The 69,441-nt window shown below is 51.3% G+C and overlaps 3 protein-coding genes across 3 annotated transcripts; 1 reads left to right on the top strand and 2 right to left on the bottom strand.

The window, feature by feature from the left end:
- Nucleotides 1-33,276: 33,276 nt before the first annotated feature.
- Nucleotides 33,277-35,770, bottom strand: LOC132079339 (cell division cycle protein 20 homolog). Its single transcript, XM_059481863.1, has 4 exons — nt 35,637-35,770; nt 35,070-35,215; nt 34,342-34,438; nt 33,277-33,413 (listed from the first exon to the last, which is right to left on the bottom strand). The coding sequence occupies exons 2-4, from the start codon at nt 35,139-35,141 to the stop codon at nt 33,277-33,279; spliced, it is 306 nt and encodes a 101-aa protein (XP_059337846.1). The 5' UTR covers nt 35,142-35,215; nt 35,637-35,770.
- An 836-nt stretch (nt 35,771-36,606) lies between these two features.
- Nucleotides 36,607-39,115, bottom strand: LOC132079338 (thrombopoietin receptor-like). Its single transcript, XM_059481862.1, is given in 10 exon segments — nt 36,607-36,809; nt 36,891-36,982; nt 37,101-37,188; nt 37,355-37,514; nt 37,657-37,799; nt 37,903-38,075; nt 38,333-38,462; nt 38,625-38,718; nt 38,721-38,786; nt 39,032-39,115. Coding segments are annotated over 10 exon segments (1,233 nt in total).
- A 4,789-nt stretch (nt 39,116-43,904) lies between these two features.
- On the top strand, nt 43,905-64,676 carry LOC132079337 (serine/threonine-protein kinase pim-2-like). Its single transcript, XM_059481861.1, has 11 exons — nt 43,905-44,005; nt 51,123-51,249; nt 51,470-51,544; nt 54,997-55,252; nt 55,368-55,396; nt 59,461-59,553; nt 62,173-62,760; nt 62,887-62,937; nt 63,135-63,501; nt 64,145-64,321; nt 64,570-64,676. The coding sequence occupies exons 1-11, from the start codon at nt 43,905-43,907 to the stop codon at nt 64,674-64,676; spliced, it is 1,971 nt and encodes a 656-aa protein (XP_059337844.1).
- Nucleotides 64,677-69,441: the final 4,765 nt, after the last annotated feature.

The raw sequence follows: 69,441 nt of genomic DNA, 5'->3' as shown, positions 1-69,441 counted from the left end.
CTTGAGCATTTGCAGCCCTTGCTGTGCCCAGGCCGTTCCCACAGTCCCACCGTGCACCCACTATGTCATGGTCCTACTTGACAGGCTGACCTGCACCCTCAGAGCCCTGCCTTGGCAGAGTGGGCTGCTGTGGACACGAGCCATTGGCCAGACGGACGCAGCCAGGCACTTGTGGGCAGTGGCTCCATGTGCAGCATCAGACTGGGCATGGGGGACTGTTGAGAGTTTTTTGCAGATTGAGGAGTTCTTGCTAGACAATGGCCATATTCAGCCGATGCACAATCCAGCCTGCTTGTACTAATGAACAATGGTCACGTTCACAAACAATGAATAATGGACATATTCAGAAATGGGCTTGGTATATTCTTGAAAGCGATAAAAGAAGAAGAGTTGTTAAGACTCAGGAGGTTTGTCAGCGAGCTTGGGAAAGTAAGAAAAAAGTGAGCCATGGGTGGGCCAGACAACCACAGCAAGACATGTGAAAAATTAGGTGATCCAATCAGCATTCTAATTTAGACGTGTGAACAGCTAGGATTAACCAATCATGTATTAGCTAGAGACATGTGGACAGTAGAGATTTTTTAAAAATATAGTCTTTTTAGGGATAATAAATTTGGCTTCACTGGATCATGTTGGTCATGGTGTGATATCCCTGAACCTCCGTGCCCTGCACACAGGCACTCCAGCTGGAGCTCATCTTCCTTCTCCCGAGCCTGTTTCCATGTGTCCCTTGGTGCACACAGCCCCAGGCCCCCTATAAACAAGAGCTGCCCGCTGTCTCTTCACGTGCCTGAGCTCCTGCTTTCTCTCATGGAAGCAAAACCAGGCTGTTCACAGGCAGGGAGCGGAGCCCTGTTCCCACAGGAGGCTCTCGTGAGCCCCTTCCCCACTGTGCAGGCAGCCCTTCTCCTACCTGTCCAGAATGCTCTTGGCACAGCAGAGCACAAGCTGGCTGACTCTGGGCTCAGCACAGCCCAAACAGAGGGGCAGGAAGACACAGCTGCGGCTGTTTGGCAGCCATGCCTCAGAGAGATGGGAAGGGTCCCCTGCCTCTGGTCTCGCTTGGTTGGGTTTCTGACTGGCTCTGAGGCAGGGGCTGTGGTTCCTTGCTTGTGGGAAGACCAGAGCTGCCAGAAGCACGCCCAGCGTGCAGGCACTGCCTGACGGCGCTCAGGCCGCTGGGATGGTGGCGCCCCTGAGTCCCAGCCACTGCGCTGCTGCTGCTGCTCCATTTGCTTTCAGGCACACCCAAAGCTCACTGCTAGGCCACGGTGGTCTCTGGTTCTGCCTTCTTCCTGTCCCTGTGTACGGATGGAGCATTGCTGTGCTTTCAGGAAGCTCTTTGTGAAACCTTCTGCCAATGCAAGCTCCTTTGCCCTCAGTGGATGCTTGCCATGGAATCCCGCACAGCTGGGTTCACAGCAAACTCAAGCTGGCTCTTCTAAAAGCCAGGCTCCTTATCGCCTTCAGCATGCTCAGCACAACCTTTAACTCCATGCTGCTGTGCAGCTGGAGCAGCAGGACAGGGACCTTTGCAGCCTGAGCTGCCCTTGTTCCTCTCTGTCCATGCCCAGAATGCAGCGCAGAGGAGAACGGCAGCAGGGCCGTGCATGTCTCTGGGCTCAGGTTTTGTGTTGCTTCAGCTGCACGGAGATGCGGGTAAAGTGAAAAACCCAAACAGTTTATTAAGGGAAAGCGAAGCAAAGGGGTGAGCTGGGAAGCAGAAAAGGGGATGGGCAGGGCCTGAGGGCTGCAGGGAGGGAATTGCCAACAGGGAGAGAGATGGCAGGAGCTCCTGGAGCTTCCCACAGGCTCAGCTGTGAGCAGCCAGAGCTGTGCCTGGAGCTCCAGCTGGTCCATCCTGCTCTGCAGGGGGGTCGCATCTTCAATGGGCACTGGAAATCACTGATGAACGCTGGTACATCTGATCCATCTTCTTTCAAAGATCATCTGAAGCAGTTTGCTCATGCACGATGGACTCTCATCTTCCTTCAGGGCTTGAAGAGCTGGAAGAGAGAAGAACAGTGCCAAGGTCAGAGGCCAGATTGAGGAAATCCAAGGAAAGCCTCCTGCCAGGGCCATGCCAGCCGGCTGCAGTGGCCCGGGCTCAGCTCCCGCAACAGATGGGGCAGCAGCCAGGCAGGGGGCAGGGAGAGGCGCCAGGCTCGGGGCTCACCCATGAACCTGGCGGCAGCCTCTCGCAGGGTCCTCTGTGGGCTCTCGTCCTGCAGCAGCTGCGGGACAGCTGAAGGCTCGGCGACACAGAAGGCTCGGCGCGGGCTCTGCCCCTCGGCCGGGCACTCCCTGAGCCCAGCACCTCCCGAGTCGGCCCGCACGGCCCAGGGCAGGGAGCAGCGTGGAGGGCGCAGGCTGGCGGGCCCGGCTGCGGCGCTGGGCAGGGCCACAGCCGCCAGGCCCCCGCACCGAGCACTGGGAGCAGGGCTCGGGCTCCCGGGCTGTCCTTACCAGGCTTTCAGCGAACTTAATCCGCCGCACCTTCGTCAACAACTCCTCAAGGTCCCTCCTCCTCAGGAAGCGTGCCGCACAAAGCAGGGTTTGGAAAGAGGCCTGGAGAGCGGCAGAGAGCTGCAGGTGACACCAGAGCCCAGGGCACGGGACCTGTGTCCCTGCACCACAGCCAGGGGAGGCTGGAGCCCGCCAGACACCAGGGCAGGAGGCAGCTGAGCCCCCTGCCAGGGATGCGGCACCGTCACACAAAACCTCACCTCGGCCACCTGCAGGTTCTCATGGTGCCAGCGCAAGAACAGAGGGAGCAGGCTCTGGTTCACGATTGTTGTGAGAAGCTCTTCCCCCTCTTCCACTACCAGCTCCATCACCTTGCAAAAGAGCTGAATGGAGAGCAGCTGCACATGGCTGTTGTCCTGGAAGGAAAGGAAAAGTCCTAAGCAACAACTGCTTTGGGCCCATTGGGGCAAAGGCTCAGAACTGCACAGAGCACAAAGTTTCCAGGCAATGTCCAGTGCCTTTGGCTGGGGGCACAGAGCCTTACATTCTCAAAGTGTGGCAGGAGGGACTCAGCCAGCTTCAGGGCGGTGACGCTGAGTAGCAGGAGGTCTTTGTCCCGGAACATATGTGTGAGCACACAGAGGCTCATCCGGACCACCTCTGCATCTGGATCTGCCAGCTGCTGCACCAGGTGTTGATACAGGCCGCGTATTCCTCCTCCCTGTGTGTAAGACCAGGCTGTGCTGTGAAGCTGTGAATGGCTGCAGCACCAACAGCTGCTTGGGGCACTGGGGCACTGGGGCAGCTGAAGCAGGAGGCAGGAGAGCTGGGAGCAGCTGCCTCTGCTGCCAAAGCCCAGCCAAGCCCAGAGGTCTGCGTTGCCCAGCCCCACACTGCCAGCGTGGCTTCAGCCACTGCCCCGTTCTCACCAGCGAGGGCTCCTTGCTGAGCACCACAAGGCCTCTGAGTGCCAGGCGCAGCCTGTGCCTGCACTGGCTCGGCAGGAGCCTGGATACCACCAGCAGGGCACTGGGACCGTGTTTGCTCAGGTCCAGGCACTCCAGGAGCTGAAAGGCACAGGAGGGCAGTGACAGGGACCCGGCTGGCAGGAGCCTGGAGCTGCACAGGGCCGGGCCAAGGCAGCAGCACAGACGTGGGCAGCGTCCCAGGCGGCTGCAGCTACAAGAGGCCCGAGAGCTGGGAGGCAGCTCAGCCAGGCAGCGCTGGCCATCAGGCTCACCTCCACAAAGAAGGCCAGGGCAGGCAGATGCCAGCAGGGCTGCTTCCCCATGAGCAGGCTGAGCAGGTGCGAGGCCATGAAGGGACACAAGGGGCTCAAGCCACGGCGCATCTCCCTGCCAGGGGAAAAAGGCACCAAGGCCCTGAGCCCTCCCAGGGTGGGCAAACCTCTCCCAGCAATGACTCACATAGGTCTGATCTTTCCCCAGCACTCTGCAAGGGCACATGGACCCCTTGGGAGGTGGCTGCTGCTGGGCATCCTCCTCTCCCAGCCTTTTCCAGTCTGCTCGACCCTCCCTCGCTGACAAGGCCTTCTCACTTACAGCCCTGGGGACTGTGTGGGGCAATCTGGACACGGGGCACAAATGCTGGCGGTGGTGGCAGGAGTAAGGGATCTCACCTGGCCAGCAGAGCCGCTGCATAGTGCTGGGTGTCGGCAAAGAGCAGCTTCTCCCAGACACGCTTGTGCTCCAGAGCCACCAGCTTATTGTCAAAGCCCAGGCGGGAGAGCAGAGCCTTCATGGTCTGCGCTGCAAACCTGTGTGCCAAGCCAAGGCCAGGTCACTCTGGGAAGGCTGGTCCTGGCCATGAGGGTGTGGGAAGGACAGGGCGACTGGCACCTGTGGGGGTGGCAGGGAAGGCCGTGCTCCTCCTGGCACGCTCTCCAGAATCTCCAGGTTTCAACGTCCCCTGGCATCTGTTCTGTGGTGGCGACAATTTGCAAGAACAGAGCCACAAACAGTTGGGGAGAATGAAACAGAATGGCACAGTGCCACTCGCACATGGGGGCAATCCTCCACAGCACCAGAGTTGCCTGCAAGAGACAAAGCAGCCTGAGGCAGCGCTCAGTGCCAGGGTGTCCATGAGGCAGGGCCCGAGGGGAGACGCAGGGGGAGCACGCGGCCTGCTCTCTCTGAGCCTGCCTCTACGCCAGCTTTCAGCCCAGGCAGGGAGCTGCAGGCGGGGGAGAGCAGGGAGAGCTGCTGGAGAAGCGACCGGGAGGACGAGCAAAGGCCAGCTCCAGAAACTCACAGCCAGGGCAAAGACAGCCTTGTCCCCGCAGGAGAAGCTGCCGTAGGGTGGCTGCTCCTCCATGGCAGAGAGCAGTGCTGGAAGCACCTCCTGGGCAGCCACTCCAGACGTGCCCATGGCTCTCCACATCAGCGCGGCGGCTCTGTGGGAGCAGAGCTGTGCGTCAGCACCGTGCCCCGTGCAGCTGCATGGGGCCGGGGGACAGAGCCCCGGTGCCCTGAGGGGCAGGGAGGGAGCACATCAGAGGCTCAGGAAACAGAGGGGCCCGAGGCTCCCGCAGCTCTCCGCCTGTCTGGCAGAGCCCGCTGGACAGGCTGTACAGGGTGAGGGACCCTACAGGACAGTGAGCATCAAGCCCTCAAGGCAGTTGTGCTCCGTACCTGTCACACTTTGGGGCACAGCGCAGGAGGCTCATCACCACTTGAGCAGGGTGTTCCTCCATCAGGCTCAGAATCTCCATTTGCAGCCCGGTGTCCACGGTGACACAGGACGCCAGTCTGTGGAGAATATCCCTGACCATGGCTAGCACCTGGAGGAGGCAACATTGGGGAAGAATTGGAGTGCTGTCCAAGGGAGCAACTTGCCCAGCTTCCCCCAAGAAGTGCTTGCCTTCCCACCCCACTGTGATGGCCTCAAAGGCTAAGGGGGTCCAGCGAACGTAGATTGAGGGGCTACGTGATCCTGGGAGGCCTTCAGCCCTGGCCCCAGGCTGCTTACCTGCTGTGGAGAAGCAGCACCCTTCTGGAAAACCTCCAGAGTGGGTGCAGGAGTCCTGGTCAGGGTGGGCATGGCCTGAGTGTATAGCCTGCCCTGAGCCTGGGTGTGGGTAGTGGCCGTGCCCTCAGTCAGGGCCATGTCAGCCTTCGCCCTGTTCTGAGCTGTGTCCTGCTCAGAGGCTGCTGCGAGCTCCGAGGACGCTGAACTGGCAGCAGGCTCTGCCCGCAGGTGGCCGGGCCTGGAGTCGGGCTGGGCTGTGCCCTTGGTGCCAGTGCCGCCGGTCTTTGTGCGGCCAAGGCGCAGGAGCCTCCACAGTGTATGCAGCAGAAGTAAGGGCTGGAAGAGAGGGACGTTCCATGGCCTGCTCCAAGCGCAGGGCTCGGCCAAGCAGTGCCAGCAGGCCCGGCCCAGGGGGGACGGCTGCAGTTACCTGCGCTGCTCGGTGGAAATGGCCACGAGTGGGCTCCTGCTCATGAGTCTGGTCCTTGGCTGCATCTGGCAAAGAGCGAGCGCAGCCAGAGCTGAGGGGCTGCGGGAGAGGCCGGAGAGCACAGCCCAGCCCTGCGCTCCCCAGGCAGGGACAGGCCCCCAGGAGCCCAGGGGGATGGAGCATGGCCATTGGGGGTCAGCCCCGGCCCCTGTGCCATCCTGTCCATAGGGACGTCCGCAGGGATGGGATGGGATGGGATGGGATGGGATGGGATGGGATGGGATGGGATGGGATGGGATGGGATGGGATGGGACGGGACGGGACGGGATGGGATGGGATGGGATGGGATGGGATGGGATGGGATGGGATGGGATGGGGCCAGACCGGCTGCAGGCACCTGCCCTGCGGCCCAGCTCCACCACTCACTGTCCTGCAGTGGCTGCAACTGCTGTGGCTCTGCAGGATGCTGCGCTGGGGCAGCTGCAGGGCCATTTTTTTTCTTCCCTCGAAGCCCCTTGAACAGGCTGGGCAGTCTGCCTGCCATCTCGCTGTCTGAACTCGAGGGCACCTTCGAGACAGATGCCTTGGCAAAGGCCCAAGTGATCGAGCGCTGCAGTCGTGCCTTGCAGGCACCTGCAACAGGGAAGCCTCAGGAAGGCTACAGGATAGCAAGTCCTGCACTCTGTTCTCGAAGGGCTCCTGCCACAAGGACAGGAGACTCCTCGTGAACGACAGTGGTCACCAAGTCCCCGGGCCTGGCCACGAGGGCACTGGCCGCAGGATGGAAGATGCCTCGGAAAAGCTCCGAGACACCGAATCCCGAGGTCTGGCCGTGAGGCCAGCCACAGGAGGAATGCCTTGGAAAAGCTCCGGGTCAGCAACCAACAAGCCGGCTGTGCGGGGACACCTCACAGCACCGCTCTGTCACCTCCTGTCCTGTTGGATGCCCAAAGCACAGTGGCATTGCCTCGTCACCACCAGCACCCATGTCACCACGTGTCACAAAGGGTCCTGTTCCATTCCATTCCATGGTAACCGTGCTGTGCCGTGTCAGCAAGGGCCCTTGCACACGCTGCCAAGTGCTCTGGGGCTACCCCCACCCCACCCATAGTGCCTCTGATTGGAAGAAATCCATTGCCCCAAGTGTCTAAGACAGCCCAGGACACCCCAAGCCCAGCCAAGTGCTCGGGGAAGGACTCTCCACGGTACCAGCCCAGGACAGACAAGCTCGGTGCTGGCTCTGGAGCAGAGCAGCCTCCAGCAAGCATGAGGCAAACGCATCTTGCCAAGAGTTAAAACACACCAGAGAGGGGAGGTGGCATGAATGTGTGCATCAAGGCCTTTGAATTCACAGCTCCCCAAGAGAGCTTTGGAGCACTCGGCTGGACAAACAGGATCTGTCTCAGACCTGTGCTCAAAGGTGGGCAACAAACCCTGCCGCAGGTGCCTGGCTTGGTCTCTACAGGCCCAGGCAGATGCCAAAGCTTGTCTTCACATCCTTGGCCTGCCCCTCTGCCAAGTCCAAGGGGCCTCAAGGACTGAAGGAAACACAGGGAGTCAAATGGAGACACTTGCATCTGTCTCCCTGGGGGCTCCTGGAGAAGCAGTTTCCTTAGGAATCAAGCCCCTCTCTTCCAAGGGCACTTCCCCAAATGTGTACATTTCCTGGGCAACACCAACACACTCTTAAGTGCGGAGTGCGGAAGTTTATGGACATCACACCATGACCAATATGATCCAGTGAAGTTAAATTTATTATTCTTTAAATGACTCTATTTATAATAAATCTCTATTGTCCTTGCGTCTCTAGCTAATACATGATTGCTTAATCCAAGCTGTTCACGTGTCTAAAATAGAATGCTGATTGGATCACTTAATTTTTCACGTGTCTTACTGTGGTTGTCTGGCCCACCCATGGCTCACTTTCCCAAGCTTGCTGACAAACTTGCTGAGTCCTGATGACTCTTCTTCTTGTACCTTTTTCAAGGATATACCGAGCCCATTTCTGAATATGTCCATAATTCATTCTTTGTGAATGTGTTCATTGTCCATTATTACAAGCAGGCTGGCTTCAGTGCATTGGCTGAATATGGCCATTGTCTTACCAAAACTCCTCAACCTGTAAAATATCTTCAACAGTTCCCTGCTTTTGTTTTTGCACAAGCCAGACTGATTTAATAGCATGGTCAATTACTTTTTGCAGACAGCATAGTAAGCAAGGCACTATAAGCAGAATTGAAAAAAGAATACAAAGACAATAATACCTAGAATTATTTATTAATTACATAGCCAAGAATACATAATACAGGCAGTAATACATAATGGCAAAGCATACTAAGTCCTTGAGCCAGCCTGTTATTCCCCAGGATTTTAGCCACTCATCAAAAGAATTCTAAACAACTGTCAGCTTTTTCATATTCTCCTTAAGCAATGACAGTTTCTTGTCAATAGATTCAGAGTGGTCAAAAAGATTCATGCAACACATCCCTTCAAAATCTTCATACCCATCTCCTTGTGCTAGCAACAAAAAATCTATAGCAGCCCTATCCTGTAACACAGTGTGGTGTATGCTGCCTACATCAGTGGTGAGTTCCTTCAGTATTGCAGATGTAATGTTAATTTGTTTTCCTGTCCAACAAGCCAATCATTTGAATTATGTAAGGGCCTTTGATGAAGCTAATGTTGGTGTAAAAAGTGATGCCAATTTAACCGAAGGGCAATTCCACAATTCTACATTATCCTTGCAGTCTGAGCCTAATAGATGCACACTACGTTTTGGACGTTGGAATTTGTGCCTGATGTCAAGCATCTGATGAATGCTAGGGGCAAACAGTGTCAATTTCCCAAAATAGCACAGTCCCCCTAATGCTTTCTGAGGAATTGGAGGCCGAGCTTTATCTCCACAAAAGAGAAACAAAAGTAGAAAAAAGTTATTGCAGAAGGTAGTGTAGAAGGGACTTTTCTCTCCAATGATGTAGAAGCTTTTTCTGTAGTAACTAATGCTGCAAGTAGAGTTTGAGAACCTTTCAACTAGAAGATTTTAGAAAAGTTGAGAGCTGCAATTTCACAATTTGGTTGAAAATCCCAACTTGCACAGTCACTTCTGCAGTATATTTTTTCCATCTAACACATTTATTCCAGCTGATGTGCATACCCTAATAAGACTTAGAATGCCACCCCATCAGCAGGCGATGTTTCAAAAAATCTGCGAGGAAAAGTGTGATCAAGAAGCAGCAAGACCTAGAGTGCAGGGTGATCCTCTGTATGGTTTAACAGCACAACAGTTACTTGGCAAAGGGCCCTGGGCTGCTGCCACTGCCCCGGCTAGGAGCATTGATCAAGTCTTACAGATGAGCCAACCAGCATATAATGCTATCCTTGCACTTCCAGATAAGTTACACACCATGTCTTTTGCACAGATTCGTCAAAGAAAGAATGAAGACTTTGATAAATTTGTAGACAAATTGCATGAAGCTATCGATAATCATTCTGATTTAAATTCAGACACAAAGATACAATTGTATGTACTTTGGGATCATTACTCCATTCCAAATGGCTTTCCCTTCAGTCACAAGAGCCTTCCATCTCTTCCAAAAATTGCCTGCTGAAACTCTTCTGCTCCCTTGCAAAGCAGTTCACTACTCCAGCATAACCCTGTAAGCACGAACAGATGACTCTTCAACTAATTATAGTAGAAAAGAAGGGTATTTATTGCAGCCCTGGACACATGTGAACTAGTTTCCAAAGACATGTGCAAGGAGTTGCAGACTCCTGCTCTATTTCTACAGAAAAGGTTTCACATTAGGTTTCTAAGGGCCCATAATACATAATTATTACCTGCCGGCTTTGCATTTTTATCAACTGAATATCTATTACAGCTGCTCAATTGTATTCCCTTAACTGGGTGGGTGGGATTTTGATATGAGGGAGTGGTTGTATGGGAGGAATAAAGCCGTCTTCCTCATGGTGAACTCTTCTCCCGTGGCCAGCTGGCAAGACCTTTGGACCTGCTGCTCATGGTCCAAGCCTCTCCTAACTGTTCAATTATTCTTATTTCTATTGTCTCTGCTTCTTCACAATTGCTTCCTCTATCCCTGTCACTCCTAACTTTATGCTCCTAATATATTTGGTACTCTTTAACTAAGGGGCGTGATTTCTGCTAGCTGTATTACTAACTTAGCTTCTTACCTCATTTGAAAATCTTAACTAAAACATGCAGTCTTCTACTATCCCAATTCTATTCCCAGCTGGCCCCTCGACTCATGCTCACTTTTCAATTATCCTAATTCCATTATCAGCTAACCCCTTGACTCACCTCAGGCACATCCCCGACTGCCTCTCTCCCAGCAGCTCAGAGCTGCATTGCACAGCGCTTGCTGTGCACCAGAGAGCACAAAGCAGGCCGGCCTGGTGGGCCTGAATATTTCTGCCAAACACTCTGCACCTCACACCTTTGCTCTGGCTCAGTGCAGAACTGCAGGGTTGCAGGCGCTTCCTCCCAGAGCTGTGTGAGGCGCTGGCTCCTGCAGATGGGCCCTGCCAAGCTGTCCCTGCCTCACGCTGGCCTCGCTTCCCTGGCACAAGTGCCGGGCCTGAAGGAGCTGCCCTGTGCTCCAGCCTGCCGAGCAGCCCGGCTCCCTGCCCCGGTGCCCAGAATGCTGCACACACTGCTGGCCTTTGCCAGGAGTTGCAGGGCAGCCGGCAGAAGAGGAGGAATCCTCAGCCAGCCCAGCGGCCCGCGGCTGCCCTTGGCCTTTCTCTGCTCCTGGGCACACTCCAGACGGCCATGGCCTCCAGGCCGGGCTGTGCCCAGCACGGCTGCGCTTCCCCTCGGCAGCAGCCAGCTGCCACCTGGGCCCTGAGAGCGGAGGATTCGCCCGCTCCCAGCAAGAGGCACCCAGGGCCCGGCTGCTGCCTCTTGCAGCTCCAAGGGCCTCCTTCCAGCCTGCCTCTGCCGGGGCTCAGGCTGCTCCGGCCTCTGCCGGGGCTCTGCTGGGGCTCCAGCCCGGGCAAGGCCGGGCCCGCTCTCCCCTCACAGGCGCTGACAGCTCTGCACCACAGGAGACCTTCCCGAGCACCCTCTCTGATCTTTCTGCTTTCTCACTTGAGCAAGGCTCTCCTCCAGCCAAAGAGATTTTTGCATTTAGGGATACAAATCCAAGTGGCAGGAACCCCATTGCTCTCCAGTCACAGCTGAAGGCCTGCATCTGCACAAGATGTTTGGGCTGCCTCATTCTTCCTTTGGTGTTGCCTTCAAATGCCATTGCCCTTTCTGCCTCAACTAGAAATACCACAGCTGTGCCATAACCAGCCAGTGGGTCATATTCCAAAGGCAGTGTGCTCTGGAGAGGATGAATGAAGAAGAGCCCTCCTCGCTTATGAAACCATACAAAAAAAGCCATATGTGTGACTTAGCACCAATAAAAAACAATTGGTAATTCAGAAGGAAATGTTGAATTTTCTGAAGGGGTCAGAAGGAGGAGAATCTTCCAAGTGAGCTGATGTTTCAGAAACTTTATTAATTACAACTCTAATCTATAATTCTATGCTACAAATCTCTTTAGCAACCCTACTCTACAATCCTACTCTAAATTGGTAACAGAGATAACATCTTGACATGATTGCTATGTTCTCGTCTCCTAGGGTTAGGGTTAGGGTTAGGCTTAGGCTTAGGCTTAGGCTTAGGTTTAGGGTTAGGTTTAGGCTTAGACTTAGGTTCAGGTTTGGGTTTAGGTTTAGGCTTTGGCTTAGGCTTAGGGTTGGGGTTAGGGAAAGGGTAAGGGATAGAGATAGGGATAGGGTTAGGGTTTGGGTTAGCATTTAAGGTTAGGGTTAGGTTTTAGGTTTAGAGTTTAGGGTTAGGGTTATTCATCTTCTTCACTGAGTTGATGACTTGTGCTAGGATGAATGGTGGCTTGGCTGAAGTTACAAATGGATGCTGTCAACCGGAAAAAAAAAAATACAACAAAGAACAGTGAACCATTACTTTCCAAGCTCATTGCTTCAGGGACTCAATCAGGATACATCAAGTTGCTGGAAAGACCCAGAAAGAGGAGCAATGGGACCATCTGCTCCCCAGTCATCCCCAATGTGCAAGACCTTGCCATCACAGGCAAACCTGGCCCAGAATCCCACTCATCTGTTTATTGTGATGTCTTCATCATGCTGGGATTTTTGCCCTGCCAGTGCTCTAGAAATGGCACTTTCTGTCCCTGGGTTTTCCTCCTTTCAGGAAACTCCAATGACTCACATAGGTCCCTGCCTTTGAAAGACAGGCACTGTGCTGATTCCCACAGGGACAGAAAGCAGTGTCTGCCTTTCCATGCCCTGCCCCTCGTGTGCTGGATGGCACCTTCCTTCCCAGCAGGGCCAGCCCAGTGGCACTGGGCCCTGCAGTTCCCTCTCTGCCACACAACCTGGCAGTAACCCTGGCACAGTTCCCGTCTGCTTGAGCGTGCCAGGCAGCAGATGGGGCTGGGACAAGTCCCTCCCAGCTGTCCCTGTTTGCGTGGCAGAAACCTCTGAGGGTGGGCTGGGGGGCACCAACCAGGGCCCCTCAGAGGCTCACAGTGAGCCCCCCACAGCCCCTCCTGCCCACAGCCAAATCTCTGACCCCTAGGCTGGGACTGGCTTCCTTGGGTTCCTCCACCACCATTTCATGTCTCTGTACCCTGCATTGCTCTACTTCAATTCTTTTGCCATTAGATAAAAATGAACACTCCACCAAATCACAAAAGAGGGCAACAGACACAGTCAGAGGACAGAGCACCTCTCCTCACAGGAAATGCAGAGGGAGCTGGAGTTATTCAGTTTTGTGAAGGACAGGCCCCAGGGAGACTTTATTGCCACTTTCCAAGACTTCACAGTGGCTTTGAAGAAAGTGCGGGACATCTTTTTTAACAGGACCAGTTACAATGGGATATGCACAAATATTTTTAAACACTAAGGGCACCTAATCAGAGTAGGTCTAAGGAAGAACTTGTTTACTCGGAGCATGGTGCCACCCTGGCACAGCTTGCCCCAAGAGCCTGTAGGAGCCCCATCCCTGCAACCATTCCGGCTCCGGTGGCAAAGGGCTCTGAGCAACCTGATCTCTTTAAAGATGTCCCTGCTCATTGCAGGACACTTGCACCAGAGGACATTTACAGGGCCCTGCCAGCCCAGCTCAGTCTAGGATTCCTCACCATTTTCATTTGAAGAGCAGCAAGAGTGGAGGTGAGGAGGAAGGGGGCTCATCTGCTGCCTTGGGCTTGAGTGGAGGAGGAGCCCATCCCTCAGAGCCTGTTTCACCTGCAGCCCCTTCACATTTTACCTGCAGGAGCTCCTTGGCAGACCAGCGCTGCTCCTCGTCTGTCTGCAGGCAGCAGCTCAGGAAGTCACGCAGCAAAGCCGAGAGGAGCTTGGGCTGCCGCAGCTGTGGAGTCCCTACTGTGGCTATCAGGTATGTAGCCTGGAGAGAAAGGAGACACCAGGCTCCACCTCCTGCTTTCACATCTCCAAGGCTCTCCCACATCCCTTTGTTTAACCTCTGTTCTTCAGTGGCAGTTTCTGCCCTGGCACAGACCCAGAGATGACTTTCCTTTACCAACCAAAAACCCAAACCCCGATGCAGCCACAGCTTTTCCACCATCCTGCAGATCTTGCCTTGGCAGCTGATTTCATTGCCTGACCTAGTTAGTGGGAACTACATCAGCAAAAGGACATTTGCTTCTCTGAGGATTCATGCCAGCTTGAGATGGTTTTTGGAAGAGGGACTTTGCTATACTAGCTAATTTGAAGGGTTAGTACATGAAAGGCATCTCTGCAGTGCTTGTTGGTCTTTTAAGCGCACGTGCCCTAGAACAAAACTCATCAAGCTTTTTGTGCTGTTCTTGAAAACAATGGGAATTGGAAGAAAAGAAAGGAAATCCATCAGTTAATACCCAGGTAGGGAAACAAACATTTACAATCTCCTCTTCAACACAGACACATTAAGATGCCTGCACAAATGTATTGGGATGAAAATGCCTGCTTGGGCACACAGGAGCCACTTGCAGCTCTGTCTCTCAGCAGTCTGAAAATTTCAGCTTCCCATTTTTGCAGCAAAAGAAAAATTGTCTAGGTCAGAAGGAGGAGAGGTTCCATCCCTATGGACACCCTCCAGTCATTTGGCTGCTCAAGTCAATGCATTAATGGTAGGCCCATGCCAGAAAGTGCCAGGAAACAAACAGGAGGTTGTGGCAGGTTCTCCACATCACCAGGCTCTGGCTTGGTGACGTGCAGAATGTTGCTTGGGCTAGGAGAGAAACACGGTCACTGAGTGTTTCAGCAGCACTGCACAAGAAGCAGAAGAGACTCTGTGCATTACACCCTCATGCCCATGTTTCCCAGTGAGAAGAAACTGCACACAGGGTTAGGTTCCTCTCTAAAGACCACGGTTTTAGAAACTTTGTTGGGTTTGGGTATCCTTCCTTCATTTCTGGAAAGATAACAACACTTTTAAGATGCTTTTTTCCTGTTATTAAGGCCATCTACACAGACAAAAGAACTGGAACCACTAACCCAAAGGAAAGTGTTGAGTGAGAATGGAGTTTGTTTGGAGTTTGTTTGCATGTGGTAAGGCTTGAGTTCCCCCACTGATGCAACCAAAAGTCCAGCAGATGCTGATGTGTTGCAGGGACATTTGTAGGAGGGGACCTTGGTGGAAGTAGTTCCAGCAGAAGGCAATGGGATTTTGTCCAGTGGCACACAGGACATGGGACAGGTGAGAAAGACAGTGGGATCAGTGAGTATTTGCTCCTTACCGTGCCAGAACTTTCGCCCAAGTAAGGAGGTTCTTGTTCTATCATTTCAATTCCCACAATTCCAAAAGACCATATGTCCACTTTGGGGCCATATGGTTGACCTGTCACCACTTCAGGCGCCATCCACCAAGGAGTCCCGGTTACCGAGCACCGTCTGCTCTGCTCAGGGGTGAGCTGAGTAGCGAGGCCAAAATCAGCTGAGGAGAAAGCAAAATACTGGTTTTATCTGAATTCTGTGCAGTTAGGAAAGCAAGCAAAAGAATTCTCCACCAGAAGTTTGAAATTGCTCTGTTGAATCTCCTGGCATTGGCGACTTTAAAACTCCCCCCATGTTTTACACTGCCTCTAGCAGTGGCTTTTGTCCTTTGGAAACTTTAGACTTGTAACTCCCTCCCTCTGGAAGGGACACACACAGAGCAAGGCCACTCTTGACTGCTTGTGGCTCCTTCTACCTCTGTGCACGTTGCAACTGTGCCCTCAGCTCGCAGCAGGGGTCCCTGCACTGCCACCAGCACCATTTTTGGGGAGCTGGCAGTCACGCCAAGCAGCCCCACACCCACATCCCTGGAATGCTGCACCTGAACAAGAATATACTGACCCAGTTTGACAGAACCGTCGGTTCTGAGAAGGATGTTGTCACTCTTCACGTCTCGATGGATCACATCGTTTGCATGAAGAAAATCCAGTCCTTGCAGGCACTGAGCAAGAATACAGAAACAGAAGGGCAAAAATGAGTGATGTAATTTCATCACACAAGAAAGGAAACAAAGAATCTAAAAGATTCCCTCTCCAGGGCAATGGGGAGTAATGGCAGAACAGTAATGGCCGCTGAGAGGAAGAGCTTGCTGCTCCAACACTTGCAGAGCAGGACCTTTCTTAGGAAAGGCACGTCAGCTTTTGAAAGAGCAACAGCACCTGCTGTTGTAGGCTGTCCCCTGCCAACCAGCCAGGATGACTCCTGCTGCAGCGCATGTGCTCAGATGCAAAGAGCATTCTGGCTGCACTCCTATCCTTTTCAGCTGAGCACTGAGAGAAACGAGTCTCTCTCTTCTTTCTTTGCTGTTTGTTTCAAATCCTGCCACCAGCACCTTTGCTTTTACAGGCAAGGAATGCAGTGAAGACAGACTCCAGGCAAACATTTAGAGAGGCAAGGTGGAGAACAGCAAATACAAATACAAGAGACAGAGCGAGAATACAACAGCAGGAGATAAGAGTACTGGCACTGAGTACAGGGAGTGCAGGGGCACTGGCAGGCCTTTCACTTGAGATGCTTTTACTTGCCCATAGCATACCAGTAACACAGAAACAAAGCTCGGCACAGGAAACCTCTCCTGTTCTGAGCCCCTGTTTCCCAGACAATCCTGCCCAAGCCCTTGGAAACACAGCTGGGATTGCTGACCTCCCGACTGATGGCTGCCATCTCATCTTCAGACAGGCAGGTCTGGCTGACGATGTCGCTCAGGACACCTCCATCCATGTACTCTATAACCAGCAAGAGTTCCTCGCCCAGAAGGTAGCTGAAAGAAGGAAACAAGGGGGTAGAGATGAACATGCATGGCTATGTTGATTTTTAGCTTCCAGGTTTCTTATTTCCAGATGCCTTTGTGACAAGGACAGAATCAAAGGAATAGACATTCCCTCTTGGCTGTGCATTATTTGCAATCTGTGCAGTCTCATAGAGAAAGACACATCCTTGAAAAAGGAGATGTCTTAGATGGGCAGCAAATGAAAAGTGCAGTTTAGAAACAGCCCAGATAAAAAACATGTCAGGCATGGTGTTTCTGGAAATAAGCACCTAGTCTTCCTGGCATGCATAGCAATGGCAAAGAGGGGCAACAATCCACTTTAGGATGGTTCATCTGCACTTAAGAAACTTTAAAAAATCAATCCCAAATAAATGTGGAGGCAGTGAACTTTGAGGCTATTGAGTTAGGAAGATACAGCTGATCCAGGTTTTGAATAATTTTGGAGTAATTATCAAATTAGGTGTGCCAGGGAAGACTCATGCAGACAAGATGCACTCTCTTCTCATCCATTGGAGATGAGTAGAGAAATATGAATAAATAAAAATTAACAGCTTTACTTGCTGCCACTGACCAAAGTGGGTTTTGAACCTCTCATGTTTGCTTCATGTAAACACACATCCATGGGATAAGACCATGACCTCTCACCTGTCTAAATAATTCACAACATTGGGACTCCTATACCTCTTCATGATCATTATTTCATTAAAGGTTAGCTCCTTCCTCCTCACTCCTTGAAGATTTATTTTTTTTATTGCCACCTAAAATGACATTGAAAATCAGTAACTTGAGAGGTTGGTGGCACGAGACCACAAGGCACGTGGAGCGAGTGATTTTGCAATGACACAGCTGAGCTGTGCCAAACTGCCTTGTGATTAGGCACTGCAGTAATCAGGAACTGACATTCCAACAGCCCATTTCTCTGCTCCCTTGGGAGCCAGTTACAGGGCACGTGGGGCCACTGACATTTGGCCTTGACCACTTGGTAACAGCGGTGTCTCAGTTATCACCCACAAACCTCTGACCGCACTCTCTGCTGCTTTGTTTGGGACTCAGAAGAAGGAATCCATGCCTTAATACTCTGTGGATACATCTTGTGATGTGGGCAGGGCTTAGGGCTTTCAGGGACGCCTTGCAGATCTCTCCCTACGTGCAGTTCCCAAGTGCAGCACTGCAGGTGGCTAAGGAACTACCAGTAACTTTCAGATGGATTTGCTGGCAGCCAGAAATGAGAATTCAGGACTCTGAAGCTGCAGCCCCAAAGAGCAGTGAGGTGCTCGCAGGCACCACCTTTGTTTTAGCAATGGAGAGCGAGTGAGCGCGTCCTTCTCTGAAAGGAACCGCTGCCCTCCGTGCCTTCCTTCTGGCAGCTGAGGAGGACAAAGTCCCAAATGTGTTCTGTGGGCTGGCACCAGTCTGTGCTTCTTGTGCCTTTTCAGCACAGCTCTGCCCAAAGCTCCAGCCACAGCTCACACCAGAGGGGAAAGCCCTCGAGTGCAGCAGAGCCTGCAGGGGCTGTTGACATTTACCTCTCCTCCTGTGGCAGTGTCGAGTGCTCTGAAAACATCTCCAAAAGTCCTAGAAACAAAACAGAAGCAGAGAAAGGAGAAGCTGTTTAGATCTTGCAGTGAAAGCCAGCCCACACAGGAGATCTCTGCTGGAAGTGTCAAAACCTGCAGGATGCAGGAGGGCTCTGCCAGAAGGCAGATGATGCATTTTCCTCTCAAGTGCATGGGCACTGGGCCTGTTCCTGAAGCACTGGGGTTCAATTTCTAAAGGGAGTTTAGTCTTTCCTCTTGAGTTTCACTGTCTAAACAGTGTGGTTCCTATCCTGACCACAGAGTGTTTCCCTCTTCAAACCAGGGGAAAGAATTGTTCCTGGGAACTGTTATCTCACAGCTTTGATAGGGCATAGGTTGATCTTTCAGGCAAGCAAGTTTCTTCTCTTTTCATTAGTGTGCCAGTATGATTTTGAGACATACAAAAAATGCTAAAGAAATTAACACAGAGCTGTCCCACACTTGAGAGACAAGGAGACCTTCCAGGTCCTGTTCCTTGATGCAGGCAAGACCTCGGTAGCAAGGCATCTCTGACAATGCCTTCTGAGCCCACTCACAAATTCTGAGCAGCATTGAGAGATGGGACAATCTATCCCCAGTGTGTGATCATCTTTGCAGCTGGCCTGACTTCACGCTGGATAGACATTCCACCCCAAAAACCCCTGGCCCACGGCTGTGCAGGAGTAACTGCTGTTGGACTCACCCGCTGCCAATAAAATTCAGATGCGTGTATTTCATCAGGGGATTTTCAGTGGTGTTCACCATTCTCCCTAAGGGAAACAAAATGCAAGATGCTGACTTTAAAGCAGAGATCCCAGCTTCCAGGAGATACAAAAGGCAGCCCCAGCGCCTGGAGCTCTGAGCCCTTTGTGGTCGGCTGGGTAACAACAACCACAACCAGGCAGACAGCCCTGCAGCACAGGTGGCCAGCACAGAGACTGATTTGTACAGTCCTTTGAAGAGTTCTCTTGACAGGAAACAAAGCACAGGGACATACAATCCCAGGAGAGGAGGACATCTTCCCCACCTTCCAGCAGTTTGCCAAAGGAATGCCGTCCCATTTGTAAACCAGAGCAGCTCCAGCTGTAACCGATCCTGACGGGGCTTTCAGCATCAGGACCCTGACCTGTGTTTGAGCAGGCTGAGCTCAAAGCTGCCCCTCTCCCAGCTAAGGAAGGCTCCAGCCTCTGCAGTCCCTCCAGCCCTCAGGGACAGGGCACTGACCACAACAAGGCTGGCAAAGCCCAAGCATGAGCACTGACAGGCACTGATGGGAAGAAGCCAGAGTGAGCCTGAGCCCCGGACAAGCTGTTGCCCCCATTCAGGACACAACAGGATGGGCTTTGAGATCAGCCACACCCAGGCACAGATCAGTGCCCTTTTTGTCCCAACTGGTGATGGCAGACACAGAATGCACTGGGCTCTGGTCTCAGCCCCACCAGGTCTCTTATCTGAGAGCACAGCACTGGCAGCTGTTACGGGCAAGAAGCAGATTCATTGGGTTGTGCTGCAGAATCACAAAGGGCTTGATGTGTTTTCCTAGAGACTGATCTGAGCAGGGCCTGGGCCAATGGGTAGGATTCTAACAGTCATGGGAAAGAGTGGGAATCAGGTATGGAAAAGTGCCATGGATCTGAGGGATATACCATGGCTGGGCTGGAGGCTCTCTCCTGAGAAATGCCCGCAGTACAGTTTTATCTGATCACGCCACTTGGATGTGTCTCCTGGACACATCTTGATAAGCATAAAACTAGAAGATTAAATAAAGTTTGTTATCAAAGTCTCTGTTTTTTCTTTGGGGGCACATGGAAAATACCTTGTGCTCTCTATTTGTCCTGTAACCTGATGTTCTTTCAAAGTAGTTCTTATTGACAAAAAGATAGCATTCTCTTCTTGACAAAAATATAGCATTCTCATGAAAATAAACTGCAGATGTGGTAGTGGTAACAGGAACAGTCATAAAAATGACATCAGTAAAACGTGGGGTAGAAGGGTTCCTTCAGGATGGAGAAAAACACAACAAAAAACCCCCACCAAAAATGAACAACAGAAAAGCAATCCCACCCCACCTCCCTCCCAAAAAAAATCCCCAACTAAAAAGACAAAACTCCAAAGTCAGTCCATTTCTGTGAAGTTTTTTTGCTGTGATGACTGGTTGGAAGTCAGGAGTCGAAGGAGAATTTAGGAAGCTAAAAATTCTGTTCAGTTTGGCCACTAGCACACAGGACTTGCCTAGATCATTTGCAAGGTCACAGCCTTCTGCTGATCCAAGAACAATCCCTGCTTCAGCCTTTAGCAGAGAGGGAAGCTCAGGCAAACCCAAGCCAGTGCCAGGTGCCCTCAGAGGCAGCAGGAACACCCAGAGCTCTCTCGCTGCCTCGGAGCACAGCACTGCCTCTGGGGAGTCCTAAATGGCCCTGTGACACCGAGCTCAGGAGGAGCATTTGGTACAGCTCTGCTGACACCTGCACACAACACACTGTCCCTCAGATAAGAAACACCCCAGACGTACCCAGCAGCTCCAGGTACTCCTCCTCAGTCTCCTGTTCCCGGGATGTGCCCGAGCCTGAGTTCCCAGGTTTCACAGAAGGGCTTCCTCGAGGTGATGCTGCTGCAGCAGCAGGTTCAGAGCCCATGATGTGCTGGACCTGGAGCATTTCTGGTGGGCACTGTTCCTGTGCCTCACTCCTAACTTGGGGTTCTTCATTGCCACACATTCCCTGCAAGTCTTCGCAGGCTGCCCGGTGAGATGTCAACACTTGCACCTCAAGTCAAACAGAACAAAGCAGTCAGACACTACAGCTTGTCCCTGTCGGCCAGGAGTCATCGACTGTGAGGAAAGGCAAAGAACAGATTGACAGGGGATACAACAGCTTGTTTCAATCCTCCATCTGGGTCACCAAGTTCCACTGTAAAAACACCTCAAGAAAAAAGGAGAGCAGGAACAGGCCAGCAGGAATCAATTTGGATGACTGCTGGCCAAAAGGCCAAAGGACAAGTTTCACTGTCCAGGGCAGATGTTGAGATTCAGCACACCAGGAAATGTCCTTCAGAGTGACTGTGATACACACACTACAGCAGCATGGCACTCAGAGGCATGGCCCCACTCCCTGCTGCTCTGCACTGGAAAGGCAAGAAGGGCAGAAACCACCAGATTGGTGACTGCAGTGGCTGCATCCCTCTTTCACTCACTTGGTTTTGCAGAGACTGACGGAAGCGATTAAGTTTCTCTCTGATGATTTTCATTTCTTCCTCCAGCCGCTTATGCCTTGCCTTGATCATACTGTGAGCTGTCTGAAGCTCTGCATCCAGCTGTTCCTTCATGTTCTCTAATAAACAAAAGAGAGGACATTTCATGAGTGGAGTGGCTGCCACTCTTTCATTCACCTGGTTTTGTTGATCGCCCCTCTGCTGGTGGAGATTCTCCTCTTGAATTCTTCCCATGTCTTCCTTGTTCTTTCTCTTCACTGCCATGATGTCACTCTGAGCTTCGGGCAGCTCTGCTTGTGGCTCTGCCTTGATGTTCTGTACACACAAAAGCAGAGCAAGGGACTGAGAGCTGCCATCAGGCTCAGCTTTTTTCCTCTTGCAGCCTCCAAATCACATTTATTCAGCCCCTTCTTTCTGCTTCCCTCCCCACATCCGCCTCCATTGCAAACCTCCTGTCCCAGGGCTGATCTCTGCAGATTGCAAGGCTCTGTGCCTCCATTGCCTGTGGGACTCCTGGCCTCCTCAGTCCCAAGAGCTCTGGTTTATGCCCCTCTCCCTGCCCTTCCCTCTGTGCCCTGGCCAGTCAGGCTTACCTGGCCATTCTCCTGTGGCTCTTCCACCTGCTGCCTGAGCTGCTCTTCCTGCCCTCGGGCAGGGAACAGCTCTCCCTGAGTCTGGCATGGCAGCTCAGATGAGGCAGTGTGCTCCTGCTCTTTCTCTAGAAGCACCTGCACAGAAAGCAAGAGAAGATGGGTTTCAACTTCCCATACGCCCTTTGTGGGCCAAGACTCACAGACTGCTGGGCTCACACGTTCCCAAAGCACTGTGCTGCTGCTCTCCTGGGTCGTTCTCTGCCCGAGGGGAGGCACAGATTCCAAAGTGGCCCTGGCCCTACAATCAGGGGCCATCTGGGACTGAAGCTCCAGCAGCCTCTCAGGCAGCTGACAGGGAAGGGGTGGCATTTCTCAAGGGTCTGGTGAGGGCCTCCCTCTGCTTCTGCCGTGTCCTGTTTGTCTTTCAGTAGTGACTGACTCCCCGCCCTGTCCCACAGCTCCATCCTGGCTCTGCAGGGGCTTCCTGGGTGAGCTCACTCCTTGTGAGAGACACTTCTGGAGTTCACCTTCCCTTCAGGCCCGCACCAGCATTCCTCCTTCCTGACATCCACACTCTTGTTAGAAAACCGGGTCATTCAGGAGATAAGGATGCATGCAAAGATCTCTGATGGAAGTCAGAGAACCTCTATGGCCACCTCAGTATATGGAGGAGGACCAAGGTGTTTCTTCTCCCTCTTTTGTCAACGGAGAATTCTGACCAGCAGTAACAGAGTTTCTCATAAGGCCCCATTAACGAATGCACTTACACAGCCCTGGGGATGCCAGTGAAGGAAACCATGTGTCATGTATGGCATGGCATGTATGACCAGAGTCACCAGACCCCAGCTACAGCATGGGATAGTTCCACTCCCTTAAGACATGCAAAAATTTAAAGGACAAATGAAGGCTTCAGGTCAGAAAAGGCTGGAGTAGGAAAACATGACGGGAAAAAGCAACCATCTCTGGAGGGGGAAACATCTCTGCCTGCTCAGGATCAGTCAATGGAACTTGTCTCTACTTCTCTCCTGAAGGGATGCCTTTAGGTGAGCTTTGCATCTTCCACTGCTTTGGAGCAGAGCCAGGAAGATTAAAATAGATAGATAGACAGATCTCACTTTTATCATCTCTCTTTACTGTGCTCTAGTATTTACATTCTTTGAATGGAGAGAGATATAATTCTCTCTCCTAGGTTTTTTTAAGGGAAGGTAGTGAGAAACTCATAGAAGGAGAGAAAACAATTATTATCTCTCCTTGCTGTTCTTGTTTTTTAGTACATGAAGAATGTGTTATAGTGATTGTTTACTGAAAGTGATTTGTTAAGTGGATTTTATTGATAGTTGTCTAGACTGATTAGATAATTAGATAAAAGGCTGTGTGGAGACAGTCACAAGTTTTTCTTTCGTATGTTTTTAGTATAATATCTCTTTAGTATAGTTTTAATATAGTACTAGTGTAATATAACATAGCTTAATAAAGCATTTGTTTAAACTTCTAAATCATAGAGTGAAAGCACATTTTTCGCCACGTGGGGGTCACCCTGAATCAATCCTGTCCTTTCTGTCGCTACACACATCAGCACTCGGCAGCAGTGCCCCAACCAGCAGCCATCCTGAACTTGCTCTCCTGTTGCTTCAGTAACCCACACTCTTGGGGAATCTGGAGCATGTCGGTCCTTATGGAATGCAATCAGACCCAGAGCATTGCACTGGGAACGGCTCTCTTTGTGCATCTGTGCTCGGGCAAGTTCTTCGCTTGGACTCGGCCACACTGATGGTGCTGAAGTGGCTGGAATCAGAAATGCAGCCCAGCCCCTCCCAGCTCCTCTAATCTCTGAGCACCAGCTGGAATGCAAGGGCATTGATTTCCTACTCAGTTCCCAAACACAACACACACTGATTCCCTGGGCAGCCAAAAGACACGGGAGCCGTTAACTTGAAAAGGATGGGCAAGCCCTACTGGCTGGTCTGGCAACAGAACAGCTCGTTCTGCACCAACATCCCTGCCCTAAACTATGTGTTCTTATGCAAAAATACTGCACTCTCCAGAACTGCCCTCTTGAAAACTAAAATTCTAGCAGAATTTCTGCCAGTGCTGTAAAAGTGTAGGAAAGACTGAGGAAAAAGCTCCCTTGCTCCCTGGAGAAGGAGAAATTGCACAAGGCTTCTCCTTCTAGCAAACAAACAAATCAACAAAATGTGAAAGTGTTACCCACACCAGTGTCTAAAGCACTTGGATGCAGTGAAGGGATGTTTGGCAGGGAAACAGCCCTCGTGCTGAGCATTGGCTCTATGGATCCAAGGCAGGGATCTATGGAAGTCTGCCTGAAGGTCCCTCATGAGCCCCCATTGTCCAGGCTAAAGCTCCCTCAGCCCCTCCTCCCTGGCCTTGTGCTGCACCCCCTGCCCAGCTCCCCTGTCCCTCTGTGCCCACGCTGCAGCCCCTCCATGACTTTCTGCTTCCCAGGGCCCACAGCTGCACACAGCACTCCAGCTGTGGCCGCAGCGCTGCCCAGCACAGGGCCACGCTCCCTGCCCTGCTCCTGCTGCCCCACTGCTGCTGGCACAGCCACCGTGCCCTTGGCCTTCTTGGCCCCCTGGCCCCACGCTGCCTCATCTTCAGCTGCTCACGGCCGCCAGCCCTGCGTCCTTTGGGCCCACGCAGCTCCCCAGCCACAAAGGTGCCCATTGCACTTCAGATACTGCAGGCACCATTGCAAGATGGCCTTCCTGTGCTACCACCTCATGTTCCAAGTAGATATCATAAAGTTTGATAGGAACAGGATTCTAAGTCACTCTGTTTAAATTAAAATGATCTAATTCAACTGTACAGGAAATTGCTCTTAATTAAATTTTCCCTATCTGCTGTCTGCAAGCATTTTTCTCTTTTCAAAACTAGGTTTTTAGTTCTTCAAACTCTGAGAAGGAAATTTAAAAATATCTATCTCTGCCTTTATTATTTTTGTTACAGGCATGAATATGGTTTTTCTTTCGGCCTTCCTAGCTGGCCCTCTACAGTCTACTGCTACTGGCCAAGCTCTCAGCTTGCTCTACAAGTCTTAATGAAATGTTCCTTTCTCACTCACCTCAGGATCTTCAGCGCTGCTGAATACATGCTTCAGGTGTCCTGTAGTGGGAAGGGAAAATGAACCAGATGCCGTAAGAAAACTGCCTGGGGCTGCTGAATCCCACAGAACAAGTCAACCCAAACAGAGATGATTTCCCATTTCACAACATCCCTCCAGGAGACACATCTCATTCACACAGCCAGCAAGAGATCAGGACAATATTCTTGGTTGTGCCTACACTGCAGCCAGTTTAGCCAGGAAATTAATACAAATACGATCAAGCAAATGCAAAGTGTTTTTAACACTCAATGCTCCTGTTCTACCAAACACATAAGACAGCTTCTGAAATCTTCTCCTTCAGGTACTCTTTTTTTTTTCACTCAGTGTCATGCACTAATTCTGATTAACTTGCAGGAAACGGTTGCCCAGAAAAGCTTCCCCAAAATCCCCCAGAGGTGCCGCAGTTCTATTGTGGAAAAGCACAGCAGCACTTCCTTTCAAAGGGAACAACTATTTTAGCATTTAGTAAAAGATCAAGTTAGTCAAATACTTTCATGACAAAATTTAAAAAGAAAGAAGCTTTCTCTGAATTCTGGCAACAACTGCAGAATTTCTCGAAAGCCTTAAAGAAGGTCTGCCAGTCTACATTTTAAAAATGTCTTGCTTCTCCCAGCAACCTGAGGAAATGACAGACTCTGCTGCCACAGACTCTCCCGTGCAGGGAACGGAAGCCCTGCAGGTTCCCCTGCAAATGCTGCCCCTGTGGCTACAGACACCCCCTTTTAGCTGGACCTCTTGACAGGAGCTTTACCAAAGCAGAGGCATCCTAATGCTCTTTCTGTTTCAAAATCAGAAACTCAGCCCCCAACAAAGAGCAGGAAGACATACAAAAGCCAGGTTAGGATACACCTAACCTAAGCAGAAGGGAAGCCTCTACTTACGTGCGAAATTTGTGAAATAATAAATGGAATAAGTAATGCCATATGCAGCAAAAGCTGCAGTGGCCAGATGGTTAATTATTGGCATTTCTGCAAATTTTCTAAACACTAAAAAACAAGCCTCTTGTCAGTGGGCAGCTGCCTACTGACAGATGCTTGGACCAGGAAAGTTCTCCTGATCTGAGCAAGGCCTAGGGCTGCTCTGACACTCAGGCCTTCCGTGCACCAAGGCAACCTTCTGATGCCACTATGACGATGGGGCAACCATTCCCTGACATCACAAAGGGACAGCTCTGTGTTGGTCTGTGAGTTTATGCAAAGCAATAACCAACCTTCCCTACAGAAAACACAAAAGAGCCTGGGAAATTCTCATCTGTCACAAAGCAGCAAAAATTCCCCTCATGGGCCAAACCCTGTTGTTCAGGGGATCCAAGAGGAACTCCAGGATTGCCCCAAGCACCTACAGCCTGTACCCCAACTGAGCACTCAGATGGGACCCAAGCAAAGGAAACCAGACCAAGACAATGGCCCACAGCATTGCACATGCGAGAAATGACTCTCACTTTTAAAATTTTAAAGGTTTAGTAAACTTTAACAAAGGACTGAATAACGAAAAGTCGCATCATTGGGAGTCTCTGTGATTAGCAGCCACGTGCTCATCTACAAAAAGGATGCTCTGCCTTTTATGCCCTCAGCCCCTCCAAAAGTTTTGTCAGTCAACTCTTTCTCTGCTGCCCATTGGTGGAGATTACTTTCCTGCATCCCGACTGGAGGTCAGGTGTTGTTACACGCTGCCTGCTGGTCACAAGCCAGCCCTCCCCAAATGCCCTGACTACCCAGGCTGTTACAAGGGGGACGGGAAAGAGGACTATGGGAGGATATATTACAATATAATCACTACTCATTTGAACATTCACATAACATCTGCTTCTTAATTGTCAGACCCAACCATTGCATTACTCGTCCAGAACACACAAAACCAGGAGAGAAGCCACTGTTGGCATCACAGCTGAAATGCTTCCTAACAAATCTCCCCACATATTTGCACCTTTATTGGACATGCCCAGGGCTCCGGTGCGGGTACATCTCTGCCTCTCTTCCCCTTTGGCAGCAGTGGAACTGGCAGCATCTGCCCGCCAGCAGCAGCTGCTCCCAGCTGGGAATGCCGCTGGCGGTGCTGATTTCCAGAGGCTTCTGTGTGCCAGGGGAAGCCAAGGCAGGAGCGGGTTGAACGGCGCTGGCGCTGCTGCTGCTCTGTGCCAGAGAGCCCCGGCTGGGCAGGGCACGGTGCCCACTGCGCTGCGGGCTCCTTCTCCTGCCACAGCTGGGCACACCTGGCAGCAAGGCATGACAACCTGTGGGCAAGCCAAGGCGTTTCTGGGGCTGCACTGCTCTGCACACACCCAGGACACCTGCAGCACAGAATTTTAACCCTCAAACAGGTAAACCAAAGGGAAACAGCTGGAAAAGATTTCATTTTGACCATTCTTACCTGCTCAACAGAAGTCTTCAAAATGAACGTTACCGAGCAGGGCCCAATTCCTGCTGCCAGCTCAGGGTTAGAAGAGAGGCAATCCTTGATCTCAGCACTGGGTGTGTGGGGAATCACTTCCCTAACACGTGCACACCCAGCAATCTCACTTACTAGTTTGTATCCATGGATCTAAGACATATTCAATACTTTGCTGAAACTCACAGGCTAAATATTCCCCCAAATTATTTGATTTACTGATTGATACTTATTGACTTCTTGATACTTAAATCACTTCTCTGAATTTACTGACAAGAGGAGTGTCCTGTAGGGCCCTACTGGTCATTGTCCCAGGTTCAGGAGGAGACCCATGCAGAAAATAACCCAGGACAAAACTGGGCTTGCAAAGCAAATTCATTCCATTTGTTGCAGTAGCAAATAATACATACCAAGCCCTGGATTCCTAAAAATCTGCTGAGCGGGAGAAGGAGGTAGAGCGTGGTGCTCGGCAGCAGGGGCAGGTAGGCAGTGCACTTTCAGGACATCCCCTGGAGCAAAACCACGTGCATCTCATCCTTCTCACCCTTCCAGCTCAGAACCAGGCCTGGGACCTCCTGCTCAGGAGTGGAATTTCCCAGTTACAGCATCGGCTCACACATGGCTGGTGTGTGAGATGAGGCCATGAATCCAGGATTTAAAAGAACTGGAAGAGTTAAAATTTTAGCAAGATTTAGTTAGGGGGAAAGAGCATAGCAAGAAGAGTAGAAATAATAAGGGATAGTTACTTTTTATCAGATAAGGTAGTTAAGGCTAGGGTAATATATCACTTGCCTGTCTTTACTATGTTTAAAGAAGCGGGATGGGATGCGGATTTCTTTGTGACAAAGAAGAGGACCGTAGCCTGCACCTGGGCCCCGAAACCACAACTATAGCCAAGGGGTGTGAAAGCCTGCCAACAGATCATAAGGAAAGAGGTCAAATTGAGGAAGACGTCTTGGCCTTCATCAGAAGGAGACCATTCCCCACTTTAAAACCCACCAACCCATTTGAAGTGAAAGACTGCAGAAATGCGAAGGAACTTTGGACTCAATTATAATACATTTTAATTCAAAGGAGGGTAGGCAGTGTTATCTAATGAATATGTGTCAGGTTTTTTGGGATTTATATGAATGTGTAAGATATTTTAGATGAGTAGAGATGAGAGAGCCAGTGATTCTTCACACATGTCTTTAGGAGACAACTCCTCCTGTGCCTGGTGCTGTAATAAACACACCACCTTCTACCTTTAACTGTGGGGAGTTCTATTCCACACCTCATTTGCTGACCGCGGCAGGAACGCTTCCCTGCTCCAGCGAGAACATCCGGGCTCTGGACGTCTCTGGGCGCTGCCAGGACATTCCTTTCCTGGAGGCACCTCCGCTCTTGGCTGCTCCTCGTGGGGGACAGACAAGACTGCTGGCACTGTGGAGAAAGGAACGTTTAACTCTGTATAAAGTAACCCTAAGGCGTATGCAGGGGAAGGGCTGTTCACAAGTCACACAGAGATGTCCTGTGCACAACGTACGCCTGTGCAGTTTGGGCTTGGGTCTGGCTGATGGCAGAAAGGATTTGCTGTGTCAATAAGGACCTGCTAGCAATTCTGGGGGTGAATTGAGCAAATCCTGTTTTATTGCTGCTGTTTTTCCTGTGTGTTGTAATTGTGGTTGTGTTTTCAGTGTGTGAATGTTTGAGGAAGATGATGTGGGTGGATGCCAATGTGGTGTATGGTGTGTGTTGTGCTGAGAAGAGTGAGCTCTCTGTCCCCTCATAAAGAGATATTCCCTTCCCGGTGAGCCTGTGTGTGTGGACTTTCTAGTTGCAGGGATTGGTTCTCCCTGTGACACCTGGTGCTTGGGTATACAGGGGGGTTGAATGATTTTTCTCCCACATTGTGGTCATTTGGGACTGCACGGTTGTGTTTGGGGAGATTTCAGGATTTTGTTTGCAACAAGTGCAGCAATTTATGCAGAAGACTACAGTGTGGTGATTTATTATGCTGAACTATGGCAGTTCATGTCTACTGCCCCCCTCTCCGAGCATTTACAGTCTCCTGCCACGAGGAGGACACTCTCTTTCCTCCCCTGGACATCCTCTTTCCTTTCCTGGACACTCCCTTTCTCTCCTGGAGCTGTTCTCCATTAAAGCTGTGGGACTTGGTCCCGGGAAGAGAGAGCGCCTCTCGTCTTTTGCTTTTGTCCTTGTCAGTGTCACTGGGCCCAGAGCTCGCCAAACTGATCCCCCACAAGATGAAAACTGACAAATGGTGCCACACACACAGCTCAAAAATTGGCCACATTTTTGATGGACTGGGGTGTTCGCCACATTTTGGAATTCCCTATTCCTACACAGGTCAGGCAATTGTTGAAAGGACGCACCACACTCTAAAACCATTCTACATCAAGAAAACGGGGAGTGGCCCAAGCAACACCCCAGATGAGGTTGAGCAAAGCTTTATATGTCTTTTTGTTTTTAATAGCTCATTTGCAGGAACTAATCCTCCAATTTTTAGGCACTTTTCAAACAGCACACAGGAAAAATTGAAAGAAAATCCTGCAGTTTTGATCAGAAACCTTGAGTTAGGACAAACTGAAGGACCATTTTCACTAATCACTTGGGGCAAAGGGTATGCTTGTATTTGCACAGGTGCTGGACTTAAGTGGGTCCTGGTGAAGGATGTGAAACTGTCTCACACACAAGAGCACACCGACAATTCCACCAGCAGGGAAATGAGCACGCAGACGTGAGCCGCACGAGAAGCTACGGTGCATGCCAGGCGTTCCCCGTTCAACCTGTGAAAGCTACAATTCTGGAGTTTGATGTTGATTTTTGGACTGAGAAAATGGTTTGTATCATAGAGCTCTTTCAGCAAAAGCGTGGTGTCCATTGTGTTCCAGAGAATTCTAAGATATCCAAATTTGTAAAAATTGAAGGTTAGAGGGACAGTTTAGTGTCCTGTAGTTGGCCAGTCCCTAAACAAGCGCTAAAAGATTTGCTTGAGAACTGAAATAGATGGGGAAGCTTTTGCCAAAAAACAGCTGAACAGGAACATGGAGCTTGATCAAATGATATACTGGCACTTGTTGGTTTTGCTTGCTTGCTTTTGCATGCATACGTGCCTGTAGATCAACCAAAAATGAATGTTTGCCTTGCTTTAGCCAAGTCAGCAGGCTCAGACACCGTGTGTTTGACCCATTTCAGCCCAGACAAATCCTTTGCAACCCGTCTGGTCGGTGTGCCTGTGCCAGCCAAGGAGCAGCCAATACCCAATCGTGACAAATATTGGTGTGAGGCTGCCAACGAGACCAATCCCATAACCAGCTGGCATCACTGGGCCCCTGATCTTCTTAAAGCACCTTCTGAACCTCAAGAATTGGGATTCTTGGTTCATTGGTGATGGAATTTTGTGCTGAGTTTCAGTACCAGGGAGATCCACAGTTGAATGTTACTCCCCATCATCCTGAGGACAGATACTCCAGTTTGTGGTGCAATTGTACTACCCCAGTGCCCCCTAAGGGTGAAACTGCTGATGGGTAGATGACCTAGATGAGTCCCCACATCAATTAGCAGCAGAATTTGTGGAGATAGAGCCTGGCAGGACATTCCCTCAAAAATTAAAGTGGCCCATGTAGCATCAGACAACTCACTGTGATAGCACCTATCGTTAAAAAAGCCATCAAGAGAAAACACAGAGAAAAAAGATTTGCCCATCATTATCAAGAAAACTGTAATAGCAATTTCAGACCCTAGGGCCCTGCAAAATGAGGTACATTGAATTTATTTCTACATCAACTTGCCTTGGGTGAGGCATTGAAACCATTACACCGATTGGGGTGTTGGCTGAAGAAAGGAGACAGTGCTACTTCCATTGCAATTAGTGACATGAGGACTGATGTTAGTGCTGTCAGACATGCAACCTTACAGAACAGAGCAGCAACTGATTTCCTTAGCAGCCATTCCATGTGTTCAGTGTCACCCCCATGTTCAACACTGTCACTGTCAGCTTTGACAGGTTTTGGACTGTGTTTGAGAAGTCAATTTTTTCTGACTGTTGAAGGGCTTTGGGGCCCAGAGTTCTTGTTAGGAACAAGGGATTAAGCGTGTGAGCCATGGAGTTGTTGGACCGGGTGTTTTGTGTAAGTGGTGGGAAGGGTTTCTTCCTTTCTGTTTCTCTTTCAAGGGGAATATTAATGTTGCCCCTGAGTCCTCAGGAGGGGAGCCTGTGGACAGAGCTGCAGCAGAGGGAGCTTTGCCTGGCACCGAGAGCTGTGGGAACAATCCCCAGGAGCCCGAGGAGCCTGGTAAGGACAGAGCCCCCACTGGTTTAGAGAGGGGTGAGATGGCTGCTCTGAGCCTGCCTCTGGCAGGGAGGGAGATGAGAAGGGTTGAGTTCCTGTCTGCAGCCTTGGTGCTTCCTGGTGCCTTGAGTTCAAATCCTGCGCTGGCACAGCCTGCCTGAGCCCTGCCCTCCACGCTTCTCCAGAGGCTCTGACACTGAGTCCTCTGAGGGAATCCACAAAATTAGAGAGTTTTGGGAAAGCTGCAAAAGGCAGGTCTCAGATACAGCAGAACTGTGATTAGAGCCAAGCAGCAGCCGTGAGATAGGTCAGCAGAAAAATTATTTAAACTGCAGAAAAGCAAGGACAAATAGAACAACGGTCTGTGTATTAACGCTGGTCTAGAATAAATCTCCAAGCTACAGAAAGGTTATCTAGCAAGATATTGGGAATGTTGAAGCTTAATAATGGAGCTCAGTGCATTGTGTTTTAAGGCTTACTAGTAGGTATTGTCTTCGAAATACACAAGCACTGTTTTAACCAAAGGTACCCGTGCTTATAGTGATTGGATAGAACTACTGTCAATATGCTTTTACTTTGTGTAATTGGTCAAAAAACTTTTAAAGTAAGTTTTAACATTAAGTTCTTTGTCTGCTGCCTGGGATGTGAGCTGCTGGCATCTTCCCATTGTCATAACCATGTAATGAGACTGATGCTGGAAAACAAACAGCTCGAGGCGCGTTCCTCAGCAGCCCCGGCCCGCTCGTGATTTCTACATAGCCCCTGCCAGCGCCAAATGGCACGGCTTGATTTGCAGGGCAGACAGTCTTAAACATCTGCAATATCCTATCAGAGTCCTAGTTTGGCTTCATTCAAAGAAAGAGGAGAGTGCACCTAACACTGACCACTTGTTAGGCAATATCTTCCACCTTGCCCTTGTACCCCTACAGAGAGGCTGTCTGCAAAATGCCCAGAACACCCTCCAAATCTGCACCAAGGACAGGAAAAGCAGGCAGAGAATCTTTCTGTTTTCAAGGTCCCCCTTCCTAGGCGACTTGACCCTTTCTACCTGATTCTCACTTGAGATCTACCCATGATAGAGCACTGCAGGAAAACACTTTAAAGGGTCATTAACCACGACCTGCTTGGAAAGCAAGGGTAGAAACTCTTTCCCTCCCTGATGGGATGCGGGCCGGCAACTGCAGCTCTGAAGATGTGCAGCTGCTCCTCTCTGGAGAGGCCATGGAAGGGCTGTGATGGTCTACGGGAACCAGAGGAATGATGAGCTCAGGGTGGCATTTGAGCTTCATGGGAACAAGCAGAATGAAGAGCTCACAGTGGAGATGAAATTTGCCTGTGCCTGGCACCTCCAATGAAACCCCAAGAAGTCCAAATGAAGCAAACACCTTCTCCCAAGAAGCTAGGAAACCTCAGAGTCCTGAGCACCTGCCCTTAGCCTGGAAAGGCCAGGAGGCAGCTCTAAATCCTCAGGTGAGGCAGCACTGAGGTCCTGGTATGAGAGCGCTGTGTAGCAGTGTTGTCCAGAGCCACTGCCAGGAAGTTCTGGGAGCTCCAGTCTATGAGATTCAGTTCTACAATTTGAAAGAGCAATGCAGGTCACACCATGATGGCTAGAGAGCCCTGCCCTTCACCCGTGCTGCTGCAGCAGGTGTGGGTGCACATGTGCACACACACACGTGCAGGTGAGGGGCAGCCTTCTGAGTGTCACTATGCCCAGCTGCTGGGGCCAGGTACCCTGCTCCAAGGCATCTACAGTGTGCCCTAGACCAGTGTCCCGCTAAGGCCACACAGGGACACTCCAGAAGGGGGCTGTGCTAGCCTGGGTACACCAAATAATACAGACAGCCCAGTTACACTGTCCTAGGAACAGCAATCCAGTGCAGAATGTTCTGGATGCCCAGCACTCAACCCTGCAGCCTACTTACAGTAGTCGTTGAACATCTCTGGTGCATCCATGACCCGTTCTGGCTTTGAGGGAATATTTCTGCTATTCTTCCTGCTGGATCCAGGTGCCATTTTCTGACTGTAGAGCACTTTCAGGTTATTCTGACAGCCTGTGTGCAGGAGAACAGGTTTGTTAACCTGAGTTCGTTTCCTCCCAGCTGAGTGCTGCTCACCCAACTAGGAATCCCTTGGAGTGAAAATAAAGTCCTAAGAGAAACACTCACAAGCCTGCAGTGCACTAAAATCACGGGCAGTATGAACTGCTGAACAGGGGTGAGCTACAATTTCCTCATTCATGGAAACAAATTTGACAAACACTTGGGTTTTTGAATCCCATTATATTTAGTTGCAGTTTAAGCTAGAAAGTGCACAGCAGAGGGTTTGATGCTCTTACAGACTTCAGGAAGGTTTGGAACCTGCAGTATAGGTGAAATGTCACCGACATCTTTTCATAAAAATCCTTTCTTTAGGATTTTTCCCCCTTCTGAGGAGCTGTGGCCTCAGCAACCAAAGGTAAACAATGGTTATCTGCTGCTGGGGAATGCAACAGGTGGATGTGTGATTGGTCTCGGGTGGATGTTTGGATTTACTGACCACTCAAGGCAGAGCTAGGTCTCGCTCTCTGCTGAGACACAGCCCTTTGTTTATTCATTCTTTTTCTATTCTTAGCTTAGCTAGCTTCTGGGAACTTTCCTTCTATTTCTTTTAGTATAGTAATAATGTAATATATATCATAAAATAATAAATCAAACCTTCTGAACATGAGGTCAAGATTCTCGTCTCTCTCTCCACCCTGAAGACCCTTGCAAGCCCTGTAACAGGTGACCAACTGGCAGTCATAGCAACTCTCCTAAATAAATTCACTCTAACTGTTATGCCCTCCCTCGACCTCAGGAGCCTTAAGAAAGGAGACTCCAGCCTGCACAGCTCTCAGAAACCAGTTGATTTCTCCTGTGACCACACACAGAGCCTCTGTGTTGCTGTTCCCCTGACCTGATCTCTCCTGCTGATTCAGCTCACACAGAGCCTGTACCATACCTTCTGGAGCATTCTGTGGTTTTCCTCTGAGGTGGAGGATTTTTGCCTCTTCTACATCAAAACCATTCAGATTCACTGCCCAGGCTTTCTGTTGCTCCTACAGAGACAAATCACCCTCAGTGCAATGCATTTAAACAAGTCCCACACTGCAATTTAAACAGACACCTAAGTCCCCTTCTCTTAGAATCTGAAGATGTTTGACTGTGCTGCAAGGGTCAGTCACACAGAGGCAGGTCAAAGCAGTTTTTCCTCAGACTTTCATACATCGTCCTGCTCACATTTTCACACAATGGCAAATTCAGTGTCATTGCCAGTGCGAAAAGCCACAGCCACAAAGCGACCAAATGCTTCACAAACAGATTTCAGAAGACAGTGTAAAACATTCCAGAAGTGCTCCCTGTGCAGACATTGTCCTAGAATAGCTACCACCAGCAGTTTCACTTTGCATAGGCTCACAGCTTTGTGTTTGTGTTGCCTGCAACATTTTAAAGCCTCATTAGTCAAAAGCTAAATTTTGCTACCAGAAGCAGCATAGGCTTAGAGTGCATGGCAGTCTCTACAGCTTCACTCTCATCCTAAGCTCCTGAAGCCCAGAGCTGCAAGTAGTGATGGCTGGGACTTGTCAGTCCCGTGTGCCCCCTTGATAGAACCTATTGTTCACTGCTCTGTAAAGGGGCAGGAAGGAGAAGCGGGTTGTTGAAGTAATTGTAACTTAGCAACATGCTCACCTTCTTGGTAGGGGAATCCTCAGCAGGGTCATTCTCTTTGCTTAGGAGGAAATTTGCCATCTCCATCTGCATAGTGCTGCGTTTGGGAATGTAGCGATCCCCCCCGGCCTTTGTGGGGTAGCTTTGAATTTTGGATCCAGATTTACCTGCATTCACATATGAAAATATTGTCTTACAGCTATTTAACAGCCTGTATTAGAGCTTTCACAGGAGCAAACCCAACACTCTTCCACATCACACCCACCAGACAAGTAGGACTCTGAGGTCTCATGCCACACAGTCACAACTAACTTATATTTTCCTCCCTGCCACCAAGTTGGTTAGGGACAGTGTGGTGCAACTCCTTGGGTCTAGTGCAACAATTCCAGAGTCCAGAGATAAGGGGAAGATACAAAAACGCTCACAGGATGTAAAGCTGTCAGCTGACAGTCCTGCCCACACTCGTCCTAGCATACAGCTGTGCCAGCAAGGCTCAGCTGGGCGAACAGCAGCTGGCCAGCCCCAGTGCTCAGAGCTCTGCCCCTCATGCTGGCAAGGAGGTGGGTGGCTGTCAGGAGCACAGCCCACCTCCTCCTGCCTGAGCAGCAGCCGGTAGGGCAGCGTGGCAGGGAGCCCAGAGCCCCGTGGCTACGGACAAGCAGCCTGGGCCAGGCTCCCACACTCAACCTCTGTCGCCGGTGGCCGGCGCTCACCGGCTGTCGTGGACGGCATCTTGCTGGAGCTGTGGGAGCGACTGGCCGGCTTCAGGGGCGACACGCCGACGGGGCTGGGCCCGGGGCCGCTCTCCTTGGCCTTGCGCTGCCATCGCGCAGGCGGCGCGTTCGGGATCAGCGTGTCCAGCTTCAGCAGCCCGTGCAGGTCCGCCTCCAACAGGAACTGCGCCGTGGTCCTGCGGGCGGGCGGGGTTAGCCGTGCCCACCGGCCGGGCTGAGCCTACTCCGACAGCCCCGCCGGCCTCCCCACCACCGGACCGTGCAAGCGCTCCGGCCGCTCCTCCCCGCCAAAGCACACCCCCACTCTCCCCAGCCGCTCCTCGGGACACTCCGTCAGCCGATACGCCCTCCCTCCGCTCCTCGGGGCTCCTTGATCAGCCGGCACCTCTTCCAGCCGCTCTTTGGGGCTCCCTCCGATAAGCGACATTCTCCCTTCCCCTGCCCGCCTCACCACAGCCTCCCCTCTCGGGACTGCGCCTCCAGGCCGCCTCTCCGGCCCTGTGGCACGCTCACCTCAGCGGCGCCGCCGCCGCTCGGCCGCCCCGCAGCATTTCAAACGGCGGGCGGACGGGGCCGCGCTTGGCCGCTTCACACCCACCGGCCGCGCACTGTCCGGCGACGGCCGCGCGACGCAACGCGATTGGCTGAGCCGCGGGACGGGGCGGAGCGCTCCGCGCGTGAAGTGAGGGGGCGGGACCGGGGACGGGACCGGGGACGGGACCGGGCGGGACCAGGGCGGGGCGTTCTTGCTAAGGTGAGGCGATCCGGGCCGGGGGCGCGGCGGCGCAGGAGGAACCAGGCGGGGGCTCGGGGGGAACAGGAGTTTATGGCGGGGTGGGGGCGGTCGTGGCTGCCCGCGGCTCCCAGCCGCTCATGAGCAGGTAGGACTGGTTGGCGATGTCGGTGCTGGACAGGCGGCCCCCAGCGTGCTCCGGCGGCGGGCCCGCCTCACGCCGCGGGCCGGGCAGCACCTCCAGCAGGCAGGGCAGGACGGTCTCCTCCGGCGGCTGCTTGTCGAAGGCATGGCCTGGGGCGACATGGAGTGGACGGGGTAGGGGCTGCCCTTCGAGCTGCCCCCGGGAGCAGCTGAGTCGCCCTGCCCACCCACTCACCTGGCTGTGCTTGCTGCTTTCCTGGAGGAAGCTGCCCAGAGCACGGTGCAGCTCAGGAACGGGCGGCCAGAGTTTCTGCTTCATGTTGCTGGCTACGCAGGAAGGGGCATCGAATTGACCCTCAGACTTGAGGTGCCCTAATGCCCCATGCAAGGTGCCCAGGCTTGGTGCTGGACCCCCCCGCCTGCCCCTGGCACAGCCCTTACCTGTAGAGGGAGGGGAAGGTGCAGCGCAGCCCCAGGAGCGCTGCTGAGAAGAGCAGCGGCACCACCGTAACACTGGGGATGAGCCAGCCTGCATCGGAGGAGGAATGCCGGAACTGTAGCCTTTCCCAGAGCCACCATCTCTGAGCCCCTCGCAGCCCCCTGCCCCGTGCCCCCCTCCCCATTTCCAGCACTGTCCGCCTCTTGCCGTCAGCCGTGTGGCTCCTGCGGCCGCAGCCTCCAGCCCTGCCCCTTACCCGCATCGGCCACGGCATCAACCACAACGGGTTTGGGCCCGGCGCTCCAGCTGCCCCGGTACCACGGCCCGCTGGGCCGGGCCCGCACCTGCGCGGGGTAGCGGGAGCCTGGCCGCAGCTCCAGGACCTCTTTCCTCGCTGCTCGCGGAACCTGCAGGACCTGCGGGGCAGAGCCGAGCTGGAGGCAGGGCTGCTGTGGGCTGGCACCAAGGGGCGGGTCCCGCTTGGCCCGACCCCGCGCCTGCCGTGTGTCAGCAGCGGAGGGGGTCAGCGCTGCTCGGGGTACCCTGGGCAGGCCTTGCCTTCCAGTCATGGCTGTTCTCCATGGCATAGCGGACCTGGTAGTCCAGCTGCTCTGCAGGCAGCTCCAGGGGCGGCAGCCACTGCAGGCTCAGCCGGCCCTGCGACGCTGTTGCCTGCACAAGCTGTGGGGCATCTGTGAGCACTGCTGGTGTTGGGGATAGGCATTTGTCGCTCCTGTGAAATGGGACATGGGACACTGTGTCCCCTGTGAGCCAAGCAGGGGCTGCGGTGGCACTGGGACTCACCAGCCTGGTGCAGCCAAAAGGGCTCCTTGAAGTAGCTGAGTGTGGGCAGCATGTGGGTCCTGGTGACATTCACCAGGACAGAGATGGCACTGCCAGCCTTGGGCTGGAAGGTGCAGGCATAGGTGCCCTGTGCCCCCCTGCTTACCTCATCGCACTGTTGCCATGCATCTTCCCTGTGGGAGGAGTGGGGAGCCAGAGTGTCTCACCAAAGCATACCCACAGCCAGCAGTTCTCCTGCTCTTCCCCAGGAAAGCTACTGCTGCTTGTAGTTGGAGGTGCAATGTGGTGAGGGGGTATGAGATTGGTGGTGGAAGAGCAGGACAGAGCAGGGCATGGGCAAGGGGCCCAGTGTGGGATATTGGGACGCAGCAGGACCAGTGGTCTCTGGGATGTGCCTGCATGGGTGCCACCTGCCTGCCATGCCCCTTACCTTGTGCCAGCCCCGCTCGGAGGTGGCCGGTAGAGGAGCTGGTGGGAGCTGTGGGGCTCTGCAGGGTCCCAGCCCCGCTCGCAGCGCACGTGCCGCAGGTCAGGGGTTCTGCAGCACAGCCCGATGTCTCCTGGGCAGGGAGAGCCAGGACAGGGAGGGGGCTGCTTCCCCTTGGCCCCCCAAAACTTGGGAGTCACACCTTGCTACAACAGGACCCCCAGCCCTGCAGCCCCAGGCGTGGGTGCCTCCCTGCTGCTGCTGCCAGCACCCTGCAGAGGGGATGGCTGCTCACCGGAGGAGTGGGGGGTCTCTGCAGCCAGAGCCTGCGACCAGGGCCCCCAGACGCCGTCCATGGAGGTACCGTCAGGCTTGCTGCACAGCTGGTACAGATGTGGTACCTCACCCCTGGCTCCAGGCCCCGGAGCACCACCCAAGTGTTGGCCTGGACCAGCCTCTGCAGGAGAGGGGCCAAGCTGAGGAGCAACTGCAGGCTCCAAACGCCCCTGCCCATCCCTGACACCTCTATGTACCTGTCCCAGTGCTGCTCATTTCAGAGGGTGCTGCCTTGGTGGAGAGAAAAATCAATCTTCTGCCTTGCAGGGAGCTGAACGAGAAGGGACTCTTCACCATCCAACACCTGGCTGGGTCCCATTCAGAGGTCCTGCTTTGAAGCCTCCGTGAGGTTTGCTTGGCAGTTACCAGCGAGGTGAGAACGTTGTTCTGAATTGTCCCCCATACTTCATACACGGTGTGTAGAGTAGGTATGTGCTTGTTCATCTCCATGTGTGCTCAGGGTCTGCCTTCATTTCTGGTTTTAGACCTGATATTTCTAATTTCTGTCAGCTATCTGTAGGATCTGTGGGCACATGCAGCTGTATTTACTGGCAGGTCGGGTATCTGACACTCATCTTTGAGTGCAAAGGCAGAAATTGAGACACTGATGATGTTATTTCCCAGAGTCCCAGTTTCTGCCCAAGCTGTAATTCAACAATGCAAATTATTCTGTAGACCTGAGCCTGTGTTTTCTGTTTCCTGGCTGAGTGCTTCAACTGCTGGTGTTGCTTTTTGGAACAGGAGCACCTGACTCTTTTATCTTTATGACGTGTGCCTTGATGATTTGAAAGCAGCCCTTGCTTTAATTTTCTAGTAAAAGGACCTAAAATGAAAGCTGTGGATATTTTAGAAGTGTTAAGTAGAACACTGAATGAAATTTTTATTTTAGGCCCACAGTGAGCAGGTCTGAGGCCAGAAATTGGTGCCAGAGTAAGTGCCTTTCTGTGCTTGTGCTCTCCTGCTCTTCCTGTTCTTGTATGTTCCCCTGGACACAGTGGGAAGTGTTGTCATTTCCTGGGACTTCTCCTGAAGGCAACTGGTTTTCTTTTCAAGGTGATTCTTATGTTTCCCCTCATGGCTTCCCCAGGTGACCAACCTCCGTTCCAAGGTGTCCTGCTCTGCCATTGTCACTCTGGGAGAGCTCTCTGTGACCTTGAAGAAGGACATGGACTCTGAGGTGGATGAGGGTGCTCGGGTCCTTCTCCAGATGGTGTCCAGCTCCCCAGAATTTGTTCAGAAAGCAGCCAGTCAGACCCTGGGGATCCTGGTGGAGAATGTGACTCCTGCACGAGCAATGACTGCTCTCATGGACATGGGAGTCAAGTAGGTTCTTCGTCTTTTAGTGATATTCTTCACCTTTGTGTGTGTGGGAGGGAGAAGGGATGAGACAGAGAATGGGAATGGTTGGAGGGAAGGGTCCTGTATCCTGCATCTTCTATGAACTCAGTGACTTGATTCTCCAACCAACCTCACTTCTGTCCTCTCGTCACCTATTTCTGCCCTCCTGCAGCCCATCAGTTCTCAGAATCACAGAAGTGTAGAATATGGGGAGCTGGTAGGGGCCCATCAGGACCATGGAGTCCAGCTCCTGGCCTTGCCCAGAGCAGCCCAAGGGTCACACCAAGTGCCTGAGATTGCTGTCCAAATGCTCCTTCAGCCCTGTCAGGCTTGGTGCTGTGACCACTGCCCTGGGGAGCCTGTTCCAGTGCCCAACCACCCTCTGGGTGAAAAACCCTTTTTCCTGATATCCAAACTAAAGCTCCTCTGACTCAGCTTCCTGCTGCTTCCTGGAGTTCTCCCAGTCTGTCAGATTTTCCTAGATGTGGTGACTGATGGGGAAGTGAAAGTGCCTGCAAAGGCCAAGGATAGAGCCTTGTGCTTTTGTGGGCAGAGGGGCAATTGCAGTTGCAGCTGTGAGCAGTGTTTGGTATTTCACAGCTCTAACCACAGAGGCCCTGGGAAAACCATGTCTCCTCATGATGCCACTAACTTGGGAAATGAGGAGGGTCCTTGCTGGGGCATGGAGCACATGGGGGACAATCTGCTGGGTGTGGCACAGCCTGCACAGCAGGTGCAGCTCCTGCCAAAGGAGTCTTGTATAACTGTCCTGGCTTAGAGCTCTACTTTCTATGCAAACTGATGTTTCATGTTAGCCTTTAGAAGATGAATCACTCTACAGGCACCTCCACAGGCTGACAGCCATGGGACAGTTGGAGCAAATGCTGCCTTAAATGTTGGTGCTGGGCCTGATAGTTCCCAAGAGACACTCTCTAGAACAGGGCAGCCTGGCTAAACTGCCTGCCACCCTTTCCTCAGCTTTGCAATAGGGTAAAACATTGAGATGGATCCATTGCCAAGCCCCACAGCAGAAACAGGCTGCATTGCTGGATATTCTGCAACTTCACAGCCCACCACGTGTTTTCCCTGCATTTGTTGTTTTCCAAAGGTCTGCAGATTTGGGGATAAATGGGTGGAAAGAGCCTCAGTCCTGCTGTAGCTCTGTGTACTGGGTGTCCTCTGATGGGTCAGCATCAATTGTCCTTAATTTCTAAATTATTCATATGTCATCTATTTCTTTAATCTTTCTCCGAGCAAATACTGTGAAAGAAACTGAGTATCAGACAGTGCAGGGAGACTGAATTCTCCCTCTTCCGTGCAGGCAGGCCTAGTGTGCAATGCTACCTTTGTGTTTAGCTGAGGACAGAGCCTTGTGCAGGTGTCTGAAGGCGCAGGGAGAGCCCGGGCTCCTTCCCCCAGCAAGGGCAGGGAGCAGCTCTGGCCAAGGCCGGCGCTGCCGCTGCTCCTTGTCCCTGTGCCCAGGGTTTGCTCTCTCCTCCCCAGCAGCCGCCCCGCCCCGGTGCGCGAGTGTGCGGCCCAACTCCTCCTGTCCCTGGTGGAGAGAATTGGAGTCACCCAGCTCGCAGGCACCCCCAGGGCTGAGAGGCTGCCACACGTGGCAGGGAAGCTTGCTCAGGACTGCCACAAGGACACAAGTAATGATCTTCATTTCACCTCCCAAAACAGGAAAGCCGCTTTGTGTCTGGCTGTAAAGGTGAAACCACACAAGAGTGGAAACTAAAGGGAATATGAAGTTACCTCACGGTGTGAATAAGGGTCACAGAACCATGGAATATGCTGAGTTGGAAGGGCCCATCAGGATCATCGAGTCCATCTCCTGGCCATGTGCAGTGACCCCAAGAGTCGCTCCATGTGCTTGAGAGCATTGTCCAAACTCTTCTTGAGCTCTGTCAGCCTTGGCACTGTGACCACTGCTCTGGGCTGCCTGGGCAAATGGCTGTGCTGGGAAACCTGAGGTTGGCCAGCAAAAAGGAACATTGCCACCTTTTTCCTGTGGCTTGAAGGATTCTTTACTGAGATCAAAAGAGCTCAGATCAGCCAGTCCAACACTTTTGTTTGGCCTTAGGTGCACAACACAAAGCCAAAGTGTTGGCTAATGTCCATCACTGAAGGATCCCAAACATCCATTTCCCATTAACTTCAGACTTTGCTAGAAATATTTCAGGGGTCTTTAGCCAACATATTCAGTCTTTCTAAACCTGTTCTGCAGATTTCTAGAATGCTGTTATCTGTGGCTTATTGAGGTCCACATTTCTTCTTGAAGAAAACTGTGGTTTCCTAGTGGCAAAATCAACCCAAACCACCAAAATCCCCTTCCTTTGGTGATGAAATTCCCATGAATAGCTGCCAAGAACACCAGAGCAACTAGCTGTCCCTGTGCATACACAGAGTGTAGAATTATCAAGAGGATGCATGAGGTGTTTTTTCCTGGCTTCCCTGCCAGTTAAAGAAAGGCAAATTATTTTGCAATGGCAGCAAGACACTGCTAACAGGCTCTGACAACAAAGCAGATGTGTTTTGCTTGGTCTCTGGGATGCTTTGATGCCACAGAAGCACACCCCCAGTTTCAGAGTGAAATGGTATTTTTCTGTGGCCCCACATTCTCCTCTTGCCTCTTGTGTTCAGCTGACAGCACTGTGCAGTGTCAAGTGAGGGAAATCTCCCTCTTTGCTGAGTAGGCAATGCCTTCTCGTGCAGAGATTGCACCTGATGAGTTTAAGGTATCAGCCTTTTCTTTTAACGCTCTTCCTGTGTTTGTTCACTTTTCTTTCACTTCCTTCCTTCCTTCCTTCCTTAGGCATTATGGACAGGAGATGGTGAAGATGTTGCTCAATCATCAACAACTTACAACACTTTTGGAACAATGTCTTTCCCCCCGTGACCTGGAAGATATTCTGACAAGAATTAAGAAGAAAGTAAGTGCTGGGCAGGAGAAATGTCTCCTTTGTGCAAGTATTGCCTCTGCTAATATGAGATCAAACATACCAAATCTGTCTTTAGCTCATTCCTCTTCTGCTGAATCATTTTGCTCCTGCGAATGAGCTGTTAATCCTCAGCATGTTCATCTGCAGACCACAAAGGAACTGATATTTTTAGGGAAAAGTGGGGTTTTGAATATTTTAAATATCGGTCACAAAGAGGAAAGGGAAAGAGGAGAAAATGGGTTTACATTTAAGAGTAACCCCCACCATGCTCTCCCTACTCTGCCCCCTGCAAAGCAATTAAGTGAGAATTGTGCTTCTGAAGATAACAGAGTCTTTGCAAAGGACACTGGAAGTAGTAGTGCCAAGAAAATTCCCAAATTTACAAAAGATGTCCAGGTCAATCCTAGTTACTACAATGACTGTCTGTCTTTTGGGAATACTGCCCTGCTGTCCAGCCCTGTGGAGCTGGAAGAAGCTTGGTGAATTCAGCAGCATCCAGGGGAAAATCCTTTATTTGTTTGGGGGGGAGGGATTTTATTTTTTCTATTGACGTTATAGAAGGGAGCCTGCCTTTGTGCAGGCACAGGGAGAGTGAGTGTTGAACCAAATCAACTTCCAACACACTGGGCCAACCCCCAAAGAGTCCAGTTTGTTCTGCTGCTTCCTTCACAAACACTCATTGCCTGCCAGTTTGCATTATTCCCATTTCTGCTCAAGACTAAGGAATTTGGGATTTTAGACTGCTGCTGAGTCTGGTAGCACCCATGACCTGCCTTGGGCTATTGAAAACAAAGAGTTGGCATCACTGAATCTCTGGTCTGTTTCCATCTGTAAGTTAGGAAATGTTTCCCTAAGCCTTGGTAGCAGTGATCCTGGTTTTAACTTGTGTTTTCAACAGGGAATTTCCTGTTTTATACTCTAAAGATTGATGGGGTTTCTCTGTGTCTTTGTCGGGGATGGAAAACCAGAAGGCTGAAGGCCCATCTGTCAAGGAGCCGGTGAAGGAGAGGAACGATGGCTCAGAGGAGCCCCAGGCCACATTGTCTGCTGGCAAACGGTACTGAGCACTTTTGTCAGATGTGACAAAGCACATGGCAAGCTTTACATGCCTCTTCCTCAGGAAAAACTGTCTGGCAGAAATGACCAATGCCACAGATTGTTTCCTTTCCCTACAAATGCTCTAGGATAAAAAATGTCTACTGGTGCATTGTGCTGAACACAACTTCTCTGGAGGGGTTTCCACAAAAATGGAGAGACAAACAGACACCCATTGGTGGCAGCTCAGACGATCCAGTGCAGTGGCAAGGGCAGTGTTGTGGAGGCTGGGAGTGGGCCAAGTTTCTGCTGCATGACTTGGGACAAGTAAATTCAAACAGGGCTTTTTTTCACCTGAGTGGAGATTTTTCAGATGGGTGTTTTGATGAGAAATCTCAGTCTGGAAGCAAGATGCCATTCCACAAAGAAGCAGTTCTCATCCATGTGGTTTGGTCTGGCTGAATCAGGGTTTTCTTACCCTCAAACAGTGCCAAGTTTGAGTAGTAAGGAGCAAGGCAATTCCTGAACAACTTCAGTCAACAGGTGTCTCAATGTGGACTTTTTGTCTTGAAATTCCTGTCCTTCATGTAATCTGCTTGATGGACAGCATGTTTGGTTTATTTCCCCCTGTGCTGCAATCAGCATTTAAGACAGGAATTTGCTCCTTGCTGTCTCTTCATGGCAGCTGCAGAGCTGCTTGTACCTGTTCTGCTCTGATAGCAGAGGGGATTTATTTAGCTCTGTCCTGCTCAGCAGTGGCAGGAAAGTGACCACATGCCTCAGTAGCACAGCTGGCATCTTCCTGTGGTCATGGAAGAGACAGGTTGATCAGGAGAATTGTTCCCAGTGGGGTTGTTAAGCTGTGAATCTGGTCTCTAGGGAAGCAAATGAAATGTGAGTGTAGTTCTGGGGTGTCTGGCTTCTGTTTTTATCTCTGTTACTGATTTTCTGAATCGTTCAAATATGGCCCTGTTTATCTGTTCAGATGCATCTGAGCTACTTTTCCAGATTGTCATGCCTGGTTGCAGAGACACTTCTCCAGAGTGATGAGTTCCCTTATTCTAAGACACACACGTCCCATATGAGGAGGCATTTAAACTTGGCAGTAGTGTCTCTCTTTCTCCACAAAGCAAAGTGACCTGTGTGCCCTGGCAGCCATCTGAAGATAGATCAGATGCATCTCATCCTTGGTTTTCCTGAGTGAGCACTGGTGAGAATGTCACTTGCAGATTGTCTCCTGTAATGATTGTCATGAGGTCCATATTGCTCTTCAGACCATCATGAGTTTCCAGCTTGAAATGACATAATTAGGAAAGCTGCTCAAGATGTTCTGCTTACAATTAACTGCAGGTATTGTCTGTGGCTGCAGATCTCTCCACAGAGAGCAGCAGGTACAACTTTGCCAGGCATTGTCCTGGGGAAGGCTGTGAGAAGATCAGAGAAAAGAATGAGAAACAATTCTTATCTTCACTTGCTGCACCTGTTGTTGTGAACACATGGAATGTGTTATGGAGATTTCTTTACCAAAGGGTAATTTCTTAGTTGACCTCTGGTGATGGTGTTTTGGATTCAGTTGACCAATCTGGTCTGTCTGTATCAGACTGTCTGTGAGGGCAATGAGTTTCAGCATAGCATAGCATAGCATAGCATAGCATAGTATAGTATAGTATAGTATAGTGTAATAAAGTGATGGATCAGCCTTCTGGAATGATGGAGTCAATGCTAATTATTTCCACTATGGGGATGCCATGCTACGATAATTATCACCACCAGGTCCTCATTTGGTTTTATTTCCCAGGGTGAAATCTCCCTCTGATGGACACCTCCTACCCCGTGCAAAAGCCCAGGTCACGTCACCTCCAGCTGTGGAAGAAACGGAGCTGCTCCAGAAGCTTCACCATCTCCTGGAAGCCAAGGGGTTTCAGGCACGGATGGAAGGAGTGGAACTCCTCCTAGACCTGTGCACAACCAGCCCCCAGCTCATCTCCACTAACATTGCCCAAGTATGTGGGGTATCTTCACTGCTCTTTTCCTTTAGCTCCTTTCCTAAACCTGTAGCAGCAAAGTTAATTCAGTGTGTCTTGGCACTCTGTCCTGGCTGTTTGGGACACGCTGGTCCCTCTCACCCAGAATAAATGTAATTCAGGTCCAGGCTTCAGGACAAGTTATTTCAGTCCAGCTGTATTTGTCTGGCAGGTGCCTATTGATGCTGTTCATCAGATGATGGCAGAATTTTCTGCTGGTGTAACTGCTGCTCTCTCCTACTCCCAGCTGGGTGAAGTGAAGGGAATCCAGCCCCTGAAAGCATGGCAATTGTTCTCCAGACCAAAAATGGGTTTGCACAGGGAAGAGAAGAATCAGGCTGGGTTGATTTAAACCCAGTTGTTTTATTTAAGGATACTTCTATATACTCCATCTTGTCTTACACAGGCACAGCTCTGGCTACTCATTTCCATCCTTGTTCCTATTCCTCTTGGTAAAGACAGTGCTCACCCTTCTTGGGAGTCTTTTTTTCTCTTTGGAAAAGGAGGAAAACAGCTAAGGACTCATCTCTGCCTTCTCCTCCCAGTAGCTGCTTTTTCCCTTTCTCCAGGAAAAGCTGCCTGATAATGTGGCTATCAAGGGACTGAACCTACTGTAATGAGAGCTGTACAGCACATTGCATTTCAGAAGTCCACCTGTTACCTAGAGAAATGGTCTGGTGTCGCAGACATTTTTTCATAGAAATCCTTTCTTTGGGATTTGTTCATCTTCTGGGAAGCTGAGGCCCCAGAAGAAGAATGTAAACAATTGTTATTGGCTGGTGTGGAATGTAACAGGTGCAGCGGTGATTTGGCTTCTGTGTTTGGATTTGCTGACCACTTACAGGAGAGTTCGTCCTTCCTTTCTGCTGGACACAGAACTTTGTTATTCATTCTTTTCTATGCTATTCTTAGCTTAGCATCCTCTGCAACTTCTCTCTTTATTCTTTTAGTATAGTTCTAATGTATTATATATTATATATCAATAAATCCAGCCTTCTGATCATCAAACAAGATTCTCGACCACTTCTCTCACCCCTGAAGACCTTCATCAGGTTGCTGTAATAGTCTGGATCCTGGAAGAGATGATCAGAGCCCTGCTCTTTTCCTGGCACTGCCTCTGAGACAAACAAAAGAAAACTTAGATCTCCTCCAGCCATTGTTTTGGCAAAATCATAACTGCCCTCAGTACTTCAGGCAACTGTATAGAAAACCAGGAATTGTAAACATCTGCTTCCATTCAAAGCAAAGGTACTCTTTAGCATTAATAAATGGAATTGATTTAATGATTTATAGATGGAGAAAAATACCATAGGAACCATTCAGTCCCCAGCCAAACCTCTTAGAAGCAGAAGAAAATCTTTCAACCAGCATGAGGTTGCACCACCATTCCAGTGAGTGGCCCACAGGAAAACAGTGACATTGTGCAAGCGAGTGCTGACCTGACAGAAAGGATCACTTTCATCTTTGACATTGCTGACTGCTACAGCCACTCTTCAAACAGGGGCATTTGAATCCAGCTTTCACGTTGCTTGTTCTCTTCACAGATTTTTGAATATTTTGTCCTGAGAATATCTGACAGCCACAAGAAAGTGAAGCAGAGGGCACTGGACATGCTGGCTGAAATCACAGGAGCCCTGAAAGATGCCCTGAACCCGGTGATCATTGGTTTGGTGGAGGGAATAACAAAGAACCTGAACTGAAAGGATCCCAGGGTTCGTGGGGCAGCTGTGAAAGCACTGGGAGAATCCATTGCTCATTTGGGTAAGGCTGAGCCCTGGCAGGGACTCTCCTCAGCTTCGTCTCTGTCTCTCCTGCACAAGAGAGCGCTGAGTGCCTTGACAGCTGCTCTTGTCTGTGGAACACTGCAGCTGACACCCACCAGAGGCTGTGCAGGTGCAGTCCTTATGCACCATCCCCAACAGGCTGGAATGGGATCAGCATTTCCCAACAGTCCCAGGAGCCCTTGGCTCTGTGCTGCTTGTCTGAAGAGCAAGTCCTGGGCTGCAGCTCTGCTACAGTTCAGAGGCAAAGGGGGTTTGGAGTTTGCTTGGGCCCCGTCTGACTTCCCAAATGAACAGCTTTGCTGTTGGCATGAAGGGACACTGACCCATCAGAGCTTCTGCAGGGCAGCCACCTGCAAGGCTCTACATTAGAGGCATTACTGCCTATTTTCCACTTTTCTTCTTTGTCTTCTATTTTCACAGGGGAACTTGTGATTCACCAAGTTCATTTTTTTAGAACAAACACGTATAAACCCAGCTGTCAAGGATGCCTTGTTCCACGTGTTGTTTTGCGTGGGGCAAGATGGCCACAGCAATTAACTACATAGGCAAGGGCTGCTCTAAATTCCTTTGCCACACACATTTATGTCAGCTCTGAGAATGCTGCACTGGGGAAATATGCCTGAAAAAAGGAGTGTTGAAGAGGCAGGTCTTCAAGGGGAGCTTCCACTTTCTCCTCCCCAGCTGCTCTCTGAACTCAGGAACTGCCTGACTCAGTGCCTTTCTGTGACCCAAGTATGGGGCTCTTCCTTTGTGCTCTGGGATGCAAAACCTTTTCACTGCTTCCATGTGACTGAACTCCTGAGGTTCCTGATGTGAAATGTTTTAACACAGCTCCTGCTACAGCAGACAACTTTGGATTTACAACTGTGAGAGGAGAGCTTTTCTTTTGGAATTTAAAACCCTGCCAAGCAGGCTGGAAGGAAAGAAGAAAAGGATTCAAAAATCCACAGAAATGTACTTTATTTTATAAAATGGGGTTGGCACTGCCCTTTCCCTCCCCACTGTTCTTTCTCCTATGACCTGAGAAAAGTGAGCAGGAACGTGTGTTTCCCTTGTAGATGGAGTGTCCCTGCTGAAAGAGTTCAGCTACCAATGGAATCACCTGAGTGGCCAAGCCCTGCTGGATGTCACCGAGCGTATCACAGGCTTGGCCTCCCCTTCTGAGCCCAGAGCTCTTCCCAGGGAGCATTTACAGGGAATGCCTGTGAGCAGACAGCAGAGCAGCTCCTCCAAACCAGGAGGTGCTGAGCGTGTCCCTGCTGCCCCATGGCCAAGGCAGGTGGGTTTGGCAGGTTTTCCCTGGCTGCTGCAGAGCTGGGCAGCACCTGAGATGGGGGCGGCGCTCGGCCTGGGGCTGAGCTCTCACTGGGGCATCTCAGAACCACCTCCAGCAAAGGGAGGGCTAAAAATGCCCCAGCTGGCTCCTCTCTGGGGAGCTCAGGGGCATCTGTGATCTTTGAGGGGAAATGGTGGCAAATGCTGTTTCAAGGCATCAGTTTGTTTTGTCCTCACAGAATTCTTGTTTTTCTCTTGGAAAGTTTTGAGGCTGAACCGTGCAGGGCCTGGGGGTCACAGCTTAGGTCAGAACTCAACAGAGGTATCAGAGGCACGGGTTTAGTGCAAGGCAGCCTCTGGGGCACAGGGACAGAAGCAGAGTGCTGAGGCTCCTGCCTGTGCTGTCAGAGGGGCCTTGGACTGAGCCTTTCAGGGTGTGCAAACAGTGTCTGCCTGGGTCAGCGCTGTCCAAAATGCTACAAATGCAGCTGATAATTGATTCCTCAGAGGAGCTTGCTGTGTCAGCCAGAGCCAAGGAATGGAAAAAGGATAATCTCAATATACAGCAGAGGTGATTGATAGCCTTGCTTTAGCTGGGGCTAAATCCACTGCTAATTATGCCAACATCTTTGAATGCAAGGTTTAATACACTTTGTGTCTTCATTAGGAATCTCAAAAGGGCATGTTCAGTGATTGGGAATGTCAAAGGCCCTGTAAAGAGCATTTGAATAAAGTAGATCTCCAGCAATAGGGAATTTAGTTTAGCTGTTCTTTGAAAAAGAGGTCATCTTTTTCAAAAAAACGATTTAACCATAAATGTGGAGTACTTTAGAAAGAGCAGATGCTCTCTCTGCAATATAGTAGGAACAGACAGGCGCTCCTCCTGTTCAGTAGTCACCAATGTCTTAAATTGCATTTAAACTCAAATGAATTCCCATTTGAAAATGTGTTCCATAACCCTTTCCTGCTTAGCAGAATTGGTTTTGGGTACTTGCAGGAGCTCTTTCATTGTTGCTGACTGCTGGTGGATTAACAGCATAGAGAAAATGAAGTCTCTTCCACCACAGAATATTAAATGGCTGCTAGATAACATTTTGTCTGATCAGAAAACAAGAATGGTCTCCACAGCATTTCAGGTTTTGATCTCTCAGCCAAATCTGCCATGCAAGAAGCCTGTTGGTAGTAACTTTTTGTCTGTGTTTCATATAGTTCAGTTCAGAAAATGAGCAGAGAGATTTCAGAGACAATATGAGAAAACACTCGTGTTTTGGTTATATTTGAGTCCCCTGTGTAGCATTTTTCTTTCTCTGTGCCCTTATTCAAGTGGACATTATAAGAAAAAATGCCATTAAGATTGAGAGGGGAAGTGGCATTAAAATGTGGAGATGCCCAAATGCCAAGGCAATGGGGTCTGGGTAATTCTTTAAGACACCCTGAGGTTTGAAACAGCTCTTTGTTGGAAGCCCCAAAAGCATTCTGCCAAAGACCCCAGCTGGTCACTGATGTTTCTCATCCAGCTGTCAGGCAGCAGCCATCTCTGGTGGGCTGGAGTTTTGAGGTGTGTTCTAACCCTGCCCTTTGCTGTGTGCCACTGAGCACAGGGAAGAGCCAGATTAGACATTTGGCACTTGACATCAAAGCTACAAAAATGGAATAATTTCTTTTATTAGAAATCTCTCAATTTCCTCTTTATGGTGTATTTCCAAATCTTCAGTGTGGCTTTAGACATCTTCTTAATGGAAATCAAAGGCAATTGGACATTTCATTCATTGTTCATGCAGAGATTGTGTACTAATTTAGTAAAGGTAGGAAGTCTGCCGCAGGGACAAGGCTCTGGTTGGAGCAATTAGTGCTGAGGGGTTGGTGGTTCTGTTTCCAGGATGCTCAGCTGCTTTGCCCCTTTCTGGACCAAGGGGCTCTGGGTGCTGTTTTGCTGCTCTTGGCCAGAGAGGCTGGCAAGAAGCAGAGGCAGAGGCAGATCCTTGTTGCAGTGAGGCTGGTGGGTAAGGAGCTGTGTCTCTGTCCCGGCAGTGCTTGTGCAGGGGGTTCATGCCAGGAGCCCTGAAGTCGCCCAGCGCGACGCCCTGCCCGTGCTCTGGCCCTGCCTGGAGAACAAGGCGCTGCCTGTGCGGAGCGCCAGCGTCCGCACCGTGGCCACCAAGCTGGCCTCTGCCCTCTGCAAGGTGATGGGCACCCAGCTGAAGGAATGTGCTGCCAGCAAGCCTCCACATGTGCGGGAAAACCTCTCCAAAATGCTGGGCTGGTGAAGGCGAGATGTTCTCCAGAAGGCTGAGGAAGCGCTGAGTTGGACACCTCTCGATTTGCCTTTTGAGCTGTGCCAAAAATGACAAAATCCTAAGGAAGGGTGTGCATCTGCCCCACTCTCTCCATTGCCCTTCCTAGTCATGGCATGGGGGCCTGGAGCAACTCCAGATTAATGACAAGGTGAAGGCAATCATGGCTCAGCCTCACACAGAGGTGAGGGGGGAGCTGGGCCAATCTCTGCTGGCAGGAAGGGTCTTGTGGCAGCCCAGAGAGGCTGTGCACATTGCCAGGGAACAGCTGTGCCCTGCATGTGCCCCTGCAATGAGCTGTGCTGCTGCCAGTGCCCCTGGAGCTGTGGGGCTGCTGAGCTGTGGGGCAGGCAGAGGAGCAGGAGGGTGCATGTGCAGCTGAGCCATTCCTGGGGAGCACAGGGCTCTGGGCTCCCTGCTGTCCCAGGGCAGCCCAGAGGCCAGGCTGGGCCTGTGCCAGCTCTGGGCAAGTGGCTCAGGGTTTGCCCTGGCCTGCCTCAGTGTCTGCCAGCAGGAGCATGTTTCCCTGTGCAGCTGTTTGGACATTTCCAGGAAATGTGTCCCATGAAATACAGAGCTTCAGATGCTTCAGGTTTGCATTGTGGCCTCTGCTAAACTTTGCCTCTCTGTTAAACTTTGTGTCTCCATTTTGCAGATCTGGCTGGTTACAGTCTTACTGAGAAGTTTTCTCTGGACACTTCTGATATTCTCTCACCCACAAAGTCCTCGCCTCCCCTCCAGAAGAGCTCTCTTTCCTCCAAGCTCAGGAAGAAGCTGCCGCCTGTATGAAGAGTGTTTGCAGATTAGGATTGATTGTTAGGCTTCATAGTTACATCTGTACATATGTTCTGATCTTTAGATACAGTTCTGAATTAATGTGTTTTGATTGTATCTTTAAAATTTGATGACATATTTTTAATTGTATATATTTTATTTTGATGATGAAAAAAAGTAAATAAATAAATAAAATTTAAATAAACCAAGAGGAGAATGTGAGACCAGGACCTGCTAGCCAAGAGATTATGGGAGTGCAGCTCACTCAGTGTGCCAGTATCTCACCACATCCTTTCCTCATTGGGCCTCTCCTCTTCCTCTTTGGCCATGTTTTCTTTGTGTCATCTGTGCTGCTCTTTGTTACTTGGCATTACAACGGGGCCACCATTGACCTGTTTGGGGGACAATGGATCCAAAAGATCCTGTCTAGTCAAAGGTTTTCTACCTAGGTGTGTTCTGTGCTCACCAAAGGCCTGAGCAAATAAACCAAGGGAAGTGTGCCCAAATCCCAAAGCTTTTCTCCTTTGCAATCTCCCACTGATCTGGCTCACAGGTGTCTTCAATCACAATTCCATAGGTAAGAAGAGGTCATGTATTTCACTGGGAAATGATGCACTGCTTTGGCAAAGTCACCTGTATGTATATTTACCCGGGACAGCAGTGCAGCTGTGTTGTTTGCACCTTGTTTGCAGAAGGATGAGTGCCCTGGGAGGCCAATAACAAGTGACAAGGGTTCCTCAAATCTGCACTGCAGCCTGGGTGCCATTCAGCCCAGAGCTAGGGGATCATTTGTTCCCGTGGACCAGTGCTTGCCAGTGGAATGAATTCCTGCACAGCTGGAAGAAGCAATTCTGGATTCAGCTCCAGCTCTTGGTGGGCTGCATGATCATTGACAATGCTGCACTTCCAGAAATTATTCTGCAGTTTCCTTTCATAGTCATTTGAAGCTTTTAAACTTCACATTTCAGTTTGCTTTGCCTTAGGGAAAAACACTTTGGGGCCCAGTGCAAACTGTAACCATTTGGCAGCAACGTCCTCATGGTTGCCTGTTGAAAGCGAAGGAAGCCAACCCACCTTGTCGTTGATCAGCATTGACTTCGATTTATTGATCAATCAGCCACTTTATATAACAGTGTTAATTAACTTCATGCATATTGCAAAATCCAAGGTCACGATAGGTTACAGAGAAAACTCTAACCCCTCCTTTTGTTTACAATACCTGTGGTTTGTCTATTGAAAACAGGATCAGTGTTCTCAGAGAGCCCAAGGACAGAATGTTTGCCTGTTATGGGAAGACTGTCTGAGAATCTTATTGTTTAACAAGTGGTGCTTGAGAGAGCCTAATTATTTATAGAATCAAGCCTGGGAAATGCTTTACAACTACCTTTTACTTTTCCCTCAACTGTATACCTTCATGGCCTCTTTCTTTAAGCCATGCTAGAACCAGACTCTCCACACTTCCTCATTTTTTTTTTCTTTTTGAGAAAGGAGGTTAGTTTGCCAAGTTTTCTCTGTCATCCTACCAACCATATTTTGGATACAACTACAAAGACAAGGTAAAATATGTAAAAGCATTTAAAAGAACACTCAGTATCTCTATAAGGTTCCCCAACCACGGTCTGAGCAATGGCTTTTACCCCAAAGGGTTAAAACCATCCCCAGCTGAGCCATGATGTCCGGCCTTATCAGGCATTGCAGGGTAGGTGGTAATTGGACTAAGAAAAGAAAGCTGTTAGCTGTTTTCATTCATGGGAACCTGGAGAGGAGGCGAATGGCAAGTCTGAAAATGATCCTTTCTGTCCTTGAGATTTTCACATCCGCCTTTTTCTTGGGTCCCTCAGAAAAGTTCAAAATCAGTTTTACAGTCTGTAATCCTTTAGTCATTTGGCTCAAATGGCATCAGCTGGTCGATTCTCAGTCCTTTGTTGATTTGGAGTGGTGGGAAAGCACTTAAAATATTTAACTTAGCAGACTTATTTTCAAATCAACAGAACTTAACTGGCTTCAAATCCTACATAACTTAAACCTAAATACAATTTAAACTTAACAGACTTATTTGTAAATAATGTAAAATCACTTAAATCTAATAAAACTTTAACAAAATCAACTGACTTTAAATTCTATACAACTTAAACCAAATATAATTCAAACTTAACAGAATCTAACTTAACTTAAACCTAATATAATTTAATCTTAACAGTATTTAATATTTAATGGCACTTAACAGACAATTTAACTTAAACTACTTAATAACAGATAAAACTTACTATAGACATAAAATATAGCATTTACTATAACTTACTTACAGGCCTGATTCTAAAATATTAAGCTAAAATAACTTTCTTCACGTGTTTGCTATAGCATTTCTATACTAAAAAGCACACTCACAGCATCTCACTCATACAATCAGTCCAACACATCTTAACATTTTTAAATTTTTCAAAATATCATTTTAGAGTCTGATGTTCCACCGACTGAGCCATCCGGGCTTCTGATGTTAAAGTCCATGTCAATGCAGGTGATTTTAAGACAGCATAACCAATGCCGAGCCAAATCGACCGAAATTTGACTCCCGCATTCTTTTACACTGATTTCTGTTTCACAGTCTGCTGCTAGGAAAAACAAAAGGTCTTTCTAACTTAGGTGAGAAACATCTCGAAAGCAATAGTCCTTGGTGTCGCTTGTTTATTTTTACTGGTTTCTTAATTGCAGTAGGAATCTTTTGTTGACAAGAGTCACAATTAATGCGGCTGTTAGGTCTCACACTGAAGCGCTCCCGCTGTAAAAGCGCTCTGGTCCCGCGGCGCTTGTGTCAGAGCGGGCGAAACTCCCCCCCCCGCGCTGAGCTTTTTGTTTCGCAAGATTCGCCAGCGGGCTGAATCACAGCGTGCGCTGCAGACACCGCTGGTCGGGTCGCTCCCCCCGCGGCGGCGCGGCTCGGCTCCCGCGCGGTGGCTCCGCTCTCCCCGCCGCTACAGCGCAGCATTTCAGGCGGTCGCTCGCCGCGGCTGCTCCCTATGGCGGAGCGCCCGTGCAGAGTTCGGAGTAGCACAGCCCCGCAAGCGCCACGAGCTGCGGCCGCTGTCTTGCACTCAGAGACATAGTGAAAAAGTGCACCGTACATCACCCACCATGGCTGGCTTAGCTTCTTGACAGTTTTATCACTTTCTAAAGTAGCCTCCCATAACAAATCACCGAATTCACGCCATTCCGTTAACTCGTAAACCATATAGGGGATAAGGAAAACCCCTTTACCGTAGCCGTAAGTACAAAGTCCTGTAAATCCTTTTGCCAATCTACCCCCTTAATTTGCTTTTTTTGTAAAAAGATAGTCAATAATTCATATGCTGCTTGCCCTTCAATACCTAATTAATCAGCGCTGAATGCAGCCTCTTTCAAGGTCCATGCAGCACCTATCAGTCAGGCTTGTCTTTACGGTCACTTGAGGCAAGACGCGTCTTCAGCTTCTTTTTGCGTTTCTGCCGTCCCGTTGCTGAGGACCTGACCCTTTCTTTGCTTCTTCATGGTGAATTGCTGTATCACGTCGAGTAGGTCACCATTATGTTGAAAGCGAAGGAAGCCAACCCACCTTGTCGTTGATCAGCATTGACTTCGATTTATTGATCAATCAGCCACTTTATATAACAGTGTTAATTAACTTCATGCATATTGCAAAATCCAAGGTCACGATAGGTTACAGAGAAAACTCTAACCCCTCCTTTTGTTTACAATACCTGTGGTTTGTCTATTGAAAACAGGATCAGTGTTCTCAGAGAGCCCAAGGACAGAATGTTTGCCTGTTATGGGAAGACTGTCTGAGAATCTTATTGTTTAACAAGTGGTGCTTGAGAGAGCCTAATTATTTATAGAATCAAGCCTGGGAAATGCTTTACAACTACCTTTTACTTTTCCCTCAACTGTATACCTTCATGGCCTCTTTCTTTAAGCCATGCTAGAACCAGACTCTCCACAGTTGCCAGCTTCTGATGTTACACAATGTCACCTGGCTGCCTGTGTTTGCTTAGCTCTGGGTCTAGTCCCGGCCTAGTAAAGCCCAGGCAGGGTGGGACATTGCAGGGAAAATTGGTCCATGAGCTTATGGGGTTGCCATCAGCAGCAGAGTCAATGTGCCCTTTGGGGATTCCTCTGGAGACAAAATTAGGGACCTACACCATGCCACAGTATTCTCTTAGACCGTTCTAAAATATCCTAGAAAAGGCTGTGAAACTTCACACCTCCTTGCACACCCACTGTTTGAAGAGGGGCATTTTTGTCCCTCCTCAAAGTCATTGCTCTTGCACACCAGAAACATGAACATCCACCAACAGGAATGATGCATGGTCCTGCTGCTGCTGCTCCAGAGCACTGGGCAGTGCAGACCTGGGTATTACCAGTATGAGCACTTAATTAGCATTTCATGCTCCTTCAAACTATCCAGATCTCAGGGCTTTTTGTTTCAAAGCAGCCACTGCACCATCCCTAGGGAAGAACAGGAACTGGGAAATAGCGACTGCCAGCCTTGCAGGGGTGTGAGAGAAAACCTGAAGTGTCTGCATCAAAAGATGAATGGGAAGAGTGTAATGGCCAAAGCAAACACTTCGTTAGGATAGCAAGAGCAGTTCTTTACTGCATGCTTGCATGAAGGTCATTTGGGATCTCCTTTTTGTGTCTCATGCAGAAAAGGAGCTCTTAATAATACCACGCTACTTAAACCACATTGGGACGCAGCTCTGTAGTGGTTCACAATGAAGCAGACGGCCTGCTGTGTCACTGCCAGCCCTGCTGAGCCTGCGAGGGACTGTAGTGTATCCCATGCCTGTTTTGCCTCCAAGCAGAGCTTGGTTTTCCTTATTAGTGTGGAGTAAATACAAGAGTAATAAAATGGACAATTAAACTGGCCACTTTGGAGGATATGCTCATGCTTTGGCATGTCAGTCCTGTACCTCATGCACCCAAGGCTTGTTACTCATCATGAAATATTTTAACAAAAAAACCTCAGCTCTCATGTTACATCTGAATAAAACTGCATCAGATCATCAAGAATTCTGCTGTCAGGAACAAGACAAGAGCCTTCCGACACTCACTTGCAGCTGTCCTGGATTGCTGCAGCCCTTTGTGCAAAGCTGCTGCAGACAGAGTGTTTGGAGTTGGTTTGGGCCTTTATGAAAGATCTGTGGAGCAGTGTGCAGGGCTCTCCTGGCAGGAAACTGTTTGTCCAAGCCCAGGGACACGGTGCCGGCAGGAGCGGAGCGGCCCCGCTCCCAGCCCGAGAGTCTGTGGGCTGAGCCACGCCGGGGAGACAAGGCAGCGAGGGGCTCCAGCCCAGCTGCTTCACTGCCCTGCCCGCCCCATGGAGCTCTGCCGTGGGAGAAAGCCGACACCGGATGAGTCCCCGAGCTTCCATCAGCTGCTGGAACTGCTCCGTGACAGCTCCTGTTCTTCCGAGAGAGACCCCGGCGCCTTCTTGGAACGCGTGTCATGGGGGATTCTGTTTGATAATAAACTGTTGGGGGTTTTCCACTTTCATCTATCAGTAATAATTTCCCATTGCTGGAAAGGGATTGCAGGAACACTACAGAGGAAATGATTTGTTGCACAATATCGTGTTTGAAGTTGTCTCAAACTGTGTGAGACAGATGGCTTCACACAGGAGCATCCCCAAGGCTGCTGAGGGGAAGGCACAGAGGAAGACAAACCCAGTATTTCTGAGGGAAACTCCTTGACACCAAACCAACCTGAGTTGTCAAACAGCAGACCTGATGTTTCGAGACATGGGCCACAGGGGAAACCTTTCAGTGTGTTTGGTCCAGGCTGGGCTATGCTTGAGGAAAAGGTGTGTCAGTGTGTTGGATAATACTCTTTTCTTGACCTAGAGATGGGGCAACTGAGAGGTGTTTTAAAAACTTCTATTCCATTTTCAGTCTCATGAGAAGGGTGAGACAATACAGATGTTATAATACGCGCCATCACAATCAGAAGCCAATTACTTCCTAATTATAATACATTATAAGCGTTTCTTGGTCTATCAGCCTTTTGCCATGCCATGTTGTAGATGCCTTAAAGCCAATTATTTAAAACTACTCTTTGTGGGTCCCACTACAATGCATCTTTCATAGCTCTGTTTTTCCAAAATCTTATTTGCAAGGCCATCTTTTGAAACTTTTTTCCAGCTGCATTTCTCTCTCAACAATATCTGTCCTATTCCATGGAAATTTTTAAGTTAGCATTTCTTGTCTCAAGATTTATATACAGATTCATACTTTGTGGGCCTTCTATTAGGCTCTAAAAACTTTCTACAAATCCATTTCCCACATCAGTGCACTTGGCTCCTTCTCTCCTCATTGTGCCTGGCAAGCACAGGAGCCCAGAGCTCCTGCAGAACCCATCCCAGCACTCAGTGGGAGCAAACTTGTGTCCAGTCCTCACCCGGAGCTGCGGTGCCCAGCATTCCACCACTCTGGAATGAGGAACTGTTCCTGCTCTTTCAGAAGGAGCTAAGGAGCTTTGGCCTTCAGATCAATTGTCTGCAGGCTCCTGCAGTGCCTGGTGCTGCTCCCTTGCCAGCGGCACCCCAGGCCAGGGGGGCACATCTGGGCTGCTGTGTCTGGCTCTGGGGCTCCCTGTTCTGGGCAGTGAGGAGGAGCTGCAGAGGCTCTGCAGGACTGACAGGATGGGCTTTGGGGCTGGCAGGAGAAGCTGAGGGTCCTGGGCTGCTGGAGCTTCTGAAGAGGAGGCCTAGAGCTCCTCCTGCAACTGGTCCAAGGGTAGTTCCAGAGAATCCCAGAATTAGCAAGGTTGGAAAAGATCTTGGAGATCATCAAGTCCAGCCTGTGCCCTGAAACCGCCTTGTCTCCCCTGAGCCTCCTCTTCTCCAGGATAAACAACCCCAGCTCCCTCAGCTGCTCCTCACAGGACTTGTGCTCCACACCCCTCCCCAGCCTTGCTACCCTTCTCTGGACACGCTCCAGCCACTCCATGTCCTAAATTGGGGGCCCAGAAGTGGACACAGCACTCAAGGTGCTGCCCAAGCAGTGCTGAGCACAGGGGAAGAATCCCTGCCCTGCTCCTGCTGGCCACACCATTCCTGAGCCAGGCCAGGAGCCATTGGCCTTCTTGGCCACCTGGGCACACTGCTGGCTCATGTCCAGCCTGCTGTCCATCAGTGCCCCCAGGTCCCTTTCTGTCTGGCTGCTGTCCAGCCCCTCTGGCACCTTGCTAAAGGAGGGAGGCAGGGAGGGAACGGGTCCAGATCCAGTCCTTCCTGAAATGTGGTGTTTGCTGGCACTGCCAGTTCCCAGATCTTGATATTTCCCTATTCTGGTACAGCCCAAGTCCAGCAACTTGCTGGCAAAGAAATCCAAAACCAAGCAAAGACCTGGTACCTACAGCAACCCGATCTCGGGTTTGCTGACACCACCAGTACCCAGATCAGGAATGTTTCAGATGCCTGCACAGCCTAATTCCAGCAGTTTGCTGGCATAGAAAATTAGCATCTGGAAATTTCTCAGTGCCAGCAAAACCTAAATGCAGCAATTTTCTGGCAAAGAAAGCCAGAACCCAGCAGCTTCCCGGTGCTGCCACCAGCACCACCCAGATCTGGTGTTTGCTGCACAAGTGCCCCGATCTTGAAATTTCCCTGTCCTGGCACAGCCCAAGTCCAGCAATTTGCTGGCACAGAAAGCCAAAATCCGGCAATTTCCTGATGCCAATACAGGTGCCCAGACCTGGTGTTTGCTGCCACTGCCAGTGCTCACATCTGGATATTTCCCTGTTCTGGCAGAGCCAAGTCCAGCAATTTTCTGGTCAAGAAAGCCAAAATGTGGCAATTCCCTGCTACTGTCATTGGCAATGCCAAGATCCGGTGTTTGCTGACACCACCAGTGCCCAGATGCGGGAATTGCCCGGTGCCAGCACAGCCCAAGTCTAGTGATTTCTGGCAAAGAAAGCCAAAACCTTGCAAATACCTGGTACCTACAGCAACTCAATCTTGTGTTTGCTGACACCACAAGTGCCCAGATCCAGAATTTTTCAGGTTCCTGCACAGCATAATTCCAGCAATATGCTGGCACTGAAAGTTAGCATTTGGCAATTTCCTGGTGCTGGCACATTCCCTACCCAGATCTGGTGTGCACTGGCACTGCCAGTGCCCACATCTGGCAATTTCCCTCTTCTGGCACCACCCATGTCCAGAATTTGTTGGCAAAGTAAGCTAAAACCTGTCAATTTCCCCTTGCCAGCACTGCACAATCTGGAGTTTGCTGGCCGCAGGATCCCAAGAAATAAGGAAGGAAAGAAGGAAGACAAAGAGGAAGGCATCCAGATACAGTCCTGCCTGGAGCCTGGAGCCTGAAATGGGCTGTTTGCTGCCACTGCCAGTGCCCAGATCTGGAAATTTTCCTATTCTGGCACAGCCCAAGTGCAGCAATTTGCTGGCACAGAAATCCAAAACCTGTGGCAGCTTCCTCTTACTGGCTCTGGCACCACCCACATCTTGTGTTTCATGTAACCAGAACCCAGATTTGGAAATTTCTCAGTGCCAGCAGAGCACAAATCCAGCAGATTTCTATCACTGGCAACGACATCACCTAGATCTGGTGTTTGCTGGCAACGCCAGTGCCCAGATCTGAAAACTTCCTAGTGCTGGCACAGCCCAAGTCCAGCGATTTGCTGGCACAGAAAGCCAAAATTTGGAAATCTGCAGGTTCTGGCTCCAGCACCATCCAGCTCTGGTGTTAGCTGAGACCACCAGTGCTCAGACTTGGAAACTTCCTGATGCCTTCACAGCCCATGTCTAGCAATTGTTTTTTAGCTAGCTGGGGCAGGGAAGTTCCTTGGACTGTGACTTTCTTTTTTCTTGGAACTGTTTACACCTGCTCTGGACTGAAAACCCAGACAAACACCGACAGCAGCAGCTCACACCTGTGGCCCCCCGAGCTCTGGGACGCTGCATTCCAGCACCAGAGGGACTTAGAAGAGACCGAGGGAGCCAACTACAACCCACAAAAAGGACCTTCTGAATTTGCCATCTCTTCAGCACTGTCCGAGGTTTTATTTAATATTATTCATTTTTCATGCTTGTGAATACTTTACTTGTTAAACAAACTGGGGTTTTTAACTTTTCTCAAGGGAAGTCTTTTCCTGAACTAGTCGGGGAGGGGACGCTTGAACTTGCTTTCTAGATGGACCCCTTTTGGAGATTTCCTCCCAAAATTTGCCCTAAACCAGAACAGTCACAATGAAAACTTCACATGTGGCATAATTCCCTGATGGAAAATCTTGCAACAGAAACTTGACCTCGTTCTCCATGAGAGGTTCTTGGGGAGAGCAGACAGGAGGAGATTCCTGGAAAACTGAAACAGCTTTCCAGAAGTAAAATGAAAATGAAAGAAACAATCTAAGATGTTTTCCCTTATCTATTTCTATGCTCCCCTTTTTCATGTTGCATCCCAGTAATTCCAGATGCATCTCATGTCTAAGATCGATGACGTAGTGATTTTTAGACACTAAAATACCATGAGCCACACACAGTTTTCCTTCCCCTGTTTTTACTGCAAAGCAACACTGGAGATGTAAGTGCAGTGCTGGGCTCAGGTAGGAATCCTACCCCACGGGAAGGTGGCCCGACAGTGTTTGCCCCTCAGCAAGGACAATGCCCAGCAGCGAGCGAGGGGATCGCTGTGCCAGTGTGCAGGAGTCAGGGCTCTGCATCCGGGCTCAAGGCTGCAAAGTTCCCGTGTTTGGGCAGACGGAGGGGCTGTCCCCGGGGCGCGCGGGGCTCGAACGTGGGGCTCGTGGGGCGAGCGGGGAACGGACACGGGGACGAACGGCCCCGGTGCTTCAGTTGCAGCGGCGGCAGCGGCGGCAGCAGCAGCGGCGACAGCAGCAGCAGCAAACAGATAGTTTTAAGCACTCTTTCTATTTCTCTTTTTCTTTCTCTTCTTCTTTCTCTTTCTCTCCCTTTCCCGCTGTCGGGCACCCTTCTCTCGGGGTCCCTTGTCCGGCGTCCCTCTCCTCTCCCCTCCTCCCTCTCCCCTGCAGGGCCGGGCCATGCCCCCGGCCCGCCCCCGGCCCCGGGCGGGGCTGCCCCGTGCCCGGCCCCGGCCGTCCCGCCACGGTCTCGCCTCCGCCCGGCTCTGGGTGTACTGGCGGTGGCGCTGCTGGGCGGGCATCAGTGCCTGGGGCTGGGGCGGCATCGCCGCCCTTCGGCTCCGCCTGGCCCGAGCCCGGCCCCCGACCCGACCTCGGCCCCGCCCCCGGCCACAGCCCCGGCGCCGGCTCCGGCCCCGGCTTCTCCCGCGGCCCGCGGAGCACACACGCGGCGCGGCCGCTCCCGCCGCCTCCACTGCGGCTTCCCCGGCCCGAGCTCCGCCGCTCGGCAGCGCGGCCGCCGGCCCCGAGCCTCCCGTGCCGCGTTCCCGGGAGCGAACGCCCGGGCATGGCCGGCCCGGGGCGGGTGAGGGGCGCTCGGGGGCCGTTGCTGGACCCGGGCCGAGCTCTGACAGCCGCGTCCCGCCCGCAGGGACGGCGCAGGAGGCCCTGCAGGAGCGGTACCGGCTGGGATCGCTGCTGGGGCGCGGCGGCTTCGGCAGAGTTTTCGCGGCCACGCGGCTCTCGGACGGCGCCCCGGTGAGCGGCGGGGCCGGCGGCGGGCGCAGGAGGAGGAGGGGATGCAGGAGGAGGAGGGCGGAGAGCGGAGGATGGGGCTCGCAGTGCGGGCAGCGAGCTCACCCCGCTGCTGCCCTTGGCTTGCAGGTGGCCATCAAAAGGGTGCCACGGAACCGCGTCCGGCACTGGGGCGAGCTGGTGAGTGAGCGGGGCCAGCAGCCGGGGCTGCCGGCCGGGGATGAGCCGGGGCCCGGCACGGTGGGAGCCGCCAGGACGCCCCGAGGGAGAGCGGGCGTGGGGCCAGCGCAGGGCGCAGAGCATCCCGGGCTGGCTGAGGGCTTCCCCAGGCCCGGCACGGCATCGGCCCCACTGACGGCGTCGTGCTCCTTCCGCAGCCCGACGGCACCAGCGCACCCCTGGAGGTTGTGCTGCTGACCAAGGTGTCTACTGACTTCCCCGGTGTGGTCCAGCTGCTGGAGTGGCTCGAGCTCCCCAACTGCATCGTGATGGTGCTGGAGCGGCCAGAGCAGTGTCAGGACCTGCAGCGTTTCATTCGGGCACGGCGGTTCCTGCCCGAGGAGGAGGCGCGGGAGCTGTTCCGCCAGGTGCTGGAGGCCGTGCGGCACTGCACCAGCTGCGGGGTCCTGCACAGGGACATCAAGCCAGAGAACATCCTGGTTGACCTGGACACCGGGCAGGCCAAACTGATTGACTTTGGCTGTGGCACCTACCTGCAGGACACAGTCTACACTCACTTTGCAGGTGAGCCTACACAGGGCTGTGCTCCCGCTGCTGACATCTCATGGCCCAACATCTCCCAGCCCAAGCTGGCTGTGGCAGCGGGGATTCTCCCTTTTGCTGCCAGTCAGGGCACTGAATCTTCAGCTGAGTTGATTTAGAGCAGGGCTGGGTGGGCAGCCATCTTCCAGCCCTGCTGGCAGCCTTTGCCAGCCACTCTGCCCAGGACTGGGGCTTGGCTGGGGCAGCCAGCCCGACCAAAACCCCCCGTGGGTGGGGGTAGCAGAGAGGGAGGGCGGAACCTGTGCCCCAGCCACTTTGGTGTGCAGATGAGAGGAAGGGCTTGGACTGCTCCACTCGCCCTGTTTGCCTTGGCTTCATAATATTTTTGGGGCAATGCAGGCAGGGAGGATATGGGCAGGTTTTTTCCCCAGCATAGAGTGGGTTTTTCCTTTACATGTCATGGTTGAGCCTAGCCAGGGCTGCCCTCTTCCAGCACCAGAGGCTTCTTTTCCAACCCTAACTTTGTGCACAAGTCCCAGGTGCTGGCGAGAGGGCAGTGGTCACCCTGTGTGCCCCTGATGCAGCCCCCGCAGGTGCAGGGATGCTGGGGCCAGGCTCTGGGAGAAGCAGCATCCCCCTGATGAACTCCATCTGTATTCCATAGGAACACTGTCGTACAGCCCCCCGGAATGGAACGACTTTGGCTGGTACCATGGCGAGGCAGCAACGGTCTGGTCCCTGGGCATCCTGCTGCACCAGATGGTCTGCGGGGAGCACCCTTTCAGGAGGGGCCAGAACCTCAGCTGGGGCCAGCTCCCGCTGCCACAACGGCTCTCTCAAGGTGGATCCTCTTGTCTGGGCACGGGGGGAATGCCAGTGCTGGGAGCCAGCAGCGGGGTCGTGGGCATCCCGCTCTGGCAGCTGCTGAGGAGGTGGCACATGTCCTGCTCTCCTCCAAAACAGGGAATTGATGGGAAAGTTTAGGCCCAGCTCTGAGCACATCCAGCATGGCCTGGGCATGGGAATAGTGGGGCAAAGCAGACAGGAGCCTTCTCTGGCTGACCTTCAGTTTCTGCTTTTTCTCCCCAGAGTGCAAAGACCTGATCAGGTGGTGTTTATCCGTGAACTCCTTGGACAGACCCACACTGGAAGACCTGTTCTGTGATCCTTGGATGTGGGATATTCCTCTGCCATAGAAGAAGGGAGAGAGCCACAGGCACACTTTGATCCAGAGCCCTGGTAAGTTCCTACTCCACATGTGCCTTGGCAGTCAGAAGCAAAGGAACCCAGAGTTTTTTGTGCTGCCAGTGTCACAGCACCGGGGTCATGGGATGGGAACACGCAGCCCTTGTGCTGGAGCTGAGCTGCTCTGCCCAGCACTGGTGGCCGCCATCCCAGCTGGTTTTGCTTGTCCTGGTTTCCTGACAGCTGGGGCCCTGGGCAGAGCCCTGAGAGCCTGGTCTGCCCCCAGGGAAGGAGAAGGAGCCCCTGGAGAAGCTGTACCGGGTGGGGATGATGCTGCTGCTGCTGCTGCTGGAGACAGCAAGGGTGACATCAGTAATGACAAGCTCTTCTCAGCCTGGCCACGGGAGGCTGAAGGTGATGGACTTTGATTCTGGCACCTTCTTCAAAGCCAAACTCCACAGGGAATTTGCAGGTGAGTCCCCACCCAGGGAAATTCTGCCAGATTTGGGCATTGCCCAGCATGGCGGGGAACCAAAGGCTCCCCCTTTGCTGGGGCAGATGCAACTCATTCTTCAGTGGCTGCCCAGCTGCTTTTGGCAGGGCTGGGAGGATGGGCTGGGGTGGGTACGAAATGGGAGTGGGCTCCTGGCCCTGCCAACAGCCCCAGCACCCACCGTGCCCCGGGCTGGGGCTGGGGCAGCGAGCCCGACACAAACAAAGCCCATGGTGGGAGCAGAGGTGGGACTCCAGAACCTGTGCACAGCTGCTTTGCTGTGCAGGCAAGGAAGGGCTGGGCTGCTCCACTGCCCTTGTTTGCTTTGGGGTCACCGTGATTTTGGGGGGGCAGTGCAGGGGGGAAGAGAGAAAGTGTGGGTTTCTCACAGCCATGGCTGGGTTTTTCCCTACCATGTAGGGGTTGGGCCTTCCTCAAGGGCCTGACAGAGATAAGAGTTTTTACCGTTTTTCTTTTTTTCCCTTTTTGTCTATAAACTCTTTTCAATAATGTGTTGTTTGTTATTCCAGAGGAAGCATTCGAGGTGGTCCAGTGTGGATGGGGAAGTGCTTGGGAGCAGCTGTGGCGTGGATGGGCCGTGCCCTTGGAGAAGGCTGAGGCCATGGTTTGGGAGCAGCTTTTCTTGCAGCCGTGGCTGGCGTGAGGTGGGTCCCTGTGTGCTTGGCAGGGTGGGATCAGAGCTTTTGGGAGCTGGCAGCGAGCACAGGAGCATCCTGCTCTGGGCAGCTGCTGAGGGCTGGATGTGCCCTGGCTGGCTGCAGGCTGGGCACATGTGCTGCCCTCCTGCTCTGTGCCAAAGGCAGCAGGGATGGGCAGCTCTGGGCACAGCTCTGGGCACAGCCAGCATGGCCTGGGCACCGCAGGCCTTGGCACAAGGGCACAGGAGCCCTCAGCTGACGGGCGGTTTCTGCTTTCTCTCCTTGCAGCCGGGCTCTGCGGCTGCTGAGGCTGCTCTGGGCTCTGCCAGGGCTCAGCTGGGCTCAGCCCTGGGCCCAGCTGGGCTGGCTCTGCCCTCACATTGCTCTGACAGCTCTGCTTCAGACGAGCCCGTTGTGAGCACAGCGCCTGAGCTTTCTGCTTTGGCAGGTGAGTGAGACTCTGCTGCAGGCCCAGAGATTGCAGCTGGGGACACACATCCAATTGGCAAGGACCCAAACTCTCCACAGTCCCAGCTGAACGCCTGGATCTGCACAGGGTGTTTTGTCTGTCCCATTCTTCCTTCTTGATTGGCTGGAATTGTGCAATTGCACTTTGTTCCTCCTCTAGCAGTGCCACGAGTGGGCCAAAGCTGGCGAGTGGGCCGTGCTCCTGAGGCAGTGCAGTCTGGAGCTGGTGGATGGAGAATTGCCCTTCTGCACTTCCAAACCAGAGCAAAAAGCCGTAAGTGGGACTTTGTGACTCTAAGAAACTCCTGGCAGTTTCAAAGGGAATGTGCAGCTCATTCGCAGGGTGAGAAGGAAGGTCATCTTCTAAAGGATTTGGGCTTTGACAGAGTTTCCATTCCCAGTCCTGCTTGGAGCTGGAAGGGCACAAAGCAATTTCCTCTTGCTTCGAGCACAATTTCAAATACCAGTGTTGGGAAAAAAGCCCAAAATCTTTTAAGAGGCTGCTGAGGTCAGTAAGATGGATCCATGCCATCAGCACATTTACAATGTAAAGAACTGAGTTCTCTTCTGAAAAAGATCATTTACCTCTTAATGCAAAGAATGTATCTTTGCATTTATGTTTTGGTTTTTTCACTAACATTGTGTTATGTTTTTTCACTAACACTTGGATTTTATTCTTATCTTTTACAATTTACCTATTTTTTTCCTTTTTCCTTTTTTTTCCCTCTAAATCGAAAACATGTCCTACAAAAGGAATGTCCTTTGCTCCTGGTTCCCATGTGGAGCAGCTCCCTTCCTGCTGGCTGAGCTGCTCAGGCAGAGCCCGGCAGCTCCTGGCCCTGCAGGGCTGAGGCTTTTCCCCGTTGCTGGGCACAGACTGATGGAGCAGCACTGCTGAACTCGAGCACACAGAGGGACCAGCAGCAGCTGCCTTTGGCCACCTGAGGCTCCAAGGCCCAAACTCTGAGCAGCCAGGGCTGGAAGAGACTGGCAGCATCTGATCCCTGACTCTGGGCAGACAGGGCTGCACAAATGACCCCACAGCAGCAGCAGCAGCAGCACATGGAGCTGACTTTGAGCACAGCCCCTGCCCCTCTTCCCTCCCGTGTGCAGCGGTGTCACAGCAGCCTGAGGCACCTGGGAGCCCCCAGGGCCAGCAGGGACTGGAGATGGCAGCCCTGGGCTCCTGGAGGCTGTGCAAGGAACGGAGCTGGGCACTCCCTGTGCATGGGGAGCTTCCAGATGGAAAAGGCTGCTGTGCCCAGGCAGCTGCAAGGGCACAGAAAGGAGGCTCTGGAGCACTGGATCTGTGCCAGTGCCACAGTCCTGGGCAGCAGCCAGCGAGCCCTGGGGGAACAGAGGGCACAGCAAGAGGGACAGAAGCAGGCAAGGGCAGAGACTGGAGAGAGCCAGGCCTGGGAGCAGGACCAGCTGCTCCATTGCACTCTTGGAGAAAGCTCTTGGCTGGTTCAAAGCGCTGAAAGGTGTGAAGGGCAGAGAGGAGGCCACAGCAAACAATGCTCCTGTTTGCACAGCCTCCCCTCTCCGTGTCCCAGAAGGGATTGCATGGACTGTGTTCTTCTCTCTGAGCCGTCTCTTTCAGCATGAGCAGCTCAGCACCAGGAGCTGAAGGAGCTGAAGCCTCAGGCCACAGGAGCTGGGCAAGAGGGAACTTTTGGAGCAAAGGAATGCTGCTAAAATAGCCCCAGCTGAATGCAGTGGATATAATCATGGAATCACAGAATCCTTTCTGTTGGAAAAGCCCTCTGAGCTCACCCAGTACAGCCGGGCTCCCAGCAGTGCCAAGCCCAGCACTAAACCACGTCCCTGAAGTGCCAAGGCCTGGACACCAGCCCTGAGTGAGGCCTGGACAGCAGGCCCTGAGCCAAAGGTGGCCTCTGGATGAACCTTCCAAGCAAAGGTTCTCTTTGTATCTGCTCCCTGATGAAATATGCATGGTCATTAGCCCTGTGATAGATGTAGCCACTCACTAGTGAAACATGTATTGACCTTTGTGTATTTAGAAGCCAGACAAGGCCATGAAATCTGACATCTGGCCTTGTTTGGGGCTGTATGGTCAAAGTCAGCTCCCTTGGTTCCTCCTTGAGCCCTGGCCAGGCTTTGGGAGGGACCCAAGAGGAGGATGAAAGCAGATGTTGCCACACTAGCAGTGCTGTCAGTTTGTTCATTCAGCACTGTCAGAGCTGGGCCCTCTCGCAGCGGGGTTGGAGCCTCACCTGGGGCTGGAGGCACCTGCAGGAATTCCCAGTGCCGAGGAGTGGCTCTGCAGCCCTTGGCTGTGACAGCTTCCCCAGCTGCTGTGTGGGTCTGGGGGATGGTAAAGGCTGAGGGTAAATGCTGCTGGATCTTTGTTAATCACTGCAGGCAATCTTTGGTGGGGATGCTTGGGTGCATTGCTGAGCTGCTCCTTTTGTGATTCTTTGCTGCTCTGAGCTGCAGGAAATGACACTGATTCCTTCAGTTGGAGTCTGTGTCTTTGGTGCTGACTTTGGCCACTGGTAAAACAAAACTGGCACAGTCTGGCCAGATGCCAACAAAATGTCACTTGTTCAGTGTAAATGTGAGGAATCAGTCCCATCAGAAATTGCCAGCTGGGAAGCCCTTCCCTGGAGTTCCCTGGCTCTGGAGTGGGCTGAGGTTGGAGCCCTGTGGGAGTAGTGGGGCAGTCGGGTAAAAGAAGCTGCACCCCTGGATGGCTTCAAATGCATCCAATAATTGCATATGGAAAAGGAAAGAGTACATAGGAAACAGCACCTTCAGAAGGAACAATTATGGTTGGAATGCTCCCACATGGAGCAAGAGAAGAAGGTTTTAGTCTTGAGCTCAGATGCATTTGTGCAAGTGAAATATCTATATACATAATAATTATATATGTATTTATAGTATAATAAGACTTCAATATATCTATTTATATATATTTATTTATGTCTGTATCTATCTATATTTCTATATCACTATCTATGTATAAAATTATATAATAATGTGAAATAGTGCTGACAATACTAATTTGGTATCTTTGGCTGCTCAGGGATGTAACACTAAATACTCTACAGAACAGGATTGGCCAGGACCCTAATGTCAGTGGTCAACTTTGGGAGATTGTATACAATGAAAAAAGGAGGAAGGGAGGAAATT

The sequence above is a fragment of the Ammospiza nelsoni genome, chromosome 14 (genome assembly GCF_027579445.1).
Source record: "Ammospiza nelsoni isolate bAmmNel1 chromosome 14, bAmmNel1.pri, whole genome shotgun sequence".
Taxonomy (NCBI): domain Eukaryota; kingdom Metazoa; phylum Chordata; class Aves; order Passeriformes; family Passerellidae; genus Ammospiza; species Ammospiza nelsoni.
Note: the sequence above shows the minus strand (reverse complement) of the source record. Positions and strands in the feature narration are given on the sequence as shown.

Bases quoted from the DNA above. Each gene is read 5' to 3' on its own strand.
- LOC132079337 (XM_059481861.1), top strand. From the start codon at position 43,905: ATGGAAAACCAGAAGGCTGAAGGCCCATCTGTCAAGGAGCCGGTGAAG. The intron at 62,761-62,886 runs GTGAGCGGCGGG...CTTGGCTTGCAG, and splicing joins GGCTCTCGGACGGCGCCCCG to GTGGCCATCAAAAGGGTGCC. The intron at 62,938-63,134 runs GTGAGTGAGCGG...CTCCTTCCGCAG, and splicing joins TCCGGCACTGGGGCGAGCTG to CCCGACGGCACCAGCGCACC.
- LOC132079339 (XM_059481863.1), bottom strand. From the start codon at position 35,141: ATGCAGATGGAGATGGCAAATTTCCTCCTAAGCAAAGAGAATGACCCT. The intron at 34,439-35,069 runs GTGAGCATGTTG...TTGTCTCTGTAG, and splicing joins AGGATTCCCCTACCAAGAAG to GAGCAACAGAAAGCCTGGGC. The intron at 33,414-34,341 runs GTATGGTACAGG...TCCTGCACACAG, and splicing joins ACCACAGAATGCTCCAGAAG to GCTGTCAGAATAACCTGAAA.